A 72,089-nucleotide genomic window follows, 5' to 3' on the forward strand; every position below is an offset into this window, starting at 1 on the left:
CCCGGGGAGATTTGCCTGAGGATGAAACTTTGGCCAGGCAAATAACCCGGCGGTCTAAGTCCATGGTTGTTATCAATGGTGAGTTGCATCGCCGCAGTGTTACGGGGGCGTTCCAGCGCTGTGTCTCCCCTGAGGAAGGTCAAGAGATCTTGCGTGAGATTCATGAAGGGGACTGTGGCCATCACGCTGACTCAAAGTCTCTTGTGGCCAAGGCTTTTCGTCATGGTTTTTATTGGCTGACGGCTCATGCTGATGCGGAGAACTTGGTCAGTAAATGTGATGGTTGCCAAAGGTTCTCGCGACAGGCTCATGTGCCGGCTCAGGAGCTGAGGATGATCCCAATTACTTGGCCCTTTGCGGTCTGGGGGCTTGATATGGTTGGGCCTTTTAAAAGATCCAAGGATAAGAAGACCCACCTCTTGGTGGCAGTTGACAAATTTACCAAGTGGGTTGAAGCGGAACCAGTTAGCAAGTGTGATGCAGCCACGGTGGTTCAATTTATGAAAAAGGTGATTTTTCGCTTTGGCTTTCCACACAGCATTATAACTGACAATGGTACCAATCTATCCAAAGGCGCCATGGAAGAGTTTTGTCAACGAGAGCATATCCGACTTGATGTTTCATCAGTGGCTCATCCTCAATCCAATGGTCAAGCTGAGAGAGCTAATCAGGAGATTCTGAAGGGCATCAAGCCCCGGCTTTTGGTCCCTTTGCAACGGACGCCGGGTTGTTGGGTGGAGGAGTTGCCCTCCGTGTTATGGAGCATCAACACTACTCCTAACAGGTCTACAGGTTTCACGCCTTTCTTCATGGTTTATGGGGCAGAAGCAGTCCTCCCCAGTGACATCCGTCATGACTCGCCTCGAGTGGCGACTTATGTTGAGGCGGATAATGAACCGGCGCGCCAAGATGCTCTTGACTTGTTGGACGAACAGCGTGATGTGGCGGCAGCTCGCTCAGCGATTTACCAACAAGACCTGCGCCGTTATCATAGTCGCCGAGTTAAATCCCGGGTCTTCCAGGAAGGCGATCTCGTGCTCCGGCTCATCCAAGATCAAATAGATGCGCACAAGCTATCCCCGCCTTGGGAAGGGCCCTTTGTGGTCAGCAAGAATTTGCACAACGGGTCATATTACCTCATTGACATTCGGGAGCACAAAGATTCACGTAAGTCGGAGGAAGAGACCCGTCGGCCGTGGAACATAGCTCAGCTTCGGCCTTATTACACTTGAGCCACCGGCTCTCATAATGTACATATTTCCCTAAACCATGTATATATTATGATAAGCAATAAAGCAGGACCTCTGCCCTTTTTTCTCCTCCAAATGTGAACGTGTTGTTTTCATTGCAAGATCACATGATAACTTAAAGGAGGATCCGGCTTATGATCGTATTCGAATCTAGCCGTATGCAATAAGGTCACTTGGGGGCTTCCTGTTCAAACATAGGTTGTATTCGAACCAAAGAGAACATAGCTGTCGATACCCATTTGATTGGCAAAGTGCCGAGCTCATTGGGGAGTTTTCTTTGATCATATCTGAATCATAGTTCAACCCCCTTTGGGAACCGACGTGGGTCGTATTCGAATCAGCGTCGTTAAACAATTCTTGAAGTCATTTGGGGGCTTCCTGTTCAAACATGGGTCGTATTCGAACCAAAGAGAACATAGCTGTCGGTACCCTTTTGATTGGCATCGCCACACCCACTGGAGGCTATATGATCGCATTCGAATCCTAGCATAACCCCTTTGGGACGGGTCTCTGGTCGTATTCGAACCGGAAGCCCCTAAGTTTTTCTGATTTATAGCAAGTTCTTCTGATTATTTCAAGTATGCATGGCGGGTCTCACTTTGCCGGCTTAACTTTGATTTACAGTGCTAGTCTAATACAATCAGCGTTATTAAGACTGGTAAAGCGGCATTGAGGTACCAACCTTATTGCCCGGGTTATCTAAGCCGGAAGTGTGCTTGCAGGCTGGTAAGTGTGTTGTTACGGTTATATCAAGGACATAATTGAGGACCAGTCTTTTGGGATTCATATTCCGGGTTATATGCATACAACTATGATTCTCCGTGCGGTAAGCCGCCTCGAGACTTGTGATTTGTCTTTCTATGCAGGATAGTTAAAGACAACTATTTAAGCTTAAGGAACATGACTGATCAACTATGACCCGGAGACATATAAGGAAGCAACTTTCATAGAATTCAGCATTCAACACGTGCACAATGGCACGGCACAGTTAAAGTGTTGATCCTATTCTATTACAAGACTCATTGAGTCCAAAAGGGTGAAGCATTGTTTCACATAAACCGCCCACAGAGTTACGACGCTTGCTGGGTTGAGGTTTCCGGCTCATCCCTCTCTGCTCCTCCGGCTGTTCCCAAGACCTGGAACATTGACGACTTCCAGTCAATGCCGATCAGAGCTTCAAATTGAGCTTCCTCGTCAATTAACCCGGCCGGGTCAATTTCCGGGGCAAAGGTGTGATTACGAGCCGGCGGGACTAAGCTGATGGCTTCGTAACGCGGAGTGGGGATCCTCTGATTCTCGGCATCGTAACCCGGCTGGTACTTGGTCAGATCCGTGTCATTTCCAATCAGAGTGGCCACCGGGCGTACGATCTTCACGCAGGCTGCGAAGTCCTTTTGGTCGAAGGCGGTGCCGTCTTCCTTCAAGCTGGGATAGCCAAGGGCAATGTCCGCTGGGTCTAATTCTGGAAGGAACGCCTTGGCCCGGCTCAGAGCAGCTATGGCTCCGGCTCTTGCGGAGGCCCGTCGCAGCTCCTGGACACGCTGAGGAAGAACGGCAAGCCGGCGAAGCACTTCCGCCAGGTGAGTCGGCACCTCATTGGATAGGGCCACCACGGCCAAGGCGCGCTGTGACCCGGTGTAGAGTTGCTCCACCAGGGTGTACACGGCCTTCAGCTTGGTCACCACACTTTGGTTGAGGTTGGCGCTTCTGGGACCTGTTTAACAGAATAAGGTAAGCCGCTGGCAATGATGGATTATGAGACATAAAGGTTATAAACTGGACGAGAGCCGGTGGAATGACTTACCGAAGATTGCGGTGACTATCTGTGACACGTGGCGCTTTAAACCGGCGAGTTCGGTGGTTCTTTCCGTCAGAGCCTTTTCCGCCTGTTCGGCCCGGTTCACCAGAGTAGCCTTCTCTTCAGCCCAAGCTTTCCGTTCAGCGTCAAAGTCCGTCTTCAGCTTTTCTTTCGCAACAATACTGGACACAAATTTGGCATTGGCCTTCCGGGTCTCAGTTTCTTGCGTCTTCAGGCGGGTCTTTAAATCGGAGATGTCAACCTCAAACTTCTTGCAAGCAGCCTGCATAATTTCCGGGTTATAGCATGAACAGTTACTATGCAAATTTAAAGTCCCAAGCGTTTTCCAAGCAAAGACACTTGGCACTTGGGGGCTAATGCATATCGAACGTTCCTATCTACAAATTACCGGTTCATGGAAGTAAGCCGGACCTTAAGTCTACAACATATTAAATCATAAGTCGTCGACTTGGGGGCTAGTATGGTAAAGATAACTATGCAGTAAGCAAGAAGAGTGGTACCTCAGACTTCTGCTGAATCTGATTCACCATGTCGATCTCTAAGTCCCGGATCTTGTGCACCTGACTGACATAGCCGGAGACGATCTCTCCGATGTTCAGATTGGCGTAGTCGGTGAGGTCCAGATTAGCCCGGCAGCGCCCTAGCAACTCCTCCTTGGCGGAGCACTTGGCCAGCGCAGTAGGTCTCCCCAGATCAACAAACTCCGTCCGGGTGATTACCACGTCCGGTTCATTGACCGGGTGAGCCAGACTAGAGGTCTTCGGGTTAGCAGAAGCTTCTTGAGGTTCTTGAGCTGAAGGGGCAGAGGCAACTGGCGGTTCTTGAGCTGCAACCTCCGGTTCAGGCAAGTCCGGCTCTTCGACTGGCTTGTTCTTCTTCGCCCGCTTGCTGAGCTTTGCCTGGGCACTGAAAGGACAAAAAGGTTAGTACAAAAGTATGAGTAAAGATAAGCACAACAAGAGATGATTATCATTACCCGGGTACGGTCTTGAAGGCCGTCAGGTTTGATTGCATCGAGTCACCGGAAGAGGGTGAGGTTTCCTGATAGTTTGAATCGGAGGAATTGAGCGGTTGACGTAAAACACCCGCCAAAGGATGAAAAGGGTACAAGTTGGAGATAACCTCGGTTCGGCGTTTCCTCGATGCGTCAGGTAAGCCGGAGGAAAGGTCAGCGTCCTTGTTGGTCCGGGTGTGTCGCCGGCTCTCATGAGTCTGTCGCTTCAAAAGAAATTGAGGATCTTGATAAGCTAAAGGATGTGAAAATCTTACTTTCCGGGTTACCCTTCGGACTTTCAGCCTTGGCAAGGGCTCCGAGTCGGAGGAAAGTGACATTACCTCTTCAACCACCGGGTTACTTGCTCCGGTGTCATCCTGTTGATGAACAGTGTTGATAAGGTGGACAGAAATAAATAACAAATACAACAAGAGCTTACAGGTTCAGGGGTTACCTCTGACTCGGAGCTGTCGCTTAGTTGCAGCAGCTCTGAAGCAGTAGTCCTACTTCCCTTCTTGCGGGGAGCGGCTCTCTTGGCGGCTTTCTTCGCCTTCCTGGCCTTCTTGGCCGCCTCATGGTCATACTTGACCTTCCAGAATTTATCATCAGCCTGAAAAATACAATGACGATTTCTTAAGGATCAGATGAAAGTTATCTACAGAAGAGAATAAGATGTTCAGATCAGCGGCTTACCGCTGGGGCCGGGTTGGTCTTGCAGAAGGGGCTTAAGCCGGTCCTCCCGCAGTCTGCCAAGCTCTCGTTCAAGAGAGCCTTGGTCATGTCCTCAGCAACGTCTTCAGGAAGATCATTGCGGCTGTGTCTCAGGGGGTCATCCTTTCGGCCCGTGTACTCACACATTAAGCCGGGGCGGCGGCTCAATGGGATCACCCGCCAGGAGATCCAGACTCGGACCAGGTCAATTCCATTGAGACCATTACCCAGGAGAGCCTTGATCTTGTTAATGGTGGGGAGCAGAGGTTGGCGCTCCGCTTGAGTTAGCTTGTTTGACAAAGGGTGTGTTGGTTCCAGACGCGAGGGGCGAAAGCCGGGCAGCGGGCTCTCGTCAGCCAGCGACGTGTGTTGGCAGTAGAACCACGTCTGGTTCCAGTCCTTTGGGTGGCTTGGCGGCTCGGCGTAAGGGAAGAGGCAGTCTCTCCGTCGCTGAATGGAGATTCCGCCGAGTTCCAAACTTGGCCTGTTGGCGCACTCGTTCTGGCGGTTCAGGTAGAAGAGCTCTCTGAAAAGCAGCAGGCTGGGCTCTTCTCCAAGGTAGACTTCGCAGAACACTTGGAAGTTGCATATATTGGACACAAAATTGGGTCCTATGTCTTGTGGCCGCAGATCAAAGAAGTTCAGCACGTCTCTAAAAAACTTTGAGCCGGGCGGTGCGAAGCCCCGGCTCATGTGATCCGCAAAAATCACTACCTCCCCGTCCTTTGGCTGTGGTCTCTCCTCTGACGGGTCAGGGGCACGGTAGGACATGACGTCCTTCTTAGGCAGGTAACCCGACTTTACAAAATCTGCTAAGGTCTCGTCGGTGACATTGGACCTCATCCAATTGCAAGTGATGGATGCTTTAGGAGCTTTGGGAGGCATGGTGAAAGTCAGAAGCCTATGATAAAAGGAAAAATGCCCGGTTTAATTATAAGCCGGAGGAAATTTACAGTTCAATGTTAAAGTGGCGGCTTATGGAGGGGACTAATGACATATATCTAGGTGCGTCGGGTTATCTAAGCCGCCCGAGGTATTGAGAATAATTCGATTGTCTACGACCTTGTCACAGATGAGCCGGAAAATTTTATGGCGCATGGTCTCCTTTGAGCCGGAAGGTTCTACGGCGCGTGGCTTCTTTAAGACGGAAATGTAAACCGCCATGACTCAATGGGTGCAGTTTTTTTACTAAGTGTGGTGAAAACAGGTTTCACACATTGCAGTAAATAATTTGGATCAAAATGGTCGGTTAAAAGGAAAGTTTCTAGACCTAAAAACAGATGCAAAGGGAGTTCTTGGGCTCGAACGAAGCCTTTATGCAGTGAAAGGAGATCTATTTGCATTTGAAATGGGTGATAAACAGCCGCCGCGTTGTTTCTATACTATCTTAAGATCAGAAAGAGGCAGTAAAAATGAAAACTACCAAGAACTCATGGGCAACGGCGAAGAACGCGGAAGGACAGCAGGAGCTTAACATAGATCTATTCTACGAGGAGTAAGGAACTTACAGATGCAGATGTGCTGCGAGAGTTCGCCGCGTTTCTCTGGACGGTTCAGGGTGATGCAGCGGCCAAGGTCGATGAGGACGCGGAGCTCTGTTGCGGCGGCGGCGGCGGAGTTCGAGTAGCACGGGAGCAGCGAGAGGAAGAGGACGACAGAAGGGGGAGAATGGAAAGACCCGAGGGTCGGGCTATTTATAAGGCTAGACTCATAAGTGGGCGCGAGAAACGAGGAGGCCATGGCGCGGTTATCTTGCCCGAGAGGCGCCTCGATTTTCAGGATCGCAGTAAAGGTAAGATCCGTTGCGGATCTGGTGGAATAAAAGATGGACTTAATGGAAGATCACGTCACGGCGGATCACCCGGAGTCCAGAGGATGACGTCACGCCGGGTTATGGCCTTCACACAATTGTAAGCCGAAGATTTTCTGTCGAAAGAATTGAAGATTGACATGAGCCGGCTCAAATCAATCTGGGGCCTAATGTTGAGGATATAGACCTTAGAGTCACCCGCCAGGAGGGGCCGGGTTACTCATAATGGTCATCGCCAGAAGCCCGGCGCCAAGCTTGAAGACGGTGGGCCAAAGATGGGCTTAAGACCCGGATATGGCTTAAGGCCCGTAGTTACAATCATCATTATGGTAGAACTTGTAGTGTAAGACAAGAATAGTTGAGAGTCCGAGCCGGACACTCTTATGAGCCGGCCGGGACTCTGAGAGCCGCTGGGCGTCAACCTCCCTATATAAAGGGACGACCCGGAAGCGGTCTAGGGGCAAGAAAGATCTCATCGAGAGCCAGGCATAGCAGTTAAGCTCCCTGGTCATCGAAACCCTAATCAATACCACCTCAACTGGACGTAGGCTTTTACCTTCACCGTAAGGGGCCGAACCAGTATAAACCCTCGTGTTCCTTGTCCCGTTAACCCCTTCAAGCTTCCTAGCGGCGATGGCTCCACGACTAAGTCCTAGCTTGAGGACATCTGCCGTGACAATTCCACGACACTTTCCGTTCGATCTATTCAAGAGTTCGTACTAAAATAACATAAAGCTATTATTTCCGTTAGATATATCCTAAAGTTTGTACTAAATAAACACCAAAGCAATTCATATTCATAATACTCAACCAACACAAAGAATTTCAAAGAGTGCCCCAAGATTTCTACCGGAGAAACAAAGACAAGAACGTGCATCAACCCCTATGCATAGATTACCCCAATGTCACCTCGGGAATCCGCGAGTTGAGTGCCAAAACATATATCAAGTGAATAAATATGATACCCCATTGTCACCACAAGTATTCAATTGCAAGACATATATCAAGTGTTCTCAAATCCATAAAAGTGTTCAATCCGATAACAACGAAATCTCAAAGGGAAAACTCAATTCATCACAACAAGATAGAGAGGGGAAAACACCATATGATCCGACTATATTAACAAAGCCCGCGATACATCAAGATCGTGACATCTCAAGAACACGAGAGAGAGAGAGAGAGAGAGAGATTAAACACATAGCTACTGGTACAAACCCTCAGCCCCGAGGGTGGACTACTCCCTCCTCATCATGGTGGCCGCCGGAATGATGAAGATGGCCACCGGAGATGATTCCCCCCTCCGGCAGGGTGCCGGAAAGGGTCTAGATTGGTTTTCGGTGGCTACAGAGCCTTGCGGCGGCGGAACTTCTGATCTAGGTTAACTTCTGATGGTTTCTCTATTTATAGGATTTTTTGGCGTTGGTTTCACGCTGAGATGGGCCTTGAGATGAGCACAACCCACCAGGGCAAGTCAGGCGCGCCCTGGTGGGTTGTGCCCTCCTCGTGGCTCTTCTGGCACTCCCACAAACCTTCGGGGGTCTCTTTTGTTCCAAAAAAATTGTCAAAAAGTTTCAACTCATTTGGAGAACTTTCATTTCTGCACAAAAAACAACACCACGGTAGTTCTGCTGAAAACAGCGTCAGTCCGGGTTAGTTCCATGCAAATCATACCAAAACCATATAAAATTGTTGTAAACATGGCATGAATACTTCATAAATTATAGATACGTTTGAGACGTATCAGCGTCCCCAAGCTTAATTCCTACTCGTCCTCAAGTAGTTAAATGATAAAAGAAATAATTTATGAAGTGTGAATGCTAGCAAAGTGCATAAGTTTGATCAATGATAATTTCAATCATTTTTCCTAGCATCATAACAGCAACTCTTTTTTATAAAACTTCTCATGTTAAAGTAGCAATTGAAAATGGAATATTTGTTGTGGAAAGCTACCTATCATATTTATCACATATTCTTTTCTTATGTAGTATGGACATTTGGACTTTTATCTGGTTCAAAGAAATAGTCTTGTTTTGACATGAGATTTAAATATTCAAGCATATCAACAAGCAACCATGTCTTTCAAAATATCAACGCTAAAATAAGTTATCCCTAGCCCATCATGCTCAATCATTGATCCATTCATGAAACACACTCGCATATTAGCTACACCAATGCTCAAGTACGATCATAGTGCCCCTAGTTGGTGCTTTATAAGAGAAGATGGAGACTCAAATTAAAATAAAGGCCCTTCGCAGAGGGAAGTAGGGATTTGTAGAGGTGCCACAGCTCAAAGCGAAAATTGAGAGATAAAAACATTTTGAGAGGCATACTTTTCCCACCAATGAAAACGACTTAGAGCTCCCAACACTTTCCATGCTAGATATATCATAGGCGGTTCCCAAACAGAAAATAAAGTTTATTCCTTTTTCAACCATACTTTCACTTTCCATGGCTAACCGTATCCACGGGTGCCCTCCATACCAACACTTTCCAAGAAATTTAATATTTGACAGCATAAAGTAATTCATTTTTCATTTCGGGACTGGGCATCCCTAATACCTTTGCCCTACTCTCGTGCAATGACAAGTGAATAAACACTCATCGTGAGAATAACACATCTAGCATGGAAAATATTGGCCACCCCTCACTGCCTCGCGAGCGGTACGAGCACACAAAAGAGAAATTTATTTTGAAATTAGAGATGGCACATACAAATTTGCTTAAAACGGCAAAAGAATACCGCATATAGGTAGGTATAGTGGACTCGTGTGGCAAAACTGGTTTAAAGGATTTTGGATGCACAAGTAGTGATCATACTTAGTGTGAAATGAAGGCTAGAAAAAGATTGAGAAGCGACCAACCAAGAAATGAATAATCTCATAAGCGAGCATTGAGCATAATTAACACCGAATAATGCACCACAAGTAGGATGTAATTTCATTGCATAACTATTGACTTTCGTGCTTGCATAGGGAATCCCAAACCTTAACACCAATATTCTTACTGAAGCACAATTACTCATCAACATGACTCACATATCACATCATCATATCTCAAAACTATTACATGGAATCAAGTTTATTTTGTCCAATGATCTTCATGAAAGTTTTTATTATATCCTTCTTGGATATCTATCACTTTGGGACCAAATTTCATGTGTTGTTTTTGATAAGCTCAAACAAATATAAGTGAAGATCATGAGCATAATATTTCTTTCTCTCAAATTAATTTAAGTGAAGCAAGAGAGAATTTCTTCAAAAATACTAAAGCACACCTTGCTCAAAAAGATATAAGTGAAGCACTAGAGCAACTCCATAGAAAAGAGCTTTGTTGACGGGATGTTATGCCGCTTACCTAGCCTCTCTGGCAACTATTTGAGGACTCTATTTTATTTAAAAACTTCCAGTTCTAAGTATTTTATTAAAACAGCAAACAAAACAAAACAAGATGACATTACAAGAATAGCACAACTCATGTGAAGAAGCAAAAACGTAGGCTCAACCGATACTAACCGATAATTGTTGAAGAAGAAAGGTGGGATGCCTACCGGGGCATCCCCAAGCTTAGATGCTTGATACTTCTTGAAATATTATCTTGGGATGCCTTGGGCATCCCCAAGCTTGAGCTTTTGTGTCTCCTTAATTCCTTTTATATCACGGTTTCCCTAAATCATAAAAAGTTCATCCACACAAAACTCAACAAGAACTCATGAGATAAGTTAGTATAAACCAATGGAAAAACCTTATCATACTCTACTGTAGCAAATCACTAAAATTATTATTCAACATTGCATACTAAATGCCTCTGCATATTTAATACTCCTATCCTCAAATAGAATTATTAAACAAGCAAACATATGCAAACATAACAGCAATCTGCCAAAATAGTACAGTCTGTAAAGAATGCAATATTCATCATACTTAATTAACTCCAAAAATTATGAAAATTTTACCCCACTGTAGAAAATTTATCAAATCTTATTTTTCAAAAAGTTTCAACATTTTATCACATTCTTACTTTTCTAGGGAATTTTTGCAACAGCGATAAACTTTCTGTTTTCAAACAGCAACATGTAGACTTGCAAAATAAGCATGGCAAAGGCTATACTTGATATTTTTTATTGAACTAAAATATGGAAAACATGATTATAAATAACAGCAAGCAAATCCTAGCAAAATAAAATGATGCTCCAAGCAAAACTCATATCATGTGACGAATAAAAATATAGCCTCAAGTAAGGTTACCGATAATGTTGGAGACGAAAGAGGGGATGCCTTCCGGGGCATCCCCAAGCTTAGTTGCTTGGATCTTCCTTGGATATTAACTTGGGGTGCCTTGGGAATCCCCAATCTTAGGGTCTTGTCACTCCTTATTCTCCTCATATCGATATCTCACCCAAAACTTGAAAACTTCAATCACACAAAACTTAACGAAACTTCGTGAGATACGTTAGTATGGTAAAGACAAATCATTCACTTTGGTACTGTCAAGATAAGATTCATAATTGTTCTCACACAATGCATACTGTACCTTATCATTTCCACAATTTATATTACTTAATATAAGCTATGGAAACACTAAAACAAGCAAACTATGCAATGAAAACAGAATCTGTCAAAAACAGAACAGTCTGTAGTGATCTGTACTCAAACCATACTTCTGCTACTTCAAAAAATTCTAAAAAATTAGGACCACGTGAGCAATTTGTATATAAATGTTCTGAAAAAATAATCAACTCAAAAGCACTCTTCTGCTAAAAATGAGAATTATTTTCGTGAGCGCATAAGTTTCTGTTTTTCAGCAAGATCAAATTAACTATCACCCAACATGATCCCAAAGGCTTTACTTGGCACTTTATTGAAACAAAAACAATAAAACATGATTAGTACAGTAGCATAATCATGTGAACACACAAAAATAGTAGGTAAAAGTGTTGGGTTGTCTCCCAACAAGTGCTTTTCTTTTAGCCTTTTAGCTAGGCATGATGAGTTCAATGATTCTCGCATAAAAGATGAGGATTGAAACATAAAGAGAGCATCATGAAGCATATGACTAGCACATTTAAGCCTAACCCACTTCCTATGCATAGGGATTTTGTGAGCAAACAACTTATGGAAACAAGAATCAACTAGCATAGGAAGGCAAAATAAGCATAACTTCAAAACTTTTAACACATAGAAAGGAAACTCGATATTATTGCAATACTTACAAGCAGAAGTTCCTCCCTCATAATTATTTTCAGTAGCATCATGAATGAATTCAACAATATAGCTATTACATAAAGCATTCTTTTCATGATCCACAATCATAGAGATTTTATTACTCTCCACATAAGCAAATTTCTTCTCATCAATAGTTGTGGGAGCAAACTCAACAAAATAACTATCATGGGATTGAAAATTAAAATCATGATGACAAGTTTCATAGTTATCATTATTCTTTATAGCATACATGTCATCACCATAATCATCATAGATAGGAACTTTGTTGTCATAATCAATTGTGACTTCTTCCAACATAGTGGAATCATCATTTAATAAAGTGATGATCTCTCCAAATCCACTTTCATCAATATAATCATCATAAATAGGAGGCATGTTTTCATCATAATAAATTTTCTCATCAAAACTCGGGGAACTAAAAACATCATCTTCATCAAACATAGCATCCCCAAGCTTATGGTTTTGCATATGATTAGCATCATGGATATTCAAAGAAATCATACTAACAACATTGCAATTATACTCATCATTCAAATACTTTGTGCCACACATTTTATTGACTTCTTCTTCTAACAATTGAGCATAATTTTCCGAACCATCATTTTCAAGAAAGATATTATAAAGATGATCAATAATATGATGCAACCTCAATTCCACTTTTATGTAGTTTTTTTTATAGACCAAACTAGTGATAAACAAGAAACTAAAAGATTCAATTGCAAGATCTAAAGATATACCTTCATGCACTCACCTCCCCGGCAAAGGCGCCAGAAAAGAGCTTGATGTCTACTACGCAACTTTATTCTTGTAGACACGTGTTGGGCCTCCAAGCGCAGAGTTTTGTAGGGCAGTAGCAATTTTCCCTCAAGTGGATGACTTAAGGTTTATCAATCCGTGGGAGGCGTAGGATGAAGATGGTCTCTCTCAAAAAACCCTGCAACCAAATAACAAAAAGTCTCTTGTGTCCCCAACACACCAAATACAATGGTAATTTGTATATGTGCACTAGTTCGGCGAAGGGATGGTGATACAAGTGTAATATGGATGATAGAAACATATTTTTATAATCTGAATAAATAAAAACAGCAAGGTAGCAAATAGTAAACGGGCACAAAAACGGTATTGTAATGCTTGAAAATGAGGCCTAGGGTCCGTACTTTCGCTAGTGCAATCTCTCAACAATGCTAATATAATTGGATCATATAACCACCTCTCAAAGTGCGATGAAGAATCACTCCAAACTTCCTATCTAGCGGAGAACATAAGAATAAATTGTTTGTAGGGTACGAAACCACCTCAAAGCTATTCTTTCCGTTCGATCTATTCAAGAGTTCGTACTAAAATAACATAAAGTTATTCTTTCTGTTCGATCTATCCTAGAGTTCTTACTAAAATAACACCAAAGCAAATTCATATTCATAATACTCAATCCAACACAAAGGATTTCAAAGAGTGCCCCAAGATTTCTACCGGAGAAACAAGACAAGAATGTGCATAACCCCTATGCATAGATTACCCCAATATCACCTCGGGAATCCGCGAGTTGAGTGCCAAAACATATATCAAGTGAATCAATATGATACCCCATTGTCACCACGAGTATTCAATTGCAAGACATATATCAAGTGTTCTCAAATCCATAAAAGTATTCAATCCGATAACAACGAAATCTCAAAGGGAAAACTCAATTCATCACAACAAGATAGAGCGGGGAAAACACCATATGATCCGACTATATTAACAAAGCCCGCGATACATCAAGATCGTGACATCTCAAGAACACGAGAGAGAGAGAGAGAGATTAAACACATAGCTACTGGTACAAACCCTCGGCCCCGAGGGTGGACTACTCCCTCCTCATCATGGTGGCCGCTGGGATGATGAAGATGGCCACCGGAGATGATTCCCCCCTCCAGCAGGGTCCGGAAAGGGTCTAGATTGGTTTTCGGTGGCTATAGAGCCTTGCGGCAGCGGAACTTCTGATCTAGGTTAACTTCTGATGGTTTCTCTGTTTATAGGATTTTTTGACGTTGGTTTCACGCTAAGATGGGCCTTGAGGTGAGCACAACCCACCGGGGCAAGCCAGGCCCACCAGGCGCGCCCTGGTGGGTTGTGCCCTCCTCGTGGCTCTTCTGGCCCTTCCACGAAGCTTCGGGGGTCTCTTTGGTTCCAAAAAAAGTCAAAAAGTTTCAGCTCATTTGGAGAACTTTCATTTCTGCACAAAAAATAACATCACGGTAGTTCTGCTGAAAACAGCGTCAGTCCGGATTAGTTCCATGCAAATCATAACAAAACCATATAAAACTGTTGTAAACATGGCATGAATACTTCATAAATTATAGATACGTTTGAGACGTATCAGGTGGCTGGGAAGTTTCACCACGACGATTGAGTTCCCGCCATAGCGTTTTTGGTCTTGAAGAAGCTAGAGTTCTTGGGCGCAATGTACGCTGACGCCGATGAGGCCAAGACGGTGGCTATCTCGGGACCAACCGAGTCCTGCCAGCCACTCGTCATCTCCTTTAGGCAATTATGGGTGGTTGGTGCGTTGGCAACGGAAGTCCGGTTGAAGTTGGTGTTCTTCGTGGTGATCGATGTTGGTCGAGACGCAGCTCTGATGCTCTAGTCAGGGTTCCTTTACATTGAATTTGTATTGTGTGTGGAGACTTTTCTTCGGATTAGCTCGGATGTAGTGTTTGTACTACACTTGTTGCTCGTAGTAAGAGGTAGTCTCTTGTAATTGTCTTCTATCTCATATAAAAATATGATATGCCTTTGACGTACTCTTGAAAAAGAAAAGCCGAGGTGCTACAAATTTGTAACACTTATTGCAAAAATTCAGGGCATTTGCAAGACATTTCAGTGCATAAATTTTTTTTTTTGAGATTTCACCATATAAACTTTTTTTCGAGCCCCGCAAAAAAAAAATTCCGAGAGCACGCAAAGCACGTGCCTTACTTTTATAGAAGAGAGCAAAACAATTTACAAGATGTCTAGCGAGTGCGAGGTACTCGAAGACGAACACACCCACACCACCAAAACTAATCTCTCACAAAGCGTGCATCTGCTGGAGCTGTTTTTTCTTCTTCCAAAGTGTGTGAAATGACAATTTTCTTTTGTACGGAGGCTCTGTTTTTGGCATCAGAGATGCTCTTACACACTTTGTGAGTAATAGTTTAGAGTTTGTCTCGCAACTATATCTTCTTGAACGAGATGAAGAACGCCACGACTGCACGCCCTGAGTTTGAGCGGTATACGTATCAGTTAGTCATCGACCGATCGATGAGCTAGCTGTTGACGACATGGCAGTTGGCCCTGATCTCGCCGGCGCTGCCGGTGAGCGGATGTATGTTGCCCATCTTGATCATCGCCTTGGCGAAGTCGCTCCGGAAGAGCGCGGGGCTGGCGCTGTACTGCCGCACCAGCGCGTCCTCCGACCCTCCGTTGAAGAGCGCCTGGTCGGAGTGGAACAGGCCGCGCTTCGCCAGCAGGTTCCGGTAGTAGGCGGCGTCGAACGCCCCGGGGGTCTGCACGTCGATGGGCGCCAGGTTCCTGTTGCCGGAGCTCGGGCACGTCTGCCGCCGCAGCGCCGCGAAGGACGGGTCGATGTTGGCGTCGTTGTAGATTCGGCCGTTGAAGTTTAGGCACTGGGCCAGGCCGATGGTGTGCGCGCCCGACAGCGCCGTCATCTCGGCCGGCGAGAGCCCCTGCCTGCGGAACAGGGAGATCAGCGTGGACAGGTCGGCGGTCGGCGGCGGGAGGTTCGCGTTGGCCAGAGCCCGGCTCGCCGTCGTCGAGTCGCGACGGCCGAGCGGCACTCTCCAGGTCGGCCCGCCCAGCTGCATGCCGCCAAACAGTTTCATCAGAATGAGCAGCTAGCGATCGAGCCGGTGAAGTTTTGCACGTACCAGGAACGTCCCGTCGCGCGCGGTGAGCGCGAGGATGTCGGCGCAGGAGACGACGCCGGGGCACGCGGCCTCCACGCCGGCCTTGATGGCGTCGACGACACCGAAGCCACGGATGGACCCATTGTTCGGCGCGGCTTGCTTCTCACCGCCAGCGTCGAGAAGAACCGAGCCGTCACAGCCCTGCCACGGTATTAATTGTGAAACACTTTCCACAATGTCTCAATTGTGTGCCAAACTCGTATCTCAGATACTCATCTCTATGATCATATCACAGACATTTTATCCTCTTGTTACGACGATCTTCAACTTCACTCTGAAATTACTTGAACCTTTCAATAATTCAGACTAGTGTTTCATCAAGTAAATACACTCAGCATCTACTCAAATCATCTGTGAAGTAAGAACATAACGATGTCCACTGCATGCCTCAGCACTCATTGGACTGCATACATCAAAATGTATTAGTTCCAATAAGTTGCTCTCTTGTTCCATCTTACTGAAAACGAGGCCTTTCAGTCATCTTGCCCATGTGATATGATTTGCATGTCTCAAGTGATTCAAAATCAAGTGAGTCCAAACGATCCATCTGCATGGAGTTTCTTCATGCATATATACCAATAGACATGGTTCGCATGTCTCATTCATTTCAAAAACGAGTGAGTCCAAAGATCCATCTACATGGAGCTTCTTCATGCGTTCTATACCAATATGACTCAAGTGGCAGTGCCACAAGTATGTGGTACTATCATTACTATCTTATATCTTTTTGGCATGAACATGTGAATCACTACGATCGAGATTCATTTTAGGTGCAAGACCATTGAAGGTATTATTCAAATAAATAGAGTAACCATTATTCTTCTTAAATGAATAACCGTTTTGCGGTAAACATAATCCAATCATGTTCAACGCAAACACCAAATCTCGATAGTAGAGGGAGCATGCGATGCTTGATCACATCAACCTTGGAAACACTTCCAATACATATCGTCATCTCACCTTTAGCTAGTCTCCATTTATTCCGCAGCTTTTATTTCGAGTTACTAACACTTAGCAACCGAACCAGTATCTAATACCCTGGTGCTGCTAGGAGTACTAGTAAAGTACACATTCGTATAACGTATATCCAATATACTTCTGTCGACCTTGCCTGCCTTCTCATCTACCAAATATCTAGGGTAGTACTGCTTCAGTGACCGTTCCTCTCATTACAGAAGCACTTAGTCTCGGGTTTGGGTTCAACCTTGGGATTCTTCACTAGAGCAGCAAACGACTTGCTGTTTCATGAAGTATCCCTTTTGCCCTTGCCCTTCTTAAACTAGTGGTTTTACTAACCATCAACAATTGATGCTCCTTCTTGATTTCTACTCTCGCGGTGTCAAACATCGCGAATAGCTCAAGGATCATCATGATTATCCTTGATATGTTATAGTTCATCACGAAGCTCTACTAGCTTGGTGGCAGTGACTATGGAGAACTATCACTATCTCATCTGGGAGATTAACTCCCACTCGATTCAAGCGATTGTGGCACTCAGACTATCTGAGCACACGCTCAACGATTGAGCTTTTCTCCCTTAGTTTGTAGGCTTAAGAAACTTGTCAGAGGTCTCATACCTCTTGACGTGGGCACTAGTCTGAAATCCCAATTTCAGTCTTCGGAACATCTCACATGTTCTGCGACGTTTCAAAACGTCTTTGGTGCCACAATTCTAAACCGCACTGAACTATCACGTAGTCATCAAAACGTGTATGTCAGATGTTTCGTAACATCTACAGACGACGCTGAGGTTCAGCACACCGAGCGGTGCATTAAGGACATAAGCCTTCTGTGCAGCAATGAGGACAATCCTCAGTTTACGGACCCAGTCCGCATAATTGCTACTACCAATTTTCAACTAAATTTTCTCTAGGAACATATCTTAACCAGTAGAACTAAAGCGCAAGCTATGACATAATTTGCAAATACCTTTTTGACTATGTTCATGATAATGAAGTTCATCTGATTATGAACTCCCACTCAGATAGACATCCCTCTAGTCATCTAAGTGAAACATGATCCGAGTTTAACTAGGCCGTGTCCGATCATCACGTGAGACGGACTAGTCAAGATCGGTGAACATCTCCATGTTGATCGTATCTTCTATACGACTCATGCTCGACCTTTCGGTCCTCCGTGTTCCGAGGCCATGTCTGTACATGCTAGGCTCGTCAAGTCAACCTAAGTGTATTGCGTGTGTTCCGAGGCCATGTCTGTACATGCTAGGCTCGTCAACACCCGTTGTATTCGAACGTAAGAATCTATCACACCCGATCATCACGTGGTGCTTCGAAACGACGAACCTTCGCAACGGTGCACAGTTAGGGTGAACACTTTCTTGAAATTATTATAAGGGATCATCCTACTTGCTACTGTCGTTCTAAGCAAATAAGATGCAAAAACATGATAAACATCACATGCAATCAAATAGTGACATGATATGGCCAATATCATTATGCTCCTTTGATCTCCATCTTCGGGGCACCATGATCATCTTTGTCACCGGCATGACACCCTGATCTCCATCATCATGATCTCCATCATTGTGTCTTTATGAAGTCGTCACGCCAACGATTACTTCTACTTCTATGGCTAACGCGTTTAGCAACAAAGTAAAGTAATTTACATGGCGTTATTCAATGACACGCAGGTCATACAAAATAATAAAGACAACTCCTATGGCTCCTGCCGGTTGTCATACTCATCGACATGCAAGTCGTGATTCCTATTACAAGAATATGATCAATCTCATACATCATATATATCATTCATCACATCTTCTGGCCATATCACATCACATAGCACTTGCTGCAAAAACAAGTTAGACGTCCTCTAATTGTTGTTGCAAGTTTTTACGTGGTTTGTAGGTTTCTAGCAAGAACGTTTCTTACCTACGTATGACCACAACGTGATTTGCCAATTTCTATTTACCCTTCATAAGGACCCTTTTCATCGAATCCGTTCCGACTAAAGTAGGAGAGACAGACACCCGCTAGCCACCTTATGCATCTAGTGCATGTCAGTCGGTGGAACCTGTCTCACGTAAGAGTACGTGTAAGGTCGGTCCGGGCCGCTTCATCCTACAATGCCGCCGAAACAAGAAAAGACTAGTAGCGGCAAGAAGAATTGGCAAACTCAACGCCCACAACTGCTTTGTGTTCTACTCGTGCATAGTAACTACGCATAGACCTGGCTCATGATGCCACTGTTGGGAATCGTAGCATAATTTAAAATTTTCCTACGCTCACCAAGATGCATCTATGGAGTCCACTAGCAACGAGGGGAAGGGAGTGCATCTACATACCCTTGTAGATCGCGAGCGGAAGCGTTCCAATGAACGTGGATGACGGAGTCGTACTCGCCGTGATCCAAATCACCGATGACCGAGTGCCGAACGGACGGCACCTCCGCGTTCAACACACGTACGGTGCAGCGACGTCTCCTCCTTCTTGATCCAGCAAGGGGGAAGGAGAGGTTGATGGAGATCCAACAGCACGACGGCGTGGTGGTGGATGTAGTGGCTCTCCGGCAGGGCTTTGCAAGCTTCTGAGAGAGAGAGGTGTTGCAGGGGAGGAGGGAGGCGCCCAAGGCTTAGATGTTGCTGCCCTCCCTTCCCCCCACTATATATAGGGCCAAGGGAGAGGGGGGGCGCAGCCTTGCCCCTTCCTCCAAGGAAGGGTGCAGCCAGGGGGGAGTCCTTCCCCCCCAAGGCACCTCGGAGGTGCCTTCCCCCTTTAGGACTCTCCCTTTTTCTCTTATCTCTTGCGCATGGGCCTCTTGGGGCTGGTGCCCTTGGCCCATATAGGCCAAGGCGCACCCCTTACAGCCCATGTGGCCCCCCGGGGCTGGTGGACCCCCTTGGTGGACCCCCGGACCCCTTTCGGCACTCCCGGTACAATACCGATAAAGCGCGAAACTTTTCCGGCGACCAAAATAAGACTTCCCATATATAAATCTTTACCTCCGGACCATTCCGGAACCTCTCGTGATGTCCGGGATCTCATCCGGGACTCCGAACAACTTTCGGGTTTCCGCATACATATATCTCTACAACCCTAGCGTCACCGGACCTTAAGTGTGTAGACCCTACGGGTTCGGGAGACATGCAGACATGACCGAGACGCCTCTCCGGTCAATAACCAACAGCGGGATCTGGATACCCATGTTGGCTCCCACATGTTCCACGATGATATCATCGGATGAACCACGGTGTCGAGGATTCAATCAATCCGTATGCAATTCCCTTTGTCAATCGGTATGTTACTTGCCCGAGATTCGATCGTCGGTATCCCAATACCTTGTTCAATCTCGTTACCGGCAAGTCTCTTTACTCGTACCGCAATGCATGATCCCGTGACTAACGCTTTAGTCACATTGAGCTCATTATGATGATGCATTACCGAGTGGGCCCAGAGATACCTCTCCGTCACACGGAGTGACAAATCCCAGTCTCGATCCGTGCTAACCCAACAGACACTTTCGGAGATACCCGTAATGCACCTTTATAGTCACCCAGTTACGTTGTGACGTTTGGCACACCCAAAGCACTCCTACGGTATCCGGGAGTTGCACGATCTCATGGTCTAAGGAAAAGATACTTGACATTGGAAAAGCTCTAGCAAACGAAACTACACGATCTTTTATGCTATGCTTAGGATTGGGTCTTGTCCATCACATCATTCTCCTAATGATGTGATCCCGTTATCAACGACATCCAATGTCCATGGTCAGGAAACCGTAACCATCTATTGATCAACGAGCTAGTCAACTAGAGGCTCACTAGGGACATGGTGTTGTCTATGTATTCACACATGTATTACGATTTCCGGACAATACAATTATAGCATGAATAATGGACAATTACCATGAACAAAGAAATATAATAATAACCATTTATTATTGCCTCTAGGGCATATTTCCAACAGGGAGGGCTTCGCTGTTCGGGATTTTGTGCCACCGTTGCCACCGAAGTTAGTAAGCACGGTGATGGAAGCACTCTCCAATCATCGCTAGTTGGGAGATATCGCAGAGGAGATACAACCCAATCAATATGATCAGCTAGTCAATTTGTGGGTTGTACAAAATTTTGTCAACCTTGATGATTCTCGGCCAGATGCTTTCGAATGGAGATGGTCTACGACGGGAGCCTACTCAGCTAGTTCGGTGTACAAGTTGTTGTGTCAAGGCTTGGTTAGATTCCCTGGAGCTTCAGCCATCTGGAGGTGTTGGGCGCCTTTCAAGTGCAAGATTTTCGTCCCGCTTGCATTCCAGTACAGGTTCTGGATGACGGATCGGCGCACAAAACATGGTCTGCAATATGGTACTTTAACTTGCTATCTTTTTCTTTTTCTTTTTCTGAAGCATACTTCAGCTTGCTATCTTTGTTTGCAGGAAGAGGACGTTGTCGATCATATTCTCAATCAATGCAGTATTTCTAGAGAAATCTGGCAGCGCTGCTCTGCATATCACCGTTGAGATCCCCTTACCCACGGATAGATTGCAGAATCAGTGGTTGCAAACGGGGAGAAATTTCACGGGAATATATAAAAAGCGGTTTTGGTTCTTATAGTCACTTTGATTTCATGGAACTTGCAGCGCAATGCTAGAGTTTTTAGGAATAGAGACCAACAACGTTCTCTGAGGGAGCTTGTTCTAGCGATATTGGAGGAGTTCCCCCGCAAAAAGAAAAAATAAAGATATTGGAGGAGTTGTGCATGTGTTTAGAGGGTTTTGCTATAGTGCAAGGTTTTGTGATGGTATAAATTTAGTAGAGTACGTGTGGGTGTGGGAGTTTTCTCGAAGCACTATTCCCTGTGTCTTCCCCGTGTTGTAACTATATTTCTAATATGGTACGTTATTGACGTACTCCTGAAAAAAAAACATAAGGCTTGGTGGAAATCACAAGCAATGTGGAAGCAGTCATCAAAGATTGCCGTGCCACTGCTACTCCAGAAGACATGTCAGCATCCTTCATTGCCTCCACAACCTCTATGTTATCAGGATTGACCAGAAGCTTGCTGCAACCTAGAGACTGAGCCAATTGCAAAATAAATCTGCAGGTAGTGCATCAACACACTCTTCCAGTTACCTCTCCCTATAAAAGTTCCCCCGATGAATCTCACAAGACAGCTCAGCCACACCCTGCAGTGTTCATCTAATTAAAGGCATAGTTTCACCATAAGTTCGATTACATATTTCCTTCTTGGAGGCATCACTTCGGAGCAGGCAGCTTAGAAATGCATGAGGTGTGCGTCTGATATCCTAAAATACCACATACATGTAGCACTAGTGGGCCGACGGGACAGCGCTAAACAAGCCGAAATGCATCCATTTCAACCATAACTCCTTGTTTTGTCGCTAGCCTATACTGATGTTGGCCCATTAAGGAACCAGACGTTACATGTCCCCGTCTGTTTTGAAAAGTCCCCCAGCAGGCAGCAGGAAACAAAGGAGGTCAAAATCTGTTGACGGCGGCCACAGATATTGTACACCAACAGAGCAGAGACAACACAAACCATTTTATTTTCTCAGGTGCACAAGCTGGATGGGATGACGACCTCGAACTGCATCACACCCGCTGCAATCAACATGCTAAACTATACTAACATAAGCCCAGCAAAAACTGGTTACTTCCTAGTGGTCACTGATCACTCAGATGCCAGACCTGTAACTACAATCTTCTCTAGTTATGACACGCAAGACCAAAAAAAAATCTTCTCTGGCAATGAACTCAAGATTACATTTGCGATTGCACATGACAAACTGCTGAGCAACGAGGAGGATGACATGAGTGGGCCAGCAAAACAAACCACATAATTGTGTGACCGTGCGGAATTTAACGAGATACGGTTTGCTCAAAGTTTTTGACCACAAAATTATCATCCGAGCATGTCAGAACAGCAACCCATCCAACTGCTCAGCCTGGTTATCACACGCCATGCTCCGCTGCGATAGGCCAGCCACTTGCAAGGAACCGGTTGCAAGTACCCCGAAAATAAAATGGTTCGTTCAGATTTGTTTCATACTTAGCTCACATGCGCCTTGCTATAGTCATCAGCAGCTGCCGATAGCGACGGTATAGTAACAGGAAATCCAGGTCCCATCTGCAAGAAAGTTCCTCCGGTAAGAGACATAAAAGATAAGAGCAATCCGAGGAGATGCTGTCCGCCGTCAAATCCCAGGGCTCAACCCTGGACAGGCAGTGGAAACTACCAAGCTGGAGTACGGTATGTGAAAATGAAAGATGGAAGAAGTTGGGACAATGCTCGTAAGGGTTACACTTGAACATGCTTAGGTGCTATATCACAAGCAGCCTTACTTTCAGTTTACCCCGCTAACAATGACAGAGCCACTAGCAATCATTGCAACTCTTGGTAATACCAACATACTGATCAAGCTGTACAGACACAGTATAGGTTTAACTGTAGCATTTCACAAGACCTCTCATGGGACGATACAGATCACTAAAGCCAGAATCATGTCACACAACTAAAATACCATCAGGGTCAACTTGATGCAAACCATTAGCAAAGTTATGAAGTACCTAGCAGTAATTCACCTTTCTCCGAGAGAGAGGAAGGATCCACGCTCTGAAGGTAATAGTGCATTAGCTAGGGCTGCGAGTCCAGTACAAGCCTAATGTTTCTAGCACATTGCTCCATAACTTTCACAAAAATACTCCCTCTGATCCATATTAATTGTCGTTCATTTAGTATAAAGTTGTACTAAATTAGCGAAAATTAATATGGATCGGAGGGAGTAGCATAATGGACAAATACGCTCTACTAATACTACCTACTTTCAAGAGAACAGAAAGAGTTTTGCGGAATAAAGCATGCATAATCTCAAAATTGTTTGGCACATGCACAAATTAGTGATAATGCCTGTGGTACAACTAGTACCAAAATGTCTGGCACTCAATTTTTTCCTTTATTTTCTTCAGTTTTGTTGGTCTTTCAGATTATGAAGCCATGTGCCCTTTTTCAGTCTTCTGTAGCATTTCATATCTTATGTTGTAGAGTATTTATTATTGTCACTCAAATGTAAATTCAGTAGAGCCCTCCCATAATGTTGTCATAAAAAGGAATATAACATATAAGGTCGTAAGAAGATGAAAACCAAAAAGGTCTTTAACATGTTATTAATTTTGGTTGAAATATTATGTGACACCCTAGAAAGTGAAACCAACGATACATCAGATAGAAGTGGGAGAGAAAAGAGCTTACTGTGCTACTCAGCGTGAACTTCTTCACGTATCCAACATATTTCGAAGCTGAAAGAAAGTGAGTGTTAACAGCTTGGATTTAATACCATCATCACAATTATCAGAGAAACAACATGTAAATATCAAAACGTGCATGGAGAGAAATATTAATATCTAAGAATGAGCTATTGGCTAATTCACCATCTGAATTAAGTACTCAAATTGATTTCTTAAACAGGGCACTGGCGTTTCATGTCAAGTGTCCAAAGTATTGAAACTGACAGAGAAGGGTCAAACAAAATCAGTCAGACTCAGAGTTCATGCACAGACACGAATTTTGGAACATGGTTCCCGCTATGAACAGTAAAATCAGAAAAATACTAGAAAAAAAAATCTGAATATTTTTTGCATCATACATGGCAGTGTTCTACTCGTGTATGAAGTTTCACAAAAAAAATGAAATCCGTGGTATTCTAGGCAAAAAAGACATAAATCGGTGCTATAAAAAAGACACTGTTTGAAGTAATTTGGAGATCCGAATTTCTTTTCTTTGCGAAGAGTGCCATGGGTGTCATTTCTGAGCGCATGTGAGTAGACCAGTCGACCAAGTATGATACCCCAAAATTTTAGAATTATTTGATTTTTTTGGCTTTCTATATTCTTTTTCGTAATGGGTGCGCGTGCATCCATGTTCACCCTTGTATTTTCATAATATATACCACAATATAAAATAGTTTGAAGTTCATAAATTTGTAGTTGAGTAATATTCACTAATAAGGTACAATGTTGATACAAAATATTGGTATAAGCATGTTAGCAGCACCAGCCGCTCACTTACTTTTCTTTAGGCCCACCGGCTTAGCAAGTAAAAGTGCATTTACGAAAGCACCAATATTTTCACGTAAACTCTCCTCAGAAAAATTGATCTGCAAAAAACAACACAAACTATAATGAGGAACGACACAGAATTGCAAAGGAGTTGCTTGACTATGTACATAATTATATTGATAAATTCACTAGGCATATGAGTATTAATATTGATGGCCATGTCCCATACCTTTCCAAGGCCAACATGCACTATAGCAGTTTTATCTATCTTAAAATCAACACGACCTGATTTTGCCGCTTTGACAGCACCAGAAACATCATTTGTCACAGACCCTAACTATAAGATTTAAAGTGTCAAGAAAGGCAGAAAACTTCAGTGTGGTTCCAAAAGAAAATGAAAAGGGAAGATGCCTACCTTAGGATTTGGCATCAAACCACGCGGACCCAATATTCTAGCGACCTGGAGAATCAGTCAGGTTGTTAATAATATGTCAAACAAGAAATAACATAAGTGTCCAAAAGCCCACACTGATACCTTTGAAAGCCGAGGCATGAACATTGGGGTTGCTATGCACTTGTCGAAACTTAGTTTGCCTCCTCCTAATATGTATAATCGTAGGTGGAAAAAAGGAATTCCAATCAACAAGAATGTCAAAATCGTAGATGAAACTAAGGAAAACATAGGATGGGGTACTAGGGAGTGAGAGCAGCAATTGGTGGTATTCCAAGGAAAATAAGTTTCAAAAACCATAACATACTAAAGGAAATAAAGTACCTTTGCGAATCTCCTCAATCAGCTCGTCGCCACCAACAACATCTGCTCCAGCTGCTCTAGCTTCCTCTGCTGAAGGCCCTTCCGCAAATACTGCTACCCTAACAGTCTTATAAAGAGAAGGACCTCAGTATGAAGTACTCACAGAAAACAAAAGCACCATTTGGGATGCAAGAACTCTTTTTATTGTTCCTTACGAAACAGAGATGATATATACCCAATGCCTGTAAAATAGGCTGTGAACGATATTTAGAAAGGTACCTTGCCAGTGCCATGCGGCAAAGTTATGGCGCCACGGACCATCTGTATGCCAGGAAAATTTTTGGTCAGTGTCAGAAGATAATTTTCTATTAATCTAACGTTCACAAGCAGATTGAAAAAGAAAACATGAGGCAACTTGGCTATTCAACTGGAGAAGCATTAGTTAATCATCATTTCTTAGCATGCACAAAAACTCTGGACAACATTTCTTCTGTATTTGAATGTGTTAGATAGGCCTCAACAGGTATAGAAACAAGACTTCAGCAGCATCCCTGTTAAATCACATAGCTTCTACACTGGTTTCAACACATTGGGGAACTTTGGCTTCATGGCAAATACAATGTCATACACTAATATCAGCCGGGTTTTTTTTACAAGAATCGACAAATTATCCCAATCAGTTAGCTTCTTACATCTGTGTTTTTGTTGTCATAACTGGTTGATCCAGTCATGAAACCCTAGATCATGCCTCGTACAGGGAGGTGCTAGCCACATGAAGGAGAAAGGGAGCACAAGTGCTGGAACATTGTGCATGCTGAATCACGCAGCACGCAGGCTGTGCTGTTTGTGCGTGGAACCAGAAGATGAGAATATATGATTGCATGTGCTTCAAACCTTCAACTGAACCATGCGCCCGTGTGTATAAAATTGCATAAGTGTGTCAATTAGGTTTATCCGGTAATTGCAAGAAAGTGGCGTACTACGGCACTGGAATTGCTAACCTTGCCAAATGACTTGGCTCAGTAACATGACACCTAGGTGACCGTTTTTAAAGGCACTAAGTTGACAGTCAAATCGAACTTCAACAATTAAGCAAGTAATAAAAGATCAACAAAACAAATGCTCTGTGGGGTTGATACAGAAATCAAATAACTGATGCTTATGCCACGAGAACCACAGCTTCAGCCATTACCAGTGGCTTGACCAAATGAACTACTGTGAAAGACCAGGAAAGATCACATACACTCAAGTGAAACCAGAGTAAACAGGTCTTCGCAGTGCAGCAGCAAATGCAGCTGGCAATAAGTGATTCAGTAACATGGCAGGTTAAATTTCCATAGAGTAGCAATAGTGAGAAAATATGACAGGATAAAAGGTGTGCTTCAAGGTACTTTTTAAAGAAGCAAAGCAGACCTGGTCACCACGACGTGGATCAACACCTAACATCACATGAGCTTCCACTGTTTCAGTAAAATTCCGCTTCTTCTCATTTGCACTGGTCTGGAAGGAAACAGCAGAACAAAGTAAGACCATTTGATTATTATTTTCTTGACTAAACAATTAGATTATCAAGTTATGTGGAACATAAAGTGTGTGAAACATAAAGCATTGCTAAATTTTCCCACACTTGACAGCTTACAGGTCATCTTATATGTCCCATGAGAATTGAACATTGAACAAAGGTCTTGTATGTATAGATAGAGAGCTAATGTAGGGCCATAACACCATTCAACGGCTACTTTTTTTTCTCCCATCCAGCATCACAGTGAGGTTTATGTTTTATAAACCTACAAAACTTAAGTTAAAACCCAATAGCATTCAGAGCTAGGAAAAACACACATTTAGTACGATCAAGATTTTCATAATTCGCGGCTGTTCATTTTGCTTTTCCTCTTTTTTATACCTCCTAAAATGCGACAGGGTTTGATTTTCAAGTTATACATGTTAATAGAACATCACCTCCCCCACATATTCTATTTTTCATAGAATTATTTGATACCTCTTACACATGGTTTCCAGAGGGTTATTGCCAGGAGGGTAGTTTCCCACTGGACATTTTCCCAAACATCCTCCACAAAATAATCTCAGAAGTAACCACAGTGTTAGTACTCATACAATTAACAAGCATACTCTTCTGAAAATTACACTATCCTCTCTTCAAGTATATTTTTTATAGCTACTACATGTATACTACAGAATTCTGTCACCAATCACTGGCAGACAAAATAAGCTTTCTTAGTAATGTTGGAGATCTTGCTTCATAGGGGTGTTGCAAGACACCTAAACTGACAACTAATTGCAACTTATCATGTTAGAATTAATAATCTATTACTCCCTCCGTTCGGAATTACTTGTCGTAGAAATGGATGTATCTAGACATTTTTTAGTTCTAGATACATCCATTTCTGTGACAAGTAATTCGGAACGGAGGGAGTACCTAGCTGCTTGAGCAAGGACACGTTGAGGCTTTTCCTCACAGAAATGATTCATCATGAATAGTTTGATGTATCAAAAAGTATTGTCGAACGCATGAAGGAACTTGGCTCGTTAACAGTTTTAGCTCAAAAAATCCTACAAGACTGAAAATGCTCCAAAGATCCTGTATTCAGAATGCCCCTGGTCGTTTGTTGTAGTTTATCAGAGAGGGGACACTTGGCCAGCAAGCAGAAAAGAAAATGGAGCCAGCAATGGCGCTGGATCAGGACTAGGAAGAGCAGATAGTAAGACTCAGAGATCAGGTCCTGCCGGTCTCTGCCGCAGCTGAAGTAGTGCAAAGAGAAAGATAACAAGGCAAGGGAGGCTTGGTCACCATTTAGTGGTTAACTAAGGGTTCAGTAAGATGGTACAATACTAGTCTAGATCAGTCAGTTCCAGGTCTTCTGCTAGGGTATAAGTAGGCATCATTTTGGTTCAATCAACAAGAAAATCTCTCTTCCGGTATGTTATAGTTAACCTAATCTAGCGCTCTGTTTTTTCCTACTGGTGCCATTAACATCTTGCGCCCATCACGACGCCTATGAACTTTCCCTACAACCTAAGGGCAAAAACAAGAATGCAATGAATGTTTATATCATCTACATGCAAAGATCATATGCCAGTTTGAGAATGCTCAACTTATTTTAAAGCTGTTGTGGAGAAACTAGAGTCTTGTTTGCATACAGGGTGTTGATGTTAACTGATATGGCAAAATGAAACACAGTTCGGAATTTCTTCTTTCTTCTGTTAGCAGAACAAGATTTTAAACTACGTTTCTGTTGATTATAGCAACATCAGTAATCAGTTAGCCAAACAGGGTAATAAGTCAAATCAACTAAGGTAAAACAGAATTGTTATAACCAACCACAATGCCAAAGGCAGCATAAACAAAATGGATTTGCTAATTCTCATCTAGATGAGAATTAGCAAAGTCTCATCTAACTCCTACACTATTTGATTATCCAACCACTAGGAGTTACATGAGACATGGTTATGTCCCATCTACTCCCTCCGTTCGGAATTACTCGTCCAAGAAATGAATGTATCTAGATGTATTTTAGTTGTAGATACATCCAGTTTTGTGACAAGTAATTCCGAACGGAGGGAGTAGATGAGAGCTAGACACACTCTAAACAAAAAAGGAGCATTCTTCCTGGTATGATAGAATCCACTGTCATAGCAACAACAACAAAAAACATGCATCAAATTAGGCTTAATTCCATCCTAAAATTTGTAGTCGCATTCCAGTTAAACTATGGCTATTTCACCAACACTCCTTCCCATTGACTAAACAAACAAAATCATGCTACTTCAACTGAGGTACTCTTCTCGATGTGAAAACCTTACTGCTATGAAACCATGTCCAAATTATACAAAGCTATGATCCCCAATTGCAACATAACGAGATTGTTTATTTGCGAGTTTGAACCTCGATGAACCGAATCACTTTCAAGTGCAGACCTTGATTTCGCGGAGTGCATCGACGAGATCAATGGCGACCTTCTGCGGCCGCTTCGCAGCGGGTATCAGCGATGGGTACGGCACCGTCTCCTCCTCCACCGGCACGCCGAAGATGGACCTCCTCGCCCGCTCAGCATTCATCTCAATCCGCTCCGCCTCGCCGCGCAGATCCTGCTCATTCACCCCTTCCCCAGCCCCATCTTCCGCTGGACGGTCTTCCGGGAGCGGCGCAACCCTGCTCGGGTACGACACCGGCGCGATCGCGGGCCCCGCGTCCTTGACGAACCGCACCTCTTGCCGCGTAAACTGCCGCGGCGGATTCGGCGGCTGCTGCTCAAATCTCCTGGGAGGCGAATCCTGCCACCCGGGGCTAGCGCTCCGGGCATCCGGCGAGGAGGCCTCCTCGGGTGGGGCCTGCGGCTTCGGGGCGTAGGAGACGGGCTTGATGGTCGGCGGTGGGGGGTCGCCGGAGTTGGAGGTGGAGAAGCGGAAGAGCGGGAGGAGGCGATGGGGCTGCGGGTGGCAGCGGGAGTGGGAAAGGAGGAGGCGGAGGTGAGCCATGCTGAGGGCGTGGCGGCGGCCGGCGGCGGGGGGTTTAAGTGAGGAAGCGATGGGGGATGGACTGAAATGGGAGGGTTTGCACTGGACTGGGCTCGATCTGGCGCACACTGCTATAGCACGAGTCGGCCTACTAGGACGTTTTGGTTTAGGCCCAACTAGCACTGCCATAGCACCATCCAGTTCGGCACGAAATTCTAAAAAAAAAAAAAAACAGTTCGGCACGTTCCCTTCTACTCCCTCGTTCCTAAATATTTGTCTTTTTAGAGATTTCAAATGAATTACCACATACGAATGTATATAGAAATATTTTATAGCGTAGATTCACTCATTTTGCTCTGTATGTAGTCACTTGTTGAAATATCTAGAACGACAAATATTTATAAACAAAGGGAGTAGTTAGGTTTTTTTCTTCCTCTCGGCGGCGCCACTGCCGCCGTTGAGACTCACCTTCTCTACCCTGTTTTCCTTGGAAGAAAAGGATTAAGGCTGAACTAGGGCGATCTAGATCGCTACCTGGCCTTGGTCTCGTTCATATTGGGGAGCGGGATGTCTAGGGTTCTTCCGCCCGGCAATGTTGTTTTCTTGGGGCTAGAGATCTCAATGGATACTGGCGCCTCTGGATCGACACTCTATACGGGAGAAGTGGAAGTGATGCTTAGGGATCTAGGCATACAGGAGGAGGAACTCGACGATGTCATGGTGGAGGATGAATATGCGGTCCCCGCTAAAGCAACTAGACGAATGGTATTGGTGCAATAATTTGCCTCCTTATTTTTTTTGGAGATTTTTGTCATAAACGGTGTGGAGACTAATATGTTTGCTAGTGCATATAGAGTGACAAGTCCCTGAAGTCATGAGGAGTTTGATACAAACTCTGAAGATAATTTCTTGCGTGGCAGCGAAGATTAAAGTGACCCCCCAAAAATTGTTGACATGAAGCAATTGATTCGGTGCTTGTCCGAAGAAATTGACTGCAGCCGAGAAGTTTAAAGGCGAAGCGAAGACGTAGTGTTTGTTTCGTAGTTCATTTTTCTCTTTCTTGGGTAATAGGTGTTGGGAAACGTAGCATGCAATTTCAAAAAAAATCCTACGCTCGCGCAAGATCTATCTAGGAGATGCATAGCAACGAGAGGGGGAGAGCATCTTCATACCCTTGAAGATCGCAAAGCGGAAGCGTTTATCAACGCGGTTGATGTAGTCATACACCTTCACGATCCGTGCCGATTAAGTACCGAACGTACGGCACCTCCGTGTTCAGCACACGTTCAGCTCGATGACGTCCTCGCTTTCTTGATCCAGCAAGACGGGCGAAGTAGTAGATGAGTTCCGGTAGCACGACGGCGTGGTGACGGTGTTGGTGAAGAACAATCTCCACAGGGCTTCGCCAAGCACAACGAAAACTATGACGGAGGATAAACTAGAGGGGACGGGGTTGCCGGCACACGGCTTGGTGATTCTTGATGTGTCTTTGGTGCTAGCTATGCCCCTCTATTTATATGTTGAGCCTTGCGGTCGAAACTAGGAGTAAAAGCCTCAACAAAGTCGGTTTCACCCGAAAGGGTGAGTCCTTCTCGGACTTCCAGGACCAGACGCCACGGTCCTTGGCGTCTGGCCCGGACGCCATGGGCCTCGGCGTCTGGCCCAGGGCCAAACGCCAGGGTCTCCAGCGTTTGGCCCCTGGCCTCCGCAAAACTCCTTTTGCACCGACCTAAAGCCTCGTCGGCTTCACCCCTTGGCCGAACCATATCATCCTATATATCAATCTTTACCTCCAGACCATTCCAGAGCTCCTCGTCATGTCCGTGATCTCATCCGGGACTCCGAACAACATTCGGTCACCAACATACATAACTCATATAGTACTATATCGTCAACGAACGTTTAAGCGTGCGGACCCTACGGGTTCGAGAACTATGTAGACATGGCCGAGACACTTCTCCGGTTAATAACCAATAGCGGAATCTGGATGCCCATATTGGTTCCTACATATTCTACGAAGATCTTTATCGGTCAAACCTTATGACAACATACGTAATTCCCTTTGTCATCGGTATGTTACTTGCCCGAGATTCGATCGTCGGTATCATCATACCTAGTTCAATCTCGTTACCGGCAAGTCTCTTTACTCGTTCCGTAGTGCATCATCCCGTAACTAACTCATTAGTCACATTGCTTGCAAGGCTTATAGTGATGTGCACTACAGAGAGGGCCCAGAGATACCTCTCCGATACTCGGAGTGACAAATCCTAATCTCGATCTATGCCAACACAACAAACACCTTCGGAGATACCTGTAGAGCATCTTTATAATCACCCAGTTACGTTGTGACGTTTGATAGCACACAAGGTATTCCTCTGGTATCCGGGAGTTGCGTAATCTCATAATCAAAGGAATATGTATATGCCATGAAGAAAGCAATAACAATAAAACTTAACGATCATTATGCTAAGCTAACGGATGGGTCTTGTCCATCACATCATTCTCCTAATGATGAGATCCCATTAATCAAATGACAACACATGTCTATGGTTAGGAAACTTAACCATCTTTGATCAACGAGCTAGTCTAGTAGAGGCTTACTAGGGACACGGTGTTTTGTCTACGTATCCACACATGTATCAAGTTTCCGGTTGATACATTTCTAGCATGGATAATAAACATTTATCATGATATAAGGAAATATAAAATAACAACTTTATTATTGCCTCTAGGGCATATTTCCTTCAATAGGACCACCATACTATTAAGAGGGGTATAGTGTTAAGCTTACGATTATCTGATGCTAAACCTGAATCCTCTGTGAGACGAGGGAAATCTCTTTGTGTTCCGAATAAGTCCTTGTCGGCAAGAGACGAAGTTCTTCTTCGTTGCGAGAGATTTTATTCAGACCGAGGAGTTAGCATTTCTCGCTCCGCAAGTAATGTTACCGTTGTGCTAAAAAATCCGACCATTAGAAGGTTCATAAGGGAGAGCTCTATAAGTTAAGCATTACGGGCGTCCTCCAACGATGTATACCCGAAGACGAAGGAAGACTATTACTTCAGGAAATACACTCTGGCATGAGCGGACATCAAGTCGTTGCTCGAACCTTGGTCAGCAAGGCTTCCCTAGCTGGTTTTTATTGGCCAACTGTGGGCAGCGACGCCTCTGCATTAGTACAGCATTGTCCAGGCTGTCAAGTGTTCGCCAAACAAAGCCACGTGCCCCCCGCAGTCCCCCACACTATCACTATAACTTGGGCTTTTGTAGTCTCGGGGCTAGATATGGTCGGTCCACTCAAGGGCGGAACAAGAAAAATTAAATATCTACTTGTCATGGTGGACAAGTTCACTAAGTGGATCGAAGCAAAGCCAGTTACCTCGGCCTCCCAGTAATTGAGTTCATCTCAGGGGTAGTGCACCGCTACGGTATCCCGAACAGTCTGATCACAGACAACGGGACAAACTCTACGGCCAAAGAGGTCAAAGCATGGTGTACAAAAATGGGTATCAAGCTCGACTACGCGTCTGTATATCACCTGCAGTCAAACGGGCAAATGAAACGCGCCAATGGACTAATTCTCAATGGCATCAAGCCTAGGCTAGTACGCTCCCTTAAAGAAGCCAACTGCAAATGGGTAGAAGAACTTGATTCCCTCCTTTGGGGTTTGCGCACCACACTGAACAGATCCACTGGGTATACCCCATTTTTCATGGTGTACATCGCCGAGGCAGTACTCCCTTGCGACATCATACACGACGCACCTCGGGTACGCATGTATGAAGAGAGCAAGGCCGAGTTAGATCGGTAGGACGCCTTGGACGCCCTAGAGGAGGAGCACAATGTTGCTCGGGCACGATCTGCCATCTACCAACAACAAGCCCGACGCTGTCATAGTCAGGAGGTTCGCGCAAAGGACTTCAATGTAGGAGACCTAGTCATGAGGCTTCATTCGGAGAAGCAGAAGCACAAACTCTCCCCTAAATGGGACGGGCCATTTATCATTGACCAGGTCCTCATTGGAGGCACCTACCGAATTTGAGATCCAGTGGACGGGCGTCTAGAGCCCAACCCCTGGAATGTGGTGCTACTCCAATGTTTCTACGATTGAAGCCCCAAACACTGCTCATCTATGTACATACACCACTTTACCTTTCTCTTGTTTTATGACACCTCGGGGACATCTTTTGAATGACCTCGAGAGCAAAAACCAGTATGGCATGTTCTTTTCAAAATATGTGTCATTCCACCTCTTACACACTATTGTCTTTCAAGCCAAAATATGCATCGGTTGGACTTAAAATTTTGCCAAGCTGGATTTCCCGGCTCCTGTGCTTGCCCCTTATGTTCCCGATCATTCGCCTAAGGGGCAAAGGGAGCACCGTTGTGATTGTTACTCCCGAGTCAGCCGACGTAGTACCTCAGACGGAGAAAGCCGAAAGCTAGCGCGCTTAAATGTGCAAATCAGCCGGCCATGACATAGGAATAAAGTGGAGGGGGTCTTTCAAACCCCAACCAGGGGCTTTACCCCAGAGGTCATCCGTCTTCAGACTCATGTGCTTGACACAACTACCCGAGGAAAGGAACTGTTGGAAGAACTATTTTTCTTTGAAGATGTTTCTTATGTTAAAAGCAATATAACATAACTCTCCGCCTCACTCTTGTCCTTCAAACCATATAGCCGGATTGCCTCGTCACCCGAAGCACCTAGTCTGATTACTTCGGCTAGTAGTAAGGGACACTCCTCGGCCGTTGGCCGAGGAGGTAGAAGTCGATGGCTGGTTGACAGAGTTTAGGTGCGCAGTTTGAATAATAACATAAAGTACTTTGATACATAGTCATACATAATCATTTAATTACACCCGGTCTAGCCCATCTATTAAGGTGTCTAGGGCGCAGTCCTTCTGCGAGAACCAAGCAGCGGGCATGACACTCTCGTATGCGAGACTAGTCACTGGTGCGCGTCGGTCCTAAACAAACGGTTTTTTACCCCTTTCCGCGACGGCATTTGAAACCATCGCCAAGTGAGTGTGGGCGATAGGGGGGTCCTTCCCACACGACCCAGAAACTGTTGGGTATATGCCCTCCTGGCACACACGTTCGGCAAAATGAGGTCGTGTGCGACCGGCGAGCACTCAAATACGGAAATACAATCAATAGAGCTAAAAAATACAATTATACGACGAAATTGTTTCTGGTCGCAACTCGCAAGTACATCCCACAAAGTCAGTCCCCGCTAAACGTTTCCGTTCGTATGCAAATCCCACACAGTCGCTTCAAGGAAAACATTTCCATTCACAGGTACATCACACATAATTTTTCCCGTTAAATCGTTTGCGTTATTGAATGTAGCACACACGGTCCGTAGAAGAAACTGTGTGGCAAAGGCTGTCCATGACACACAGTTTTTATGTGGTAAATGTTTGCGTAAGGTGGCCTAACGCAAACAGTTTTTAAGAGAAAATCGTGTGTGATTGTTCATTGATCCAACACAGTTTATTCCTAGAAACTGTGTGCATTGCCTGAGGTCATCGTACATAGTATTTTTTCAACAACCGTTTGCAATATCAAAACCCAATTAGCAGGCTAATTGCCATATTATTAATAATCCATTTATTAATCTAATTGACATTCATATTAAGCACACAATATATTTCATTTTCATATTAAGGAAGCAGAATTTCATAATTGAAATATATCAGAGTACAACATGATATAGCTTCAGCACTCAGCTACCCCATTACACAACTGCACCAGCAGCAAGTTCCACATGCAACATGTAGAACCTTTCGAAATTAGCATCATAGACGGTATATAGACTGATGCATCTCATCTGGAAAACTGCTGAAGCGGAAAGCGAATATTGAGCCTTCATTCATGTTGAAGGTCTTTGCAACTTTAGGCCAGTGCCTATGGATGATTGACCGTCCGTCCTTCGACCTCTTCAGGAACACTTCAATATTGAACCGTGTGTGTTGTATGAAAACCTTCCTCGCCTCCTGACCATAGAGGTGGTTTGAGAGGTAATCATCAGTGAACTGCTTTGGAAAGGCCTGAAAATAAGGATGTGCATAAATATTTTCTCTATATTGGAAATGGGGAAAAGGAATAAAAAAGGCAAGGTATAATAGTTAGTACCATCTTGTAGTGAACTGATGTCTTCTTCATTGTGCAGACAAAGATCTTGTTGTTTTTTGTCGCTAATTTCTTTATCCTAATGATCTTTCTAAGTTTCTTGATTTGATTGATATTCATGGACAACTCATTTCCCCATATGCAAAAAAGGGTCAAACAGTGGGTCAAAACCTCTGACAGCAGGACCTATATGTGCAAGACCAAATTGTTAAAAACCAAAATATTAGAATGGTTCCTGCAATTGCACAATAATGTGCTATTAGACAACGGACCATGCACGTGCTAACCTCGATTGTAAACCTCAGTGCTTCCCATTGTTTCCCTGCAACACATATAAGGTAGTTAGTCATCAGGTTAAGTAAGGGTTCGCATGCTATCAGTAAAATATGTTGATGAAAAATAAGCACATTGCAGATTCATCAGATTAATTGAAGCCAAACGGAAAACCCATTTACCCAAACCAAGCATGATTAAGAACTAGGAAATATAGTACTTGTATATGTTTCTCATGTATTAAGTGCAGCCAAATTCGATTTATTCCTCACATGCACAACAATACAAAATTCTACCCACGACAATTGGACATCGCACTGCAGAATTGAACCAAGCAGTTAACTAAACACTGCAACAAATGAACCAAACATTAACTGAGCACCACATTGCACAATATAACATTGAACCAAGAAGTTAACTAAACACCACAACAAATGAACCAAACATTAACTGAGCACCACATTGCACAATATAACATACTCCTTATAGAAGATCAGAGAGTTAACCAAACAGTTAACTACAGCCAATTGTAGCAATTGTATTTGTTTCTCATGTATTTACTACAGCCAAATTCAATTTATTCCTCACATGGTATACAATAACAGAATGCACCCACAATTTTGTAAAGATAAATTCGATTTATTTCTCACATGGAAGACAATACAAAATTGCAGCCTGAAGAATTGAACATCACATTTGCAGAATTGAACCAAACAGTAACTGAAGATGACAACTAATTAACAAAACAGTTAATAAGTGAGCACCACACTGCACGACATATAGAACATATACACTAGAGCAACAGATTGCATGGTGAAATTAGATAGCACAATTCACTAGATTTTGTGAAGGAAAGGCAGGAGCAGCACACGCAACGGGTAAACCGAGCATGCTTAACCGGTGTAGCTAGCAATTGGCAAGGTGCTCTTCCAAGATCTGGGGGTCGGCACAAATGGCAGCCATCGCGACCTCATCCGCGCGTGCGGCCGCGATTTGCTTCTCCGCTGCCAAATGCTCCTTGAGGTCCTGGCTATACTGCATGCACCATGGCTTAGGCCGGCGCTTATTTGGTGGAGGGGTCGGTGATTTGGGTGGAAGGTGTCACGCTCGCGACAGAGGTCGGGGCATGTGGGATGTGGAATTAGGAGGAGGATGGGGGTCGGGTGTGGATTACCTGCTTGGATAGAGGAGGCTGAGCAGTGTAAGGGAGGGTCGCCGGCGAGGAGGCGGCGGCGCTGCAAGCAAGGAGTGAAGGTTTCAACCTGGAAAGGAAGGCGGAAAGAGGGTAAATGTGGCTTTTGGTAAGGGGGAGGGGCGGGGAGGTATATATTTCCGCGGAAGCCGAAAATTTGGAATCGCTTCAGCCAAAAAACTGGCGCGCAAAGTGTCATCAGACACGGTCCCTTATTCAGAACTGTGTACGATATGTGGACATCACAAACGATTCAGATATCTTAACCCGTGTGTGATGAGTTTGAACGTCAAAAGTTTTGGTTCGAATTTCCATGGTTACAGTGGTCATCCACATCATTGCATAATTTGGGTACACAAAGGAGACTACAACACACCCACATTTCTTAATCGAGCAAGTTCAGCAATTAAATAGAGCTAGCTGACCTAAACATTACTCTAACAAATTAAAGACCGGCGCTCTTAATTAAAAAAATATAGAGTACTACTACGGCTGGTGCTCGTCGATCTCCGCCGCCGCCTCCATGTCCAGCTCGCGCCCGACGGTCTCCTGGGGAAGGGGCTCCATGGCATCCATCGCACCATACTCGGCAAGCATCTCGCCATCCGCGTCTGCCATCTCTTTGGAAAAGGCCGCCATGAGCTGGGCGTGGGTGGACGCGATCTGGGCTTGGACGGGCTCCGTTGTCGCAAGGTATGCGGCGGAGGAACGGACGGCTGCTCGAACGCTCTCGGCGATTGCCAGCTCTTCGGCCGTGGGTTGCCGACCGTTGTCGGAGAAACTTCGTTCGATTTGTGTGGTGACCACCAGGAGCTGGGTGTGGGCAGCCTCGGCATGGTCGTGGGCGGCCTTCATCAGGGCTAAGGTCGCCGCTGCGGAACGGACAGCTGCTGTGCCGCTCTCGCCAGTTGCTATCCCGAGGCAGATGTTGCTGCCGCCACCTGAGAAGCAACAGCGGCCGTTTGGGCTGCCTTTGCCGCCCGGTCGCAAATTGCAGCCGCGCTCATGCACCTTGTTAGCACGCGCATGGCGGCTGCGGCCGCGCTCTCGCTGGAGTGGGCCACCGAAGTTGCCCTCACGACGCGTGTCATGGAATTGTCACGGCAGATGTCCTAGTGAAAGGACTTAATCGTGGATCCATCGCAACTAGGAAGCTTAAAGGGGTTAAAATGGGACAAAGGACACGAGGGTTTATACTGGTTCGGCCCCTTGCGGTGAAGGTAAAGGCCTAATCCAGTTCGAGGTGGTATTGCTTATGTTTCGATTGCTAGGGAGCGAATCCGCTTGACCTAGCTTTCGATCTGATGTTACTTGTCCTGAACCGCCGCCAGGTCGTCCCTTTATATACAGAGGTCGACGCCCAGCGGCTCACAGAGTCCCGGCCGGCTCATAAACAGTGTCCGGCTCGGTCTCTAACTATCCCTGCCTTACAATACAAGTTATGTACATATGGCGGTTTATCTCTACAGGCCTTGAGTCGCCTTTGGGCCTTCGGCCCTTAACTGAACTGCCATCTTCCAGAGCTGTCTTGGGCTTCATGAATCACCATAGGTATAACCCGGCCCCTCCTGGGCGGGTCATACCTAATAGTTATATCCCCAACATTAGGCCCCAGGTTGATTTGAACTGGTTCATGTCAATCTTCAACACTTATAGAAAGTCTTCTGCTCTTCATTGTGCGAGAATTTGTAACCCGCCATGACGTCATCTTCTGGATTTGTGATAACCCGCCATGACGCCATCTTCCATTACTTCACACTTTATCCAACGTATCTCAACGGATCCTTATCTTAATGACCATCCCAAAAATCGAGGCGTCCTGGTAGCTGGATAATCATATTTTCAGCCTCCTCGTTTTTCGCGCCCACTTAAGAGTCTTTCCTTATAAATAGGCACGACCGGTCTTTCCTCATTCTCCCCCTTTCCAGTGTCTTCTTCCTCTCGCAACCCTTCTGCCGCTCGAGCTCCGCCGCCGCTGCAGAGCACCTCGTCTTCCTCAACCTCGGCCGCTGCATCAACCTGAGTCGATCCAGAGAACGACGGCGACCCTCCGCAGTAGATCTGCAGTTGTAAGTTTCTGCCTTCCCATACCTCAGATCCGCATTAGGGTTTGCGAGTTTCTCTGTGTTCTTCGTAGTTCATCTTCCAGGCTGTACCGCGAGCTTCTTTGATCTGAAAACGGTGTTCAACCAATGCGGTAGTTGTTTTATTTCCACTTTTGATATCAGTAGATCCCCTTTCCTGGAAGAAAAATCTTGTGAAAGCTCATGAACTCATCTGTACTGGTTTTTAGGTTTAGATTTAGTTTTCTTTTCCTGAACAGCCGTTGATCCAAAATAATAGCTGCAGCCTGTGAAACTTGTTTATGTAACACTTAGGCAAAAAAACTGCATCTGTTAGATCCATCTAGCCATGGCAGCTCAAATTGCCGACTTAAATTGAAATGCTCAACAGACATCATCCAACTTATCATGGCAGCTTAAATAATTTGCACTGCTCATGGCGGTTTACATAACCTGACATAATTTAGTCATATACCATTAGGCCCCTTTGTAAGCCGCCATCTCGAATATGCACTGTAATATTTTCCTCTCCGGCTTAAGTTTGAACCGGCAATTTCACTCTTTGTTAGGCTTCCGTCTTCATAATGCCGCCAAAACACCCACTTCATGCAATTGGGTCAAGTCCATCGTCACAGATAGTACACTTGACGACTTTGTGAAGACTAGCTATCTGCCAAAGAAGGAAATCATGTCCTACCGTGCACCTGATCCAACCGAGGAAAATCCTCATCCCAAAGAGGGGGAAGTCATTGTCTTCACTGACCACATGAACCGGGGCTTTTCCCCACCCGGCTCAAAGTTTTTTAGAGACGTCCTACACTTTTTTGACCTCCGTCCTCAAGACATCGGACCCAACTCCGTGTCTAATATTTGCAACTTTCAAGTGTTCTGTGAGGTATATCTTGGAGAAGAGCCCAGCTTGCTACTCTTCAAAGAGTTATTTTATTTGAACCGCCAGAATGAATGTGCCAACGGGCCTAGCATGGAACTTGGTGGGGTCTCAATCCAATGACGGAGAGACGCCATTTTCCCCTATGCGAATCCACCAAGTCACCCCAAAGACTGGAACCAGACATGGTTCTATTGCCAAGACACTTCTCCGGCTGATGAGAATCCTCTGCCCGGCTTTCACGCCCTGCGCTTCGAGTCTAATCATCCTCTACCAGACAAGTTGTTCGCTGCTGATCGCCAGAAACTCGCCCCTACCATGGTTAAAATCAAGGCTCTTTTGGGGAATGGTTTAAGTGGTATCGACTTGGTCCGGGTTTGGCTTGCCTGGCGGATCATTCCATTGAGCCGCCGTTCTGGTTTGATGTGCACCTACACAGGCGAGAAGAATGATCCTTTGCGGCACAGCTCTGACAATTTACCTGACGGCGTCATTGATGATATGACAAAGTCACTCTTGAACGAAAGCCTAGCAGACTGTGGCAAGGTGGGCTTAAGCCCTTTCTGCAAAGCTAACCCGGCTCCAGGGTAAGCCGCGAAATTGAGCATTTTTACCTTCATCCGTGATGTTTGTCTTTACTCAGACTTTTGCTGATTTTCACAGGCTAATGACAAATTTTGGAAAACAAAGTATGATCATGAATCTGCAAAGAGAGCCAGGAAGGCCAAGAGAGCCGCCAGGAAAACCGCCTCCAAGAAGAAAGGAAGCAAGACCAACGCCTCAGATTTGCTTCGACTAGAAGATACCTCTGAGTCGGAGGTAGCTCTTGACTCTCTAGGCTCCTTTTTTAACCACCTTATTGACACTGATTATTATCAGGAGGACACGGGAACGAGTCATGGAGTGGATGAAGAGGTAACTATTATTCCTTCCGACTCCGAGCCTTTGCCAAGACAGAAAATCCGAAGAGTAACCTGGAAATTAAGATTTTCGCATCCTTTAGCTTATCAATCCTCAATTTCTTTTGAAGCGACAGATTCATGAGAGCCGGAGGCAGACCTGGACCAGCAAGGATGCCGAACTCTCCTCTGGCTTACCAAATACACCAAGGAAACGCCGGAATGAGGTCACCTCTGACTTAACTCCTTTTTATCCTTTGGCGGGTCTCACTCGTCAACCACTCAACTCTTCTGACTCGAATTATCAGGAAACTTTACCTTCCTCCGGTGACTCACTCCAGTCCAACATGCCGGCTTTTAAGACCGCTCCAGGGTAATGATAATTTACTATCCTGCATTCATTTCAATTTTTATATTTGTACTGATATTTTGATCTTTATGCAGAGGAAAAGCAAAGCCCAGCAAGAAGGTGAAGAAGAGTAAGCCGGCCGAAGAGCCCTCCATCAATGAGCCAGAACTCCAGACGGCCGCACCGGAAGCCTCTGTTCCTGAGCGGCCGCTTGAACTGGTTCATGACATGCCAACGCCAACCGCTGACCCGCCTGCTGATCAAGCCGCCGATGGCTCTGCAACCCTTGAAGCTTCCAGCCCGGCCAAGACAGATGACCCACAAGATGCCGATGTTGAAATTACCAGGACCGGCTACACTGAACCGGGGAGACCTACTATGCGAGCCAAGTGTTCTGCCAAGGAAGAGCACCTGGAACACCGTAAGGTCAGATTTGACATTGCTGATTATACTCACATGAGCATTGGGGAAGTTTCTCTAGATATCTTAGCCAAGTGCACAACAGCCGTGACCTCGAAGTTGATATGGTGAAGAAAATGCACCAGAAATTTGAGGTATAAACTCTTTCCCTTCACTGAATTATCCTTACTATGCCAGCCCCCAAGTCTATTGCTTATGATGAATATGCTGTAGACTTAGAACAAACGTATAAGCATTAGTAATATCCTTTGGTCAAACCTGTAAAAAATCTGGGTTACTCCGTAGTCCCCAAGGGCCGGTTTAATCAACATGAATGAGCCGGTCCTTCACATGCTTGTGCAGAATATAATCCTTGTGTAGATTTAACAGCAATATGCATTAGCCCCCAAGTGCCAAGTACTCTTGCTTGCAAAGTGCTTGGGACTTACTCTCATGAACCGCCACTGAGATAAAACCTTCGTTAGACATTAGCCCCCAAGTGCCAAGTGTTGTTGCTTGCAAAAGGCTTGGGACTTAATATTGTATGCTAATATTCATGATTTTTGATCCGGTATTTGTACAGGCCACCACTACTCAACTTCAATCAGAACTGTCTGAATTGAAGAACCATCTGGAGGCTCAGGAAACTGAAACTCAAAAAGCCAATTCCAAATTTGAATTCAGTGTGGCTGAACAAGAGAAATTGAAATCCAAGTTTGAGGATGAGAAGAAGGCGTGGGCTGAAGAAAAAATTGCCTTAACCCAACGAGCTGAAACAATAGAAACGGCTCTTGAAGAAGTGACCACTCAATTGTCTGGCTTAAAATGCCATGTATCTCAGATGGTCTCAGCAATCTTTGGTAAGTCGTCCTGCAAGTGTCAAATATTTAATCTTTCTAGTGATCATATGAATTGTCATTAACTCACCTGATTTTGCTATACAGGCCCCAGGAACTCCAACCTCAACCAAGACATGCTGGTGAAGCTGAAGGCGGTTTACACGCTCGTGGAACAACTTTATACTGGATCTCAGCGTGCCTTGGCCATAGTTGCCCTGTCAAACAAAGTCCCCACACTCCTGGCGGATGTTCTAAAGAGGCTTTCTGTGCTACCCCAGCGGTTCAATGAATTAAGGCGGTCATCTGCAAGAGCCGGAGCCATGGCTGCTTTAAGCCGGGCCAAGGCGTGGCTACCGGAGTTAGACCCGGCCGACATCGCCATTGGATATCCAAGCCTTAAAGAGGATGGCACATCATTTGAATGGAAGGACTTCGCCGCTTGTGTGAAGGAAATATGCCCTGTGGCCACCCTGATTGCTGATGAGGCGGATCTCACCAAGTACCAGCCGGGTTATGACGCGGAAAATCAGAGGATTCCAACGCTGCATTATAAAGTGACGAGCCTGATCCCTCCAATTCGTAAGCATACCTTCGCCCTGAAGTTGACCCGGCCGGACTAATTGATGATGAAGCTGAATTTGAAGCTTTGAATGGCATTGACTGGTCATCATCAACCTTCTAGGACAGGGAACAGGACGGAGGAGCAGAAAGGGTTGATCCGGAAGCTTCAGGCCAACAAGAGAATTGACCCGCCGGGCGGCTCATATTTATACCTTGCTGGAAAACAATTTAATCATTTGGACTCGGCGAGTCATGTAATAGGGTAGAAATGACTATGCTTTGTCGTGCCATCGTGCACGTTTTGGTGCTCAACACTGTTAAGCCGCCGCCTTATACTCTCCCCGTTTTTAAACTTATCATCTGTTTTCTTTATTCATAAGAAAGTCTTTGAACTGTCCTGCACACAGAAATAGATCACAAGAACCCTTGGCAGCTTACCGCAGGACGGGTCATAATATCTTACATACAATCATTAATTTTGAAAGAAGAGACACAGATAAGCCTGTTATGAATTATAACTTTGAAACACAACTATAATATCATGCCTGTGATTTTGAATTTGCACTGCCGGTTCACATGACCTGAACAGTAAGGGTGATAACCCAATCCTTAGAAGCCAACACTTCCAAATGTATGATGATTGTCATACACTGGCGACTTATTATCCAAAACCAAGCCGGGTTAAATTTGAACCACACTTGTGCTTAGATCTAGACAAAAGTCTCAAGACAAAAACAAAGATTGTTTGCAAAAAACTTAAGCAAAATAGAAAGAAAATTTTTGAGGCTTCTAATTCGAATACGATCAGTAAACCGACCAAAGGGGTTAAGCTAGGATTCAAATACGATCATGTAGCCCCCAGTGGCTTTGGCGTTGCGCCGATCAAGAGGGTACCGACAGCTATGTTCTCTTTGGTTCGAATACGACCTATGTATGAACAGGAAGCCCCCAAATGACCTTGAGAGTTTTTTAACGGCTCTGATTCGAATACGATCAAAGTCAGACCCAAAAGGGGTTAAGCTATGATTCGAATACGATCAAGAAGCCCCCTAGTGAGTTTGGCATTGTGCCGATCAAGAGGGTACCGACAACTATGTTCTCTTTGGTTCGAATACGACCTATGTTTGAACAGGAAGCCCCCTAATGACCTTGAGGTTTAACGGCTAAATTCAAATACGATCATGAGCAGACCAAAGGGTTAAGCTGGATTCGAACACGATCAACCCCCAATTGGTCGTTTGAAGTTATGATGATGAAGACATATGATCATTGAGGATGAAAAAGACAGAGGTCCTGCTTTATTACTTATCATAATATATACATCATCAAAATATGTACATCATGAGAGCCGGTGGCTCAAGTATAATAAGGCCGAAGATGAGCGATATTCCACGGCCGACGGGTCTCTTCCTCCGACTTACGTGAGTCTTTGTGCTCTCAAACATCGATAAGGTAGTATGACTCATTGTTCAAGTTCTTGCTGACCACAAAAGGCCCTTCCCAAGGTGGGGATAACTTGTGTGCATCAGTTTGATCCTGGATGAGCCAGAGCACCAAGTCACCTTCTTGAAAGGTTCTGGACTTAACTCGGCGGCTGTGATAATGATACGTCTCCAACGTATCTATATTATCCATCTTGGATGTTTATGGGCTTTATTAAACAATTTTATATTATTTTTGGGACTAACCTATTGACCCAGAGCCCAGTGCCAGTTCCTGTTTTTCCCTTGTTTCAGTGTTTCGAAGAAAAGGAATATCAAACGGAGTCGAAACGGAATGAAACCTTCTGGAGAAGTTATTTTTGGAAAGAAAGCAACCAGGGAGACTTGGAGTCCACGTCAAGAAAGCAACGAGGAAGGCACGAGGCGGGGGGGCGCGCCCTCCCCCCTCGTGGCTCCCCTGACGTATTTCTTCCGCCTATATATCAATATACCCAAAAACCTTCGGGGAACAGAATAGATCGGGAGTTCCGCCGCCGCAAGCCTCTGTATCCACCAAAAACCAATCAGGACCCTGTTCCGGCACCCTGCCGGAGGGGGGAACCCTCACCGGTGGCCATCTTCATCATCCCGGCGCTCTCCATGACGAGGAGGGAGTAGTTCACCCTCGGGGCAGAGGGTATGTACTAGTAGCTATGTGTTTGATCTCTCTCTCTCTCGTGTTCTTGATTTGGCACGATCTTGATGTATCGCGAGCTGTGCTATTATAGTTGGATCTTATGTTGCTTCTCCCCCTCTACACTCTTGTAATGGATTGAGTTTTCCCTTTGAAGTTATCTTATCGGATTGAGTCTTTAAGGATTTGAGAACACTTGATGTATGTCTTGCGTGGGATACCCGTGGTGACAATGGGGTATTCTATTGATCCACTTGAGGTATGTTTTGGTGATCAACTTGCGGGTTCCGCCCATGAACCTATGCATAGGGGTTGGCACACGTTTTCGTCTTGACTCTCCGGTAGAAACTTTGGGGCACTCTTTGAGGTTCTATGTGTTGGTTGAATAGATGAATCTGAGATTGTGTGATGCATATCGTATAATCATACCCATGGATACTTGAGGTGACATTGGAGTATCTAGGTGACATTAGGGTTTTGGTTGATGTGTGTCTTAAGGTGTTATTTTACTACGAACTCTAGGGCTGTTTGTGACACTTATAGGAATAGTCCAGTGGATTGATCGGAAAGAATAACTTTGAGGTGGTTTCGTACCCTACAACAATCTCTTCGTTTGTTCACCGCTATTAGTGACTTTGGAGTGACTCTTTGTTGCATGTTGAGGGATTATTATATGATCCAATTATGTTATTATTGTTGAGAGAACTTGCACTAGTGAAAGTATGAACCCTAGCCTTGTTTCCTAGCATTGCAATACCGTTTACGCTCACTTTTACCACTTGTTACCTTGCTGTTTTTATATTTTCAGATTACAAAAACCTATATCTACCATCCATATTGCACTTGTATCACCATCTCTTCGCCGAACTACTGCACCTATACAATTTACCATTGTATTGGGTGTGTTGGGGACACAAGAGACTCTTTGTTATTTGGTTGCAGGGTTGCTTGAGAGAGACCATCTTCATCCTACGCCTTCCACGGATTGATAAACCTTAGTTCATCCACTTGAGGGAAATTTGTTACTGTCCTACAAACCTCTGCACTTGGAGGCCCAACAACGTCTACAAGAAGAAGGTTGTGTAGTAGACATCAAGCAGTTTCTGGCGCCGTTGCCGGGGAGGTGAGTGCTTGAAGGTATATCTTTAGATCTTGCAATCGAATCTTTTTGTTTCTTGTTTTATCACTAGTTTAGTTTATAAAAGAAAACTACAAAAAAATGGAATTGAGTTTGTCTCATACGCTTCATCTTTTTAATATCTTTCGTGAGAATGATGGAAAGGAAAATTGTGCCAAAGTGTTAGAAGAAGAATGCATTAAAATGTTTGGCACTAAATACTTGAATGATGAGCATGATTGCAATGTTGTTAGTATGAATTCTTTGAATACCCATGATGCTAATGATATGCAAACCACAAGCTTGGGGAAGCTATGTTTGATGAAGATGATATTTTTTGTCCCCCAAGCTTTGATGAGCAAATTTACTATGATGAAAGCATGCCTCCTATCTATGATGATTATTGTGATGACACATATGCTATAAAGAATAATGATAACCTTGAAACTTGTCATCTTGATCTTAATTTTCAATCACATGATAGCTATTTTGTTGAGTTTGCTCCCACTACTATTGACAAGAAGAATTTTTCTTATGTGGAGAGTAATAAAATTTCTATGCAAGTAGATCATGAAAAGAATGCTTTAGGTGCTGGTTATATTGTTGAATTCATTCATGATGCTACTGAAAATTATTATGAGGGAGGAATATATGCTTGTAGGAATTGCAATAATATCAAGTTTCCTCTCTATGTGCTCAAAGTTTTAAAGTTATGCTTGTTTTCCCTTCCTATGCAAGTTGATTCTTGTTCCCATAAGTTGTTTGCTCACAAAATCCCTATGCATAGGAAGTGGGTTAGACTTAAATGGCTAGTCATATTCTTCATGATGCTCTCTTTATGTTTCAATTCCTATCTTTTATGTGAGCATCATTGAAATCATCATGCCTAGCTAGGGGCGTTAAACGATAGCGCTTGTTGGGAGGCAACCCAATTTTATTTTAGTTTCTTGCTTTTTGGTTCTGTTTAGTAATAAATAATCCATCTAGCTTATGTTTAGATGTGGTTTTGTGTTTTAATTAGTGTTTGTGTCAAGTAGAACCTTTGGGAAGACTTGGGTGAAGTCTTTATGATCATGCTGTAAAAAAACGGAAACTTTAGCGCTCACGAGATTAGCTAAAACTTTATACTGGAGAGTGATATTTAGTTGATTATTTTTGCAGATGATTACTAGACAAATTCCTCAGGTCCACCAATTTATTTTAGAATTTTTGGAGTTCCAGAAGTTTGCGTTAGTTATAGATTACTACAGACTGTTCTGTTTTTGACAGATTCTGTTTTTCGTGTGTTGTTTGCTTATTTTGATGACTCTATGGCTAGTAAAATAGTTTATAAACCATAGAGGAGTTGGAATACAGTAGGTTTAACACCAATATAAATAAAGAATGAGTTCATTACAGTACCTTGAAGTGGTGTTTTGTTTTCTTTCGCTAACGGAGCTTACGAGTTTTCTGTTAAGTTTTGTGTTGTGAAGTTTTCAAGTTTTGGGTAAAGATTCGATGGACTATGGAAAAGAGTGGCAAGAGCCTAAGCTTGGGGATGCCCAAGGCACCCCAAGGTAATATTCAATGACAACCAAGAGCCTAAGCTTGGGGATGCCCCGGATGGCATCCCCTCTTTCGTCTTCGTTCATCGGTAACTTTACTTGGAGCTATATTTTTATTCACCACATGATATGTGTGCTTGGAGCGTCGTTTTATTTTCTTTAGCTTTGCTTGCTGTTTGAATAATATCCCAAGATCTGAAATTCTTAAATGAGAGAGAGTCTTAGCGTAGCTATATAATTATTTAACTACTCATTGATCTTCACTTATATCTTTTTGGAGTAGTTTGTCATTTACTCGTGTGCTTCACTTACATCCTATGAGTAAATGGTTGAATGATTTGAATGTCATAAATCTGAATTTATATATGTTTCACATGCCTTTCCCATGGGGAGTAATGACTTCAGATATAAGAAGTAGAGGTGGTAAATTTATTGAAGGTTAGAAAACATTGTATTGGTCACTTGAACAATTCATGAAAGAATATTGAAGGAAGAGAGATTTCACATATAAATATACTATCTTGGACATCTTCTATGATTGTGATCCCCATTAATTATTTTCAAACCTGAGAAAATTAGTTGAAGTTGGGCAAGGAAGACAACATAATGAGTTATGCTTGGGTATATTTGTATAGAAGTTATATTGTTATGGATCCTCTAACACGTGGTGCTTGCTATTTAGAATCCTTTGCTAGCCAAAATATCTGTACTAAGCGGGAATACTGCTTGTGCATCCAAGCTCCTTGAACCAAGTTTCTTCCATGAGTGTCCACCATATCTACCTATATGCGGTATTTACCTGCCGTTCCAAGTAAATTTGCATGTGACAAACTCTAAACCTTCAAATAATAATCTGTTTTGTATGCCCGAATCACTCATGTAGCAACTACGGGTTAGCAGTATCTTCCATGCTCGGTGGGTTATTCTCACGATGAGTGGACTCTGCTCATCATTCACGAGAAAATGGCCGGTAACTGGGATGCCCAGTCCCATGATCAAAAGATCAAAATCAAATAAAAAATAATTGCAAACAAAACTCCCCCAGGTTTGATGTTAGTTGGAGGCACCCGTTGTTTCGGGCAAGCCATGGATTGATGATTGTTGGTGGAGGGGGAGTAAAAATCTTTACCTTTCTGTTTGGGAACCGCCTATAATGTATGTAGTATGGAAGATATTGGGAACTCTTGGTCGTTATGTTGACAATGAAAGCATACCTCTCAAAATTATTTTCATCTCTGTTTTTGCTTCGAGCTTTGGCACCTCTGCAAATCCCTGCTTCCCTCTGCGAAGGGCCTATCTTTTACTTTTATGCAAGAGTCAGTAGTAATCCTTCTCATTCCAACCTATTCTTTAGTTGGCAAGCATCATGTGATGGAAAGATCCAAGCATATATGGCCATTCAAATATATTTGATCATGAATTATTATTGTTGACATTACCCTTGAGGTAAAAGGTTGGGAGGCGAAACATTAAGCCCATATCTTTCTCTGTGTTCGATGAATACTATTTCTTCTAAAAATATGCTTTGAGTGGTAGCAATCATGGAAGACTAAATGATAGTTGAGTATGTGAAGTTTGCTGAATCAAAGCTCTGACATAGACTCTTCCTGAAAATAAGATGAATTGCAATTGTTTGATGACTGAGAACATAGTTTGTTAGTTTTCAAGAAAGTTTATGATCTATACTTTAACATGTGAATAGTTTGTTACTTGATCATGAAAAGTTCTATGAGTTGAGCTACTGTTATGACATATAATGATGCTAGAAAAGGTGATTGAAATTATCATTGATCAAACTTATGTACCTGCTAGCATTCACACTTCATAAATTCTTTCTTTTATCATTTACCTACTCGAGGACGAGCAGGAATTAAGCTTGGGGATGTTGATACGTCTCCAACGTATCTATAATTTATGAAGTATTCATGCTATTATATTATCCATCTTGGATGTTTATGGGCTTTATTAAACACTTTTATATTATTTTTGGGACTAACCTATTGACCCAGAGCCCAGTGCCGGTTTCTATTTTTTCCCTTGTTTCAGTGTTTCGAAGAAAAGGAATATCAAACGGAGTCGAAACGGAATGAAACCTTCTGGAGAAGTTATTTTTGGAAAGAAAGCAACTGGGGAGACTCGGAGTCCACGTCAAGAAAGCAACGAGGAAGGGGGCGCGCCCATCCCCTGGGCGCGCCCTCCACCATCATGGGCCCCTCGTGGCTCCCCTGACGTATTTCTTCCGCCTATATATATCAATATACCCAAAAACCTTCGGGGAACAGAATAGATCGGGAGTTCCGCCGCCGCAAGCCTCTGTAGCCACCAAAAACCAATCGGGACCCTGTTCCGGCACCCTGCCGGAGGGGGGAACCCTCACCGGTGGCCATCTTCATCATCCCGGCGCTCTCCATGACGAGGAGGGAGTAGTTCACCCTCGGGGCAGAGGGTATGTACTAGTAGCTATGTGTTTGATCTCTCTCTCTCTCGTGTTCTTGATTTGGCACGATCTTGATGTATCGCGAGCTGTGCTATTATAGTTGGATCTTATGTTGCTTCTCCCCCTCTACTCTCTTCTAATGGATTGAGTTTTCCCTTTGAAGTTATCTTATCGGATTGAGTCTTTAAGGATTTGAGAACACTTGATGTATGTCTTGTGTGGGATACCCGTGGTGACAATGGGGTATTCTATTGATCCACTTGATGTATGTTTTGGTGATCAACTTGTGGGTTCCGCCCATGAACCTATGCATAGGGGTTGGCACACGTTTTCGTCTTGACTCTCCGGTAGAAACTTTGGGGCACTCTTTGAGGTTCTATGTGTTGGTTGAATAGATGAATCTGAGATTGTGTGATGCATATCGTATAATCATACCCACGGATACTTGAGGTGACATTGGAGTATCTAGGTGACATTAGGGGTTTGGTTGATGTGTGTCTTAAGGTGTTATTTTACTACGAACTCTAGGGCTGTTTGTGACACTTATAGGAATAGTCCAATGGATTGATCGGAAAGAATAACTTTGAGGTGGTTTCGTACCCTACAATAATCTCTTCGTTTGTTCACCGCTATTAGTGACTTTGGAGTGACTCTTTGTTGCATGTTGAGGGATTATTATATGATCCAATTATGTTATTATTGTCGAGAGAACTTGCACTAGTGAAAGTATGAACCCTAGGCCTTGTTTCCTAGCATTGCAATACTGTTTACGCTCACTTTTACCACTTGTTACCTTGCTGTTTTTATATTTTTCAGATTACAAAAACCTATATCTACCATCCATATTGCACTTGTATCACCATCTCTTCGCCGAACTAGTGCACCTATACAATTTACCATTGTATTGGGTGTGTTGGGGACACAAGAGACTCTTTGTTATTTGGTCGCAGGGTTGCTTGAGAGAGACCATCTTCATCCTACGCCTCCCACGGATTGATAAACCTTAGGTCATCCACTTGAGGGAAATTTGTTACTGTCCTACAAACCTCTGCACTTGGAGGCCCAACAACGTCTACAAGAAGAAGGTTGTGTAGTAGACATCAGATAACGACGCAGGTCCTGTTGGTAAATCGCCGAGCGGGTTGCTGCCAAGTCACGCTTTTCATCTAACAGGTCGAGTGCATCCTGATAGGCTTGTTCGTTATCAGCTTCAACGTAAGCCGCCACGCGGGGCGAGTCATGACGGATCTCACTAGGTAGAACCGCCTCTGCTCCGTAAACCATGAAGAAAGGCGTATAACCCGTAGACCTGTTAGGGGTAGTATTGATGCTCCATATCACAGAGGGTAACTCCTCCACCCAACAACCCGGCGTCCGTTGTAAAGGAACCATAAGCCGGGGCTTGATGCCTTTCAAGATTTCCTGATTGGCTCTTTCAGCTTGACCATTGGATTGGGGGTGAGCTACTAATGAAACATCAAGCCGGATATGCTCACGTTGACATAACTCCTCCATAGCGCCCTTGGACAGATTAGTATCGTTGTCAGTTATAATGCTGTGTGGAAAGTCAAAACGAAAGATCACCTTTTTCATGAATTGAACCGCTGTGGCTGCGTCACACTTACTAACCGGCTCCGCCTCAACCCACTTTGTGAATTTGTCAACCGCCACCAGAAGGTGAGTCTTTTTATCTTTGGATCTTTTGAAAGGCCCAACCATGTCGAGTCCCCAGACTGCAAACGGCCAAGTAATTGGAATCATCCTCAATTCTTGAGCCGGCACGTGAGCCCGTCGTGAGAATTTCTGGCAACCATCACATTTACTAACCAGATCCTCCACATCAGCATGAGCCGTCAGCCAATAAAATCCATGACGAAAAGCTTTTGCCACAAGGGACTTTGAACCAGCATGATGGCCACAATCTCCTTCATGGATCTCACGAAGAATTCTTGACCTTCCTTAGGAGAGACACATCGTTGAAACGCCCCCGTGACACTGCGATGATGCAACTCACCATTGGCAATTGTCATTGACTTAGACCGCCGGGTTATCTGTCTAGCCAAGGTTTCATCCTCAGGCAACTCGCCCCAGGTCATATAAGCCAAATATGGCACTGTCCAATCTGGGATGACGTGAAGAGCCGCCACCAATTGTGCCGCCGGGTCTGGAACAACCAAGTCCTCCTCTGTAAGCAGCTTGACAGAAGGGTTATGCAGAACATCCAAGAAGGTATTAGGTGGCACCGGCTTACGCTGAGACCCCAGCCGGCTTAAAGCATCGGCCGCCTCATTCTTTCTGTGATCAATGTGCTCCACTTGGTAACCCTTGAAGTGTCCAGCAATGGCATCAACTTCACGGCGATAAGCCGCCATAAGAGGATCCTTGGAATCCCACTTGCCTGATACTTGTTGAGCCACCAAATCTAAGTCGCCAAAGCACCTTACCCGGCTTAAGTTCATCTCCTTAGCCATCCGAAGACCATGGAGCAAGGCCTCGTACTCAGCTGCATTGTTAGTACAGGGAAACATCAACCGTAGCACATAACAAAATTTGTCACCTCGAGGGGAAGTTAAAACAACTCCAGCCCCCGAGCCCTCCAATTGCCTGGACCCATCAAAGTGGATAGTCCAATATGTGTTGTCCGGCTTCTCTTCAGGCATCTGCAGCTCTGTCCAATCATTGATGAAGTCCACCAGTGCTTGAGACTTGATAGAAGTGTGTGGCACATACTTTAAACCATGAGGCCCAAGTTCAATGGCCCACTTGGCGACTCGTCCTGTGGCTTCTCTATTTTGAATGATATCTCCTAAAGGAGCAGAACTAACCACAGTGATGGGATGACCCTGAACATATTGCTTAAGCTTCCGGCTTGCCATGAACACCCCATAAACGAGCTTCTGCCAGTGTGGATATCTTTGCTTGGACTCAATAAGCACCTCACTGACGTAATAAACCGGCCGTTGAACCGGATATTCCTTGCCAGCCTCCTTGCACTCTACAACAATGGTCACACTGACAGCACGTGTGTTAGCAGCCACATATAACAACAATGGCTCCTTATCAATGGGAGCAGCAAGGACCGGCGGCTCAGCGAGCGGTCTTTTCAAATCTTCAAAAGTAGCATTAGCAGCATCACTCCAGACAAAGTTGTCTGTCTTCTTCATCATCTGATACAGCGGTATCTGATACATCTCCATCGTATCTACTTTTCCAAACACTTTTGCCCTTGTTTTGGACTCTAACTTGCATGATTTGAATGGAACTAACCCGGACTGACGCTGTTTTCAGCAGAATTGCCATGGTGTTATTTTTGTGCAGAAACAAAAGTTCTCGGAATGACCTGAAACTTCACGGAGATTATTTTTGGAAAATATAAAAAATACTGGTGAAAAAATCAAGGCCAGGGGGCCCACACCCTTTCCACGAGGGTGGGGGTGCGCTCCCTGCCTCGTGGCCCCCTGGAGCTCCACCGACCTCAACTCCAACTCCATATATTCGTGTTAGGGGAGAAAAAAATCAGAGAGAAAGATACATCGCGTTTTACGATACGGAGCCGCCGCCAAGCCCTAAACTCTCTCGGGGGGCTGATCTGGAGTCCGTTCGGGGCTCCGGAGAGGGGAATCCGTCGCCATCATCATCATCAACCATCCTCCATCACCAATTTCATGATGCTCACCGTCGTGCGTGAGTAATTTCATCGTAGGCTTGCTGGACGGTGATGGGTTGGATGAGATTTATCATGTAATCGAGTTAGTTTTGTTAGGGTTTGATCCCTAGTATCCACTATGTTCTGAGATTGATGTTGCTATGACTTTGCTATGCTTAATGCTTGTCACTAGGGCCCGAGTGCCATGATTTTAGATCTGAACCTATTATGTTTTCATGAATATATGTGAGTTCTTGATCCTATCTTGCAAGTCTATAGTCACCTACTATGTGTTATGATCCGGCAACCCCGAAGTGACAATAATCGGGACCACTCCCGGTGATGACCGTAGTTTGAGGAGTTCATGTATTCACTATGTGTTAATGCTTTGGTCCGGTACTCTATCAAAAGGAGGCCTTAATATCCCTTAGTTTCCATTAGGACCCCGCTGCCACGGGACGGTAGGACAAAAGATGTCATGCAAGTTCTTTTCCATAAGCACATATGACTATATTCGGAATACATGCCTACATTACATTGATGAATTGGAGCTAGTTCTGTGTCACCCTATGTTATGACTGTTACATGATGAACCGCATCCGGCATAATTCTCCATCACCGATCAAATGCCTACGAGCTTTTCACATATTGTTCTTCGCTTATTTACTTTTTCGTTGCCACTGTTACAATCATTACAAAACCCAAAAATATTACTTTGCTACTAAATACTTTGCTGCAGATATTAAGTTATCCAGGTGTGGTTGAATTGACAACTCAACTGCTAATACTTGAGAATATTCTTTGGCTCCCCTTGTGTCGAATCAATAAATTTGGGTTGAATACTCTACCCTCAAAAACTGTTGCGATCCCCTATACTTGTGGGTTATCAAGACTATTTTCTGGCGCCGTTGCCGGGGAGCATAGCTCTATTCTTTGAGTCACTTGGGATTTATATCTGCTGGTCACTATGAAGAACTTGAAAGACGAGAAAACAAAAATTTATCCCTCAACTACGAGGGGAGGTAAGGAACTGCCATCTAGCTCTGCACTTGATTCACCTTCTGTTTTGAGGAAGCTTGCGACACCTAAACCTGCTTCTGCTATTAATTCTGATATGTCGCATGTTATTGATGATGCCACTTCTGCTATGCATGATACTTATGATGAAACTACTTCTATGCTTGATACTACTGTGCCACTTGGTGAATTTCTTGATGAACAACTTGCTAGGGCTAGAGAGAATGAAATTATTGAAACTAATAATATTGATGAAAGTGATGATGAAGATTCTCCCCTAGATATGAATTGCCTGTTGTGCCTGAGGGCTATGTTATGGATGAAGAAACTGCTAGAGACTTTCTTGCTTGCAATGATAGGAATGATCTTAAGAAATTATTAGCTAAGCTGAAACAAAAAACTCTGAATGCTAGAATGAAATATGATCCTGCTTATGCTACTTCACCTATCTTTGTTACCGATAAGGATTATGAATTCTCTGTTGATCCTGATATAATTACTTTGGTTGAATCTAATCCTTTTTATGGCTATGAATCTGAAACTGTTGTGGCACATCTTACTAAATTAAATGATATATCCTCAAAAAATTTCCGTTCTCATTAAAGGGTGATGCTAAGATATGGTTTAATTCTCTTGATCCTGGTTGTGTGCGTAGTCCCCAGGATATGATTTATTACTTCTCTGCTAAATATTTCCCTGCTCATAAGAAACAAGATGCTTGAAGGGATATATATAATTTTGTGCAAATTGAAGAAGAGAGTCTCCCACAAGCTTGGGGGAGGCTTCTCCAATTACTTAATGCTTTGCCTGATCATCCTCTCAAGAAAAAATGAAATACTTGATATCTTTTATAATGGACTAACCGATGCTTCCAGAGACCACCTGGATAGTTGTGCTGGTTGTGTTTCCAGGGAAAGAACACTAGATGAAGCTGAAATTTTATTGAATAATATGTTGACCAATGAAAACAATTGGACACTTCCTGAACCAACTCCTAAGCCAACTCCGAAGAAAAGGGGTGTTCTATTTCTCAGTCCTGAAGATATGCAAGAGGCAAAGAAATCTATGAAAGAAAAGGGTATTAAAGCTGAAGATGTTAAGAATTTACCTCCTATTGAAGAAATACATGGTCTTAATTTACCGCCTGTTGAAGAAATATATGGTCTTAATTCATCACCTATTGAAGAAACACATGGTCTTGATAACCCGACACAGGTAGTAAAGGTAAATTCTCTCTATAGATATGATAAAGCTGAAATCCCGCCTACTAAGTTTGCTAGCCAATGTTTGGATGAGTTTGATAATTTTATGGTTAAGCAAGAAGACTTCAATGCTTATATTGGTAGACAATTAAAACAAAATGCTTATATGATTGAACACTTGGGTGATTATATGTCTAGAGTTAAAGGTGAACTTAAACTCATTAGTAAACATGCTTCTATGGTTACCACTCAAGTAGAACAAGTACTTAAAGCTCAGAATGATTTGCTCAATGAATTGAATAGTAAGAATAATGATTTTGCTGTTAGAGTGGCTACTAGAACTGGTAAAATGACTCAGGAACCTTTGTATCCTGAAGGCCATCCTAAGAGAATTGAGCAGGACTCTCAGAGAAATAATGTAGATGCACCTAGTCCTTCTAAAAAGAAGAAAAAGAAAAATGATAGGACTTTGCATGCTTCTAGTGAACCTGTTGTTGACACACCTGAGAATCCAAATGATATTTCTATTTTTGATACTTAAACACAATCTGGTAATGAACATGAACCTAGTGATAATGTTAATGATGATGCTCAACCTAGCAATAACAATGATGTAGAAATTGAACCTGCTGTTGATCTTGATAACCCACAATCAAAGAATCAATGTTATGATAAGAGAGACTTTGTTGCTAGGAAGCACGACAAAGAAAGAGAGCCATGGGTTCAGAAACCCATGCCTTTTCCTCCCAAACCATCCAAGAAAAAGGATGATGAGGATTTTGAGCGCTTTGCTGAAATGATTAGACCTATCTTTTTGCGTCTGCGTTTAACTAATATGCTCAAAATGAATCCTTATGCTAAGTATATGAAAGATATTGTTACTAACAAGAGAAAGATACCGGAAGATGAAATTTCCACCATGCTTGCTAATTATACTTTTAAGGGTGGAATACCAAAGAAACTTGGAGATCCAGGAGTACCAACTATACCATGCTCACTTAAAAGAAACTATGTTAGAACTGCTTTATGCGATTTTGGAGCCGGTGTTAGTGTTATGCCTCTCTCTTTATATCGTAGACTTGATTTGAATAAGTTGACACCCACTGAAATATCCTTGCAAATGGCTGATAAATCAACTGCCATACGTGTCGGCATTTGTGAGGATGTGCCTATTGTGGTTGCAAACGTTACTATTTTAACGAACTTTGTTATTCTTGATATTCCCGAGGACGATAGTATGTCTATTATTCTTGGAAGACCCTTTTTGAATACTGCAGGGGCTGTTATTGATTTCAACAAAGGCAACGTCACTTTTCATGTTAATGGTAATGAGCATACGGTACACTTTCCGAGGAAACAACCTCAAGTCCACAGTATCAATTCTATTGGAAAAATTCCATCGATTATTTTTGGAGGTTTTGAATTTCCTCTTCCTACTGTCAAGAAGAAATATGATATTCTTATTATTGGGGACGTGCATATCCCCGTTGAGGTAACATAGTTATAACGCCCCGGATCCGACGCGCCAGGTGTCTGCCAGTTATTCGTCGTTGTTGCCATGTCATTTGCTTGCGTGTTGCATTTTGCCATGTCATCATCTGCATTTCATATCTTGTCATCATGTGCATTGCATTTGCATACGTGTTCGTCTCATGCATCCGAGCATTTTCCCCGTTGTCCGTTTTGCAATCCGGCGCTCCTATCTCCTCCGGCGCACCCCTCTTGTTGTCTTTCGTGTGTGGGTGTCAAACGTTCTCGGAATGGACCGAGGCTTGTCGAGTGGCCTTGGTATACCACCGGTAGACCACCGGTCAAGTTTCGTTCCATTTGGAGGTCGTTTGGTACTCCAACGGTTAACCGGGCATCCGCGAAGTCCGTTTGTGTGTTGCAGCAAAACTCCCTTTCAAACAGCCCCAAAACACCTCTAAGTCTCCGCCATGCTCTCGGTCGTTCGATCACGATCGCGTGGGCGAAAACCGCACCCCGTTTGGACTCTCCTAGCTCCCTCTACCTATTTAAACACCTCCCCCGGCCAAAATCGCAGTCGAAACCCTAACAAACCTCCCCTCGCACCGCGCCGGACATGTCCGCCCTCCTCCGGACAGCTCAGCGCCGCCGCCTGCAGCCAATGGCGCGCCGCCATGTGGCAGCCGCCGCCGCCCTCCGCCTCCGGCCCGTCGGGCCCGGATCCGGCCCCCGCGCGGGCCCGAGCCGCCGCCGCCGCCCCGAGACGCTCGCCTCCCCGCGCGCCCGCTCCTCCCTCCGCCGGTCGCCGCCGCCGGCGCCGCCGCCCGGCCACGCCTCACCTCCGCCGTGCCGCGCCCCGCCGCCGCCGGTCGCCGCCGCCGCCTCTTTCCCGCGCGTCCGGCCTCCTCCCGCGGCCCCCACCTGCTCCACCTCTCCGGCCCGACGCCGTCGAGGTCCCCGCCGCGCCGCCCGACCTTCCCGCCGCCGGCGCCCTCCTCTTCTTCGAGCTCGAGGTCCAGCCGCGCCGGATCCCGATCGGGTCAACACCCCGCGTTGACTTCGCCCCCCCTCGAGGTCATTTTTCTCTAAGTCCCCAGTTTTTCTTAATATGTGCATTTGTTTGACCTAGTGTAACTCCTTGCATGTAGCTCCGTTTTGCGCGTGTATTATGTCAAATTGTTCGTCTCGTGTTGCACTACATTTTGTTCAACTGCACCATGTTCATTTGAGTCCATCTTGATGCCCTAATCATCGTTGCAAGAGTGCTAGTTGCTGTTATCTGCTGGTTCTTATCAGAACTTGGTGAATTGTTATTTTTGTTACATTTAATCTGTGCATCTTATGAGTATGAGCTCTACATGTGTTTTGTTGTATGCCATGCGATCTTTCCAGTGGTGTATGCCATGTATTTTTGTGATCTCTTTGGTGACTAGCACAAGCATGCAAAGTAGGCTCCGTAATGTTTCTGATTTCAGGGACTTGGTGATTTCTCTAAGTCCTTGTTTGCTGTTATTTTGTTGCCATGTAAACTTGATGCTACAGAGACATCCATGCATATTTTGGAGATGTTGAGTAAGGATTTTTTGTAGATATTGTTGTAATTGATCCATTCCTGTCCTTTTTTGCAATTATGGAGTGCCATAGCATGACTCAATCTTGCTCTACTTTTGCTATAAAATATTTCTGGCAGATTCTTAACATGATATTCATTTTTGCCAAGCTTGTTGTAGTTGATCCATACATGCTATGCTTTTGTTCTTGCCATTGTTAGCTTCATAAACATGCCATCTTGCTGTAGGTATGCTTGTTTTGTCATGCATTGCTTTGTGGTGAGTACATCAAGCTCACCAACATGCCTATATATTATTGTTTCTGCCATGCTCTGTTTTCTGCCAAGTCTTAAACCTGATAACGAAACTTGTTATGTTTACATACTTGCCATCATATCTTCTGGTCCTTTTTGGCTTATTGTCAGTAAGAGACGTTTGTCATATGTATTTAGTAGATTCATGCCATGCCTTGTTTTGCCATGTTAAGTTCCTGTAGCATGTTGATTTCATGCTCTGAACATTGCTACCTGATGCTGTTTCTGTCATGCCCAGTAATTCTGCTAAGTCTGTGAATCTGTTATTATTTTGCAATCTTGCCATGTCCTTTGGAGCATGTTCTAGTGATTTCTGGAGATAGCTTAGTGTTTATGTTTTGTTGTGCTTTACCTGTACATCATGCCCATGCCTTTGTTTTCATGTTGAGTTGCTGTAGCATATTGTTTTGATGCTTGCATTATGCCTAGTTGCTGTTTTGGACAGATTGTTGCTATATATTGTTTGGAGTGTATGTGTTGCACCGTTGCTCCATTTTGGGTGTGCTCTACATGAAACTTGCTTAGTTTTGCATGTAGTCTCATATTCTCATGTTGCATCCTTGTTTTGAGGTGTTTTCTTGATGTTTGTATGCATTTTGCATCAATGCCATGTTTAACTTGTTTTGCTTATATATTCTAGCCCGTAGCTCCGAATCTAATGAATTTTATATGTAACTTGACTAGAATTTCGTGTAGATCATCATGGTGCTCTTTAACTTGCTGTTTAACAACTTGAACATAAGGTTTATTCAGTTCTGGACCAATTTCGAAATTTGCATATGAGGACTTACCGGAATTGTTATGTGTTGATTCCGGCCTCATTTAAACTTGCCTTGGTGTGTTGTTGTTGTATGCATCATCTCTTGTCACGAGTAGCTTCATATAGCCTTGTCATGCATCATACTTGGTTGAGCATCATGCCTTGTTCATGTGTGGTGTGTTTACCTTGTTGTGTGCTTCTTCTCGATAGTTCCCGTGTCGTTGCGATCGTGAGGATTCGTTCGTCTTCGTGGCTTCATCTTCTTCATGGACTCGTTCTTCTTCCTAGCGGGATTTCAGGCAAGATGACCGTCACCTTGGATCTCATTACTATCATTGCTATGCTAGTTGCTTCGTTCTATCGCTAAGCTGCGCTACCTATTCACTTGTCCTTCAAGCCTCCCAAATTGCCATGAACCTCTAACCTTTGTCACCCTTCCTAGCAAACCGTTGTTTGGCTATGTTACCGCTTTGCTCAGCCCCTCTTATAGCGTTGCTAGTTGCTGGTGAAGATGAGGATTGCTCCATGTTGGATTATGTTTATGTTGGGATATCACAATATCTCTTATATTATTAATGCATCTATATACTTGGTAAAGGGTGGAAGGCTCGGCCTTATGCTTGGTGTTTTGGTCCACTCTTGCCGTCCTAGTTACCGTCCTACCGGTGTTATGTTCCCGGATTTTGCGTTCCTTACACGGTTGGGTGATTTATGGGACCCCCTTGACAGTTCGCTCTGAATAAAACTCTTCCAGCAAGGCCCAACCTTGGTTTTACCATTTGTCTCACCACCACCTACTTTTCCCTTGGGAGTCGCTCTCTCGAGGGTCATCTTTATTTAGCCCCCCCGGGCCAATGCTTGTCTAAGTGTTGGTCCGAACTAGAGCCCCTTGCAGCGCCACCTCGGGGAAACTTGAGGTCTGGTTTTAGTTGTACGGATTGCTCATCCGGTGTTGCCCTGAGAACGAGATATGTGCAGCTCCTATCGGGATGTCGGCGCATCGGGCGGCTTTGCTGGTTTTGTTTTACCATTGTCGAAATGTCTTGTAACCGGGATTCCGAGACTGATCGGGTCTTCCCGGGAGAAGGAATATCCTTCGTTGACCGTGAGAGCTTATGATGGGCTAAGTTGGGACACCCCTGCAGGGTATTATCTTTCGGAAGCCGTGCCCGCGGTTATGTGGCAGATGGGAATTTGTTAATATCCGGTTGTAGAGAACTTGACACTTGACCTTAATTAAAATACATCAACCGCGTGTGTAGCCGTGATGGTCTCTTCTCGGCGGAGTCCGGGAAGTGAACACGGTTTCTGGGTTAAGTTTGACGTAAGTAGGAGTTCAAGATCACTTCTTGATCATTGCTAGTTTCACGACCATTCCGTTGCTTCTCTTCTCGCTCTTCTTTGCGTAAGTTAGCCACCATACTTGCTTAGGCGCTGCTGCAACCTCACCACCTTATCCTTTCCTTTCCCATTAAGCTTTGCTAGTCTTGATACCCATGGTAATGGGATTGCTGAGTCCTCGTGGCTCACAGATTACTACAACACCAGTTGCAGGTACAGGTTTTTGCGATGATCATGACGCGAGAGCGATGTCTTGTTTTGGAGTTCTTCTTCCGCTTCTTCTTCGATCAGGGGATAGGTTCCAGGTCGGCAGCCTGGGCTAGCAGGGTGGATGTCATTTGAGTTTCTGTTTATGTTTCATCCGTAGTCGGATGTTGATCTCATGTATGATGTATTGATGTATTCTTGCGGCATGTGTTTGCCTTGTCTGTATCCCCAAATATTATGTAATGTTGATGTAATGATATCCACCTTGCAAAAGCGTCTTCAAGATGCGCTTCTATCCTTTGGTGGGACCTTCGTGTTCCTTTAGGATAGGGTCGCATCTTGGGCGTGATAATAGTGTTATTCGAAATTTCTCCGGTTCCATGTTATTCTGAATGAGTTTGTTAACAAGACTTGATCAACCTTGTTAGTGGATTCCTTTTGATGAGCATGAGATGGATGAAGTTAGAAAGCACAACCTTCTGTACCCTCCTCTTACTTTCTGCTATTTAGAATAAATAAAGTAAAAATAGTATTTTTTTCTGTCTGTTTTCTGATTTATCCGTGCAATAAAAAATACCCTGAAAATAAAAGTTCGCCAAATGTCCTGCCAATTTAATATGATTTTTTCTGGAATATTTGAGAATATTTGGCACTGAGAACACATCAGGGGGAGCTGGCACCTGGCCACGAGGGTCCAGGGCGCGCCCCCTGCCTCGTGCCCATGGTGGCTCCCCTCCACTTATTCCTGAACCCACACACTCCTTCCTCCCAAAAAAAATCACCAACCAGCTCAAGCACGAGTTCTAGCTCATTTTGCTGCGATTTTCGATCTCCTTGCTCTAAGCACCTCTCACAAAACTGCTTTGGGGGATTGTTCCTTGGTATGTGACTCCTCCATTGGTCCAATTAGTTTTTGTTCTAGTGCTTTATTCATTGCAAATTTGTGCTGCCTAGGTGACCATGTTCTTGAGCTTGCATGTCAAATTTATATGGTTCCAAGTAGTTCTAATGCATGATATAGTCTCTAGGCACTTGTGGGAGTAGTTGCTATCAATTTTGTTGAGCTTGGTTCACTTTTATTTTGAAGTTACTAAAAAATTCAGAAATTTTTATAAAATGATGAAGAGATTTTTGAGGGGCTCTTCGAGCCGAAGCTCGAAGGATAAGCAAAGTGAAGAAGAAGAGAGGCCCAAATATAATCTGCCTCGCACCGCGGAGGTTCGACCGTGTGAATGGCGTTGCGATGATTTCTTGAGAGCAGCCGGGATTTATGATGATTTTTATGAGTTGGTTGAGAATGCATGCCTCACCGACTTCCTCCGTGACCAACGCGAACAGTATCTCTTACTCACCAATACCTTGGTGCAAAATTTTCATTTCCATTCTAGGAGGTCACCACCTACTGTGGATTTTTATTTATATGATGAGTATAAGGAGATGACTCTTCGTGAATTCTGTGAGGTTTGCAAGTTACCTTTTCCGGGTTTCATAGAGGAACCACATAGTAACGATGTGGAGGGGTTTATTGACACAATTGGTGTAGGGGAAACGAGGAAGGTTTCCGACGCACGAATCACTAGCATACATTTTCCTGTTCTACGTTACTTTGCTATATTTGCTAGTAGGTGCTTAATTGGTCATGGAAACTGTGGAAACCTGAGTGTCCCTGACATTATTATTTTGTGCCATGCCTTGTTTCGTGATGATACATTTAGTATGGGCGCTATTGTTGCAAAGCGGTTAAATCTTAACCGTACTAAGGGCCCCATCTTGGGAGGCATCTTCGCCTCGCGCCTCGCTGCATACTATAACATACCTATTAGGCACTATGAGAAAGAAGAAAAATTGCTGCCTACTGTTTTTCTAGACTATAAGAGTATGGTAGCGCATGATTTTATTGTTAAGAATAGGGAAAGGGCGCTTAAATACAAATTTTTATTTGATAAGAATCACCCTGAGACTATTACCTTGCCTGCTCCTTCCTTGTTTGATTTATCTGCAGGCCAGTATCTCATTCCGCTGGCGACCATCCAAGCCTACCGGAACCCTACATCAGCTACAGAGCCAGAGCCGGAACAACAATTTGATCCTCCACGACAGTCTGATTACCAGTGGGATCCGGAGATGATTGCCAACCAGTGGCAATCTGAGGCTTCTTCTCAGTACGACCCCAGCTACAACTATGGATATCCGCCAGGCCAGCCGTGGCAATAGACCAACTTAGGCCAAAAGCCTAAGCTTGGGGGAGTACGTATTTCTCACCGACATTACATTTATGCTCACACACTCATGCTAGTTATCGGTGCTCATACTCTTTCACTGTAATATCCATGCTAGTTTATTTCCCTTTTTATGCTTTCTTCTTGTGTGTTTAAAAAACCTTAAGAAAACCAAAAAAATTAGTAATAATTAAAAAGAAAACCCAAAAAGATTTCCCGTTCTTCTTTTGCTTGTTGGGAGCTTTCTCGTGTAAATATCTTTATTTCTTTTCTTTTCTTTGGGGGTCGATAGGAGAAGACCATAATGAAATTGTTGAAGTGGCTCTTATATGCATTATTGTTGATTTAACCAAGAGCCCATATTGTCTTGTCTTCTCTTGTTTATTGAATGCTCGCAGATTCCAGCTTAGTCCAATGCACGTGCCCTATTATTATTATTCACATCGTTTGGTCGTGCAAGTGAAAGGCAATTATGACGATATATGATGGACTGATTGAGATGAGAGAAGTTGGTATGAACTCGACCTCTCTTGTTTTTGTAAATATGATTAGTTCATCATTCCTGATTCAGCCTATTATGAATAAACATGTTTGTAATGACAATTAGAGATTATAGTTGCTTATGCCATGCTTAATTAGCTAGGAGTTTATAATGGTTTACCTTGCGTGCCAACATGCTATTAAAATGGTTGTGATGTGGTATGATAGGGTGGTATCCTCCTTTGAACGATTCGAGTGACTTAACTTGGCACATGCTCGCGCATGTAGTTGAAACAAATCAACATAGCCTTCACGATATTTATGTTCATGGTGGATTATATCCTACTCATGCTTGCACTCAATGTTTATTAATTTTAATGCATGTTCATGACTGTTGTCGCTCTCTAGTTGGTCGCTTCCTAGTCTTTTGCTAGCCTTCACTGTACTAAGCGGGAATACTGCTTGTGCATCCAATCCCTTAAACCCCAAAGTTATTCCATATGAGTCCACCATACCTTCCTATATGCGGTATCTACCTGCCGTTCCAAGTAAATTTGTATGTGCCAAACTCTAAACCTTCAAATGAAATTCTGTTTTGTATGCTCGAATAGCTCATGTATCAACTAGGGCTGTCCGTATCTTCCATGTTAGGCGGGTTATTCTCAAGAGGAGTGGACTCCGCTCCTCACTCACGAGAAAATGGCTGGTCACCGGGATGCCCAGTCCCATGCTTTATGCAAATCAAATCAAAATAATTGCAAACAAAACTCCCCTGGGACTCTTGTTAGTTGGAGGCACTCGTTGTTTCGAGCAAGCCATGGATTGATGCTTGTTGGTGGAGGGGGAGTATAAACTTTACCATTCTGTTTGGGAACCGCCTATAATGTGTGTAGCATGGAAGATATCGCCATCTCTTGGTTGTTATGTTGACAATGAAAGTATGCTGCTCAAAATATTATTTATCTCTATTTCAAAACCGAGCTTTGGCACCTCTACAAATACCTGCTTCCCTCTGCGAAGGGCCTATCTATTTAATTCTATGTTGAGTCATCACCCTCTTATTAAAAAGCACCAGCTGGAGAGCACCGCTGTCATTTGCATCCGTTACTATTAATTTATATTGGGTATGACTATGATTGGATCTCTTTTACCATGAATTACAATGTCTAGTCAGTCCTTGATCTTTAAAGGTGCTCTGCATTTATGTTTTGCGGTCTTAGAAAGGGCTAGAGAGATACCATTTTGTTATATCATATCATGATTGTTTTGAGAAAGTGTTGTCATCCGAGATTTATTATTATTGCTCGCTAGTTGATTATGCCATTGACATGAGTAAACATGAGACCTAAGTGTTATTGTGAATATGGTTAGTTCATAATCTTTGCTGAAAACTTGAATGTTGGCTTTACATATTTACAACAACAAGAGCAAACAGAGTTTGTAAAAGTTTTTCTTTATCACTTTCAGTTTATCAACTGAATTGCTTGAGGACAAGCAAAGGTTTAAGCTTGGGGGAGTTGATACGTCTTCGTCGTATCTACTTTTCCAAACACTTTTTCCCTTGCTTTGGACTCTAACTTGCATGATTTGAATGGAACTAACCCGGACTGACGCTATTTTCAGCAGAATTGCCATGGTGTTATTTTTGTGCAGAAACAGAAGTTCTTGGAATGACCTGAAACTTCACGGAGATTATTTTTGGAAATATAAAAAATACTGGCGAAAGAATCAAGGCCAGGGGGCCCACACCCTTTCCATGAGGGTGGGGGCGCGCCTGCCCCCCTGGGCGCGCCCCCTGCCTCGTGGGCCCCCTGGAGCTCCACCGACCTCAACTCTAACTCCATATATTCGTGTTCGGGGAGAAAAGAATCAGAGAGAAAGATTCATCGCGTTTTATGATACAGAGCCGCCGCCAAGACCTAAACTCTCTCGGGAGGGCTGATCTGGAGTCCGTTCGGGGCTCCGGAGAGGGTAATCCGTCGCCATCGTCATCATCAACCATCCTCCATCACCAATTTCATGATGCTCACCGCCGTGCGTGAGTACTTTCATCGTAGGCTTGCTGGACGGTGATGGGTTGGATGAGATTTATCATGTAATTGAGTTAGTTTTGTTAGGGTTTGATCCCTAGTATCCACTATGTTCTGAGATTGATGTTGCTATGACTTCGCTATGCTTAATGCTTGTCACTAGGGCCCGAGTGCCATGATTTCAGATATGAACCTATTATGTTTTCATGAATATATGTGAGTTCTTGATCCTATCTTGCAAGTCTATAGTCACCTACTATGTGTTATGATCCGGCAACCCCGAAGTGACAATAATCGGGACCACTCCCGATGATGACCGTAGTTTGAGGAGTTCATGTATTCACTATGTGTTAATGCTTTGGTCCGGTACTCTATTAAAAGGAGGCCTTAATATCCCTTAGTTTCCATTAGGACCCCGCTACCACGGGAGGGTAGGACAAAAGATGTCATGCAAGTTCTTTTCCATAAGCACGTATGACTATTTTTTTTGACAGAAAGACTGTAAGGGAACCCCCTACAGTATAATTGGTGCAACAACCCCAAATTGCAAGTACCATGCCTTGAACCTGGGTGGGTGGGAAGGAATCATCCCCTTCCCAGCACTAGGCTATGCCTTAGTCTGCCGTATGACTATATTCGGAATACATGCCTACATTACATTGACAAATTGGAGCTAGTTCTGTGTCACCCTATGTTATGACTGTTACATGATGAACTGCATCCGGCATAATTCTCCATCACCGATCCAATGCCTACGAGCTTTTCACATATTGTTCTTCGCTTATTTACTTTTCTGTTGCCAATGTTACAATCACTACAAAACCCAAAAATATTACTTTGCTACTAAATACTTTGCTGCAGATATTAAGTTATCCAGGTGTGGTTGAATTGACAACTCAACTGCTAATACTTGAGAATGTTCTTTGGCTCCCCTTGTGTCGAATCAATAAATTTGGGTTGAATACTCTACCCTCGAAAACTGTTGCGATCCCCTATACTTGTGGGTTATTAGTATGGCCTTCTCACCTAACCGGCTTATGAACCGGCTTAAAGCAGTGATACGACCCGCCAAACGCTGAACATCATTGATACAAGCCTGCTTAGCCAAATAAGTGATTGCCTTGATCTTCTCCGGGTTAGCCTCGATGCCTCTATTAGAAACCAGAAAACCCAAAAGCTTGCCCGCTGGCACTCCAAAAACACACTTGGCCGGGTTAAGCATCATCTTGTAGAGCCGGAGATTATCAAAGGTTTCCTTCAGATCATCTAGCAAGGTATCCTTCTCTCTAGACTTCACCACAATGTCATCCACATAAGCATGAACATTGCGCCCAATCTAACTGTGAAGACAGTTCTGCACACATCGCTGATAAGTCGCCTGGGCACTCTTAAGCCCAAAAGGCATGGACACATAGCAGAAGGCTCCAAACGGAGTAATAAAAGCCGTCTTCTCCTGGTCCTTAACTGCCATCTTGATCTGATGATAACCAGAATAAGCATCCAAAAAGCTCAAACGCTCACAACCCGTCGTAGCATCAATGATTTGATCAATACGAGGGAGAGCGAAAGGATTAGCCGGACAAGCCTTGTTTAAGTCCGTGTAATCCACACACATACGCCAGGTGTCGTTCTTTTTAAGCACGAGCACCGAGTTAGCCAACCACTCTGGTTGGAAAACTTCAATAATGAACCCGGCCGCCAAGAGCCGGGCCACTTCCTCACCAATGGCCTTACGCCTCTCCTCATTGAACCGCCGAAGAAACTGCCTGGCCGGCTTGAACTTTGGATCAATATTGAGAGTGTGCTCAGCGAGTTCTCTCGGTACACCCGGCATGTCAGAAGGTTTCCATGCAAAGATGTCCCGGTTCTCATGGATGAACTCGATGAGCGCGCTTTCCTATTTGGGATCCAGATTAGCACTGATACTGAACTGCTTAGATGAGTCGCCTGGAACAAAATCGACAAGCTTGGTGTCATCAGCCGACTTAAACTTCAGCACTGGCTCATGTTCTGTGGTTGGCTTCTTCAAAGACGTCATGTCTGCCGGGTCAACATTGTCCTTGTAGAATTTCAACTCTTCCATTGCACAAACAGATTCAGCGTAAGCAGCATCGCCCTCCTCACATTCCAGGGCTATTTTTTTGACTCCCATGCACCGTAATGGTTCCCTTATAACCCGGCATCTTGAGCTGCAGGTAAACATAACACGGACATACCATGAACTTAGCATAAGCCGGCCGTCCAAACAGGGCGTGATATGGGCTCTTGATTTTGACCACCTCAAAAGTTAACTTCTCAGCCCTAGAATCATGCTCATCTCCAAAGGCTACTTCTAGTTCAATCTTACCCACTGGGAACGCTGACTTACCAGGCACCACTCCATGGAAAACAGTATTAGACGTCTTAAGATTTTTATCAGTCAACCCCATGTGACGAAAAGTCTCGTAATAGAGGATGTTGATGCTACTGCCCCCGTCCATGAGCACCTTAGTGAATTTATATCCACCAACCTGAGGTGCCACCACCAAGGCCAAGTGACCCGAATTGTCAACCCGGGGAGGGTGATCTTCCCTACTCCATAGAATAGGCTGCTCAAACCATCTCAAATAACGAGGAACTGCCGGCTTAACAACGTTCACAGCCCTTTTATGAAGCTTCTAGTCCCGTTTGCACAAACTGGTGGTGAACACATGATACTGTCCACTATTCATCTGCTTTGGATTGCTCTGATATCCAGACTGCTGCTGCTGCTGACCTCCCTGGCCAGATTGCTGATTATAGCCACCTTGATTTCCTTGAGAGCCTTGAAAGTTGGAATTTGAACCGCCGCCCGGGCCATGAAAACCGCCGCCACCTGAGCCGCCGCCCGGCCCATGATTGCGGTCGAACATGTTAGAGTTCTTAAAAGCCTTCATGATCATACAGTCCTTCCATAGGTGAGTGGCCGGTTTCTGCTGAGTACCATGCCTTGGACAGGGCTCATTTAGCAACTGCTCAAGAGTGGGACCTGACCCGCCGGACCGAGGAGGTGGTCTCCCCTTACGTCGTTGATTATTACCCTGCGCATTGGTGTTAGCCACAAACTCCAAACTACCGTCAGCCTTATGTTTATTATTGCCTCCTTGATTCGTCGGGTTATGCTGATGACCCTTGGCATTGCCGTTCTTCTTTCCCTTCCCTGTCTTCTCATCGTCAGACTCGGGATCCTTGGTACTATCAGAATCGGCGTACTTGACTAGAGCCGCCATTAGCTGGCCCATGTCATTACAATCACGCTTGAGCCGCCCCAACTTCTGTTTCAGAGGCATAAAACGGCAATTTTTCTCCAACATTAAGACCGCAGAGCTGGCATCCATCTTATCAGATGAATGTATTATGGCTTTGACCCGGCGCACCCAATGGGTTGTGGACTCACCCTCCTCTTGCTTGCAATTAGTCAAATCCACAATTGACATGGGCTGCTTGCATGTGTCTTTGAAGTTTTGAATAAACTGGGCCTTTAACTCTGCCCATGAACTAATGGAATTAGGTGGCAGCCCCTTTAACCAAGTGCGGGCCGTCCCATCCAACATCATGGTGAAGTACTTGGCCATTACAGCGTCACTGACCTCTAGTAGTTCCATGGACATCTCATAGCTTTCAATCCATGCCCCGGGCTGTAAATCGGCCGTGTAATTAGGCACCTTTCGAGGCCCCTTGAAATCCTTGGGCAACCGCTCGTTACGCAGAGCCGGCACCAAGCAAGGGACACCCCCAGTCCTCATGGTCACGCCTGCCTCAATAGAAGTCATCGGATGAATCAAAAAAGACTAGTACGCCGCCCGCTGAGCCGCCTGCTCAGCCGCCCGCTCAGCCTCTTGGCGTATCATGTCCTGGTCAACCAAGTTAGGAGCTCCATCACGCGTCGGGTCATGCCCGCACGGCTGGTCACGGCGCCTGGCGTTGCTTGAAACGGCTATTGAATCTATATGCCTGCTATAACTCGGGCTCCGGCTTGGGCGAGGGGTCGAATGAATCCTGTCTCGACTATAAGAATATGCCTCCTGCTGCGCCAGAGCCGTCTGAAGAAGTTCTCTGACCCTTCGTGTTTCAATCGCCGTCGGAGAGTCGCCCTCCGCCGGGAGAGCCGCCAATCGTGCCGCCGCAGCGATCATGTTCTCCAAAGGGTTGGAATAATGACCCAGTGGTGTTGGTACATAATGAGGTGGAGCAGTATTCATACGAGGAGGTTCCATCACCCATGGTTGAACCGGCGTCCCAGCCCCGGGCGTTGCAACCCGGTTTACCTCCGGCGGGTTACTGGGGCCTGCACCGGATGTGCGGAAGAGGTTTCTAGGATCATAAGTCAGAGGCAGACGGGATCGAGCCTTCTGGTGCCTTCTCCTCATGACCTCATTTGACGCGTTCATATCCATCGTAAGATGGAAAGCCTCTGATTGAATCTGCTGAGCTCGAGCATCCAAAGCCGCCCGCTCTGCGGCCATCCTGATGTCCTCCGCTGGTAGGTTTTCCTTGGCTTGTGCTACTTCCTCACGTGACCGTGCCACTTCTGCATCATGTTGAGCCTGATCCGCCGGATTAACCACGGCGGTTAACAGGGCTGTCATCCTATCCATGAGATCCATCAACACCTGAGCCGACGGGCGCGCAGGGCCTCCTGCCCCGGCTGCCGCTGACCCGGAGGTTATCGCCGCCGCAACCGTAGAATTTTGAACAGGTTGCGTGCTAGCCATGAAGATCCCCACTCTGCTCGGCAGCTCAAAGGGGTCCGGAATACTGCTGCCATCGGAACAGCCCCCAAGCCCACCGTCTTGCAATTCATACAATGAATCCGTCTCACCCGTGGACGACTCACCATCAGAATAGATGGTCGTCTCACCGCCAGACACAGATCCTTCAGAAATTTCCCCTCCATGGATGTATCCCACGAAGGAACGCTTCATGGAGGGCTGAGCCCGGGCGGGTCTCGCACGCTGAGCCGTCTCGATGATGTCGGTGCAGATGTCCGGCTCAGGGCCCGGCTCGCCGAT

At 44.5% G+C, this 72,089-nt stretch overlaps 2 protein-coding genes across 2 annotated transcripts; both read right to left on the reverse strand.

The window, feature by feature from the left end:
• Window positions 1–14,737: 14,737 nt before the first annotated feature.
• Window positions 14,738–21,727, reverse strand: LOC109740456 (peroxidase 70). The gene is made up of 3 exons (XM_020299519.4): window positions 21,687–21,727; window positions 15,715–15,919; window positions 14,738–15,645 (listed from the first exon to the last, which is right to left on the reverse strand). The coding sequence occupies exons 1-3, from the start codon at window positions 21,725–21,727 to the stop codon at window positions 15,094–15,096; spliced, it is 798 nt and encodes a 265-aa protein (XP_020155108.1). The 3' UTR covers window positions 14,738–15,093.
• Window positions 21,728–22,253: 526 nt separating this feature from the next.
• LOC109740458 (uncharacterized) lies at window positions 22,254–30,113 on the reverse strand. The gene is made up of 10 exons (XM_020299521.4): window positions 29,475–30,113; window positions 26,952–27,038; window positions 25,818–25,859; window positions 25,560–25,665; window positions 25,320–25,384; window positions 25,200–25,244; window positions 25,014–25,121; window positions 24,795–24,882; window positions 23,979–24,025; window positions 22,254–22,856 (listed from the first exon to the last, which is right to left on the reverse strand). Exons 1-10 carry the CDS (start codon window positions 30,033–30,035, stop codon window positions 22,779–22,781), a joined length of 1,227 nt encoding a protein of 408 aa, XP_020155110.1. The 5' UTR covers window positions 30,036–30,113; the 3' UTR covers window positions 22,254–22,778.
• Window positions 30,114–72,089: the final 41,976 nt, after the last annotated feature.

This window comes from Aegilops tauschii, chromosome 7 (assembly GCF_002575655.3).
Source record: "Aegilops tauschii subsp. strangulata cultivar AL8/78 chromosome 7, Aet v6.0, whole genome shotgun sequence".
NCBI classification, from domain to species: Eukaryota; Viridiplantae; Streptophyta; class Magnoliopsida; order Poales; family Poaceae; genus Aegilops; species Aegilops tauschii.

Bases quoted from the DNA above. Each gene is read 5' to 3' on its own strand.
- LOC109740456 (XM_020299519.4), bottom strand. From the start codon at position 21,727: ATGAAGGATGCTGACATGTCTTCTGGAGTAGCAGTGGCACG. The intron at 15,920-21,686 runs GCAATCTTTGAT...CATTGTGGAAAG, and splicing joins TCTGGAGTAGCAGTGGCACG to TGTTTCACAATTAATACCGT. The intron at 15,646-15,714 runs GTACGTGCAAAA...GGCGGCATGCAG, and splicing joins CGCGCGACGGGACGTTCCTG to CTGGGCGGGCCGACCTGGAG.
- LOC109740458 (XM_020299521.4), bottom strand. From the start codon at position 30,035: ATGGCTCACCTCCGCCTCCTCCTTTCCCACTCCCGCTGCCACCCGCAG. The intron at 25,860-26,951 runs GTCTGCTTTGCT...CCTGGCATACAG, and splicing joins ATCCACGTCGTGGTGACCAG to ATGGTCCGTGGCGCCATAAC. The intron at 25,385-25,559 runs GTACTTTATTTC...TATACATATTAG, and splicing joins GATTGAGGAGATTCGCAAAG to GAGGAGGCAAACTAAGTTTC.